The sequence below is a fragment of the Gouania willdenowi genome, chromosome 9 (genome assembly GCF_900634775.1).
Source record: "Gouania willdenowi chromosome 9, fGouWil2.1, whole genome shotgun sequence".
NCBI lineage: Eukaryota > Metazoa > Chordata > Actinopteri > Blenniiformes > Gobiesocidae > Gouania > Gouania willdenowi.
This window is the reverse complement of record NC_041052.1, coordinates 10,075,318-10,147,066: the sequence shown is the minus strand read 5'-3', so window position 1 is coordinate 10,147,066 and position 71,749 is coordinate 10,075,318. Positions and strand designations below refer to the sequence as shown.

The window sequence follows — 71,749 nt, the reverse complement described above, 5'->3', positions numbered from 1 at the left end:
CTGACAGTCCTGATCAGAGGGCAGAGCTCCTTCCAGACTAAGCCCCGTTCCTTAGGACACACACACACACACACACAGACAGCAATCATAACAATATGAATACATTTCCTAATTCCTATCCAACAACAACATATTACAAACTGTACGGAAGCTGATTAGGGCCAATTTTGATGGAGAAAATAATTTTGGGCCAATCAAGAATAAAGTCAAAATGTTGAGAAAAAAGTTGAAATATAATGTCAGTCATAATGTCTGCTATTAAAGTCAAACCTACCATTTAGAATTCACCATATGACAACAAACATCAGATCGTGGCCATCTTTCAATGAATGCTTTAAACTATACTTCAAAGCTGGGTTTAATAACAAAGAGATTGTTTCTTTTTTTTGCTCATAAACACGGTGTTGTAATTTCTTTGAGGACTTTGACGAGATATTGCAAAAAACTCCATCTGTTCAGAAAAAAAAACAGTCAAGTTTGGAAGAGGTGGAGCATTCAGTCCATCTGTGGCTATTGAGGAGATACAGAATCAGATTAGGGCCCTATTCTGGATTATAATCTGGTGGATTGGGCCTAGGCCACTTCTATAGATTTGACTTTAATAGCAAACCTTTGAGTTTTATCACAATATTGTATTTCTCAGTTTATTTTTGACATTTTTAATTTGATCTCAACATCACATTACAAATTTATTCTAAAAATTTCAACTTTAATCTCGACATTTGGACTTTATTTCGATTTGTGTAGACTTTATTACATTGCTAACTATCACCATTGTCATTGTATCTTTGTGAAAACTCATTTTCAAATAATTAATAAACCTCTGATCTTACAAATTTTGTTACATTACTATAAAAAAAAAGTCATGCAGTTAGAAAACAATGCTCTTATCTATCGTGATATACAGTATTTTGTTTTACATATATGTCAATAAATGACAAATTACTGCAACTTCAAGAAAAAATGTTTGGGTTAAAAGAAACAACCAAGGGAAATATTTTTTGGATTCCAACCCAGTTTTTTATATATAAGTCACAAAATGATGCAGAAATGCTTAATAGTGATGGTTGAAGAGATAAAGCATCCACTGGACCAAATATCATATAATTCTATATGATTTGGACGAGAAGTTGTTTTCCAGACATGAACACATCAGAATAGCAGGCGCGACCTCAGCCACGTAACTCATGGCAACGCATTACATTAAAAAAAAATATGTATACCTGTATATGTGGATGAATGAACAATCACACAAAAGATCGCAACTCATGAAGATAACCATAACTTAAAGCAATTATCGTCTAGTAATAAGTTAAAGTTGTAACCCTTACTACAAAGCTAACTCTAGGCTCCACCCTAAACAATAATAAACAATATCATGGAGGAAAGATCACAGAAAAATATTCTGCTGCACATGCCAAAAAAACCCCAAAAAACTGAAAACTACTTTTACACATGGAGTGTACTTTCTATTTAATGCATACATTGAACCTCTATCAAAGGATCAAAGGCAATGTATTGAAGGGGTTCGAAGGGATTTTAAATTATCTCTGTATCAATCATTTTACATTTAATTTCTCACTCCAAAAACAAACAAAATGACAACAAAAGAAAAGGGCAACAAAAATACACGAGAAATACACAGAAACAGACAAAATGAGTACAAAATTCACAAAATCATAACAGAAATATACAAAATGACTCCAAAACCACAGCAAACAACAACAAAAGCACACAAAACAGCAAAAATGTATTTTAGAAATTACAGAAAAATTACCAAAACCTTAACAAAAACACACAAGACCCTTTTGCTCAGACTGGTCATTATTTGCAGAAATAATTGTTGATAATGTGGCCCTCGGATCATGCAGACTGTAGATAATCACATTTTTTGTGGCTGCTGTGTAATAAATACGCATAAATGAGCTGTTATTTACCGTTCTCTGCAGCCCTGTGGAGGTTGTCCAGCATGATGTCGTAGTGGTTCCTACAGAGCACTCTACCCTCTACCAAACCAAACTCCTCTCCAGTTGAAAGCTGCCTCTTGCAGGAGAAACAGGCGAAACAGGCCAAGTGGTACACGCTGCCTCTCGCCCGCCTCACCCAGTCACTGGCGAACACCTGCCGCCCACACTGGGCACACTTGGTGCCAAACCTACTGTTAAAGTGAAGGACAAGACCAGATAAAGCAGTGACGAAGGTCAAGAAGAGAACCTGAACAGTATTATTAGATGTTGTATTAGTGCAGCAGAGCCCATAATATAACTGTATCTATCCAGGCTTTTGATGCATCAGAACATTGTGATTGCCCTCAATTTAATGTCCTTATAATATATTCAGAAAATCAGTAGATTTATATTAAATCACTTTTATCATGTCTGTACAACCCACAGAAACAATTGGAAAACCAGCAACAAGTGACTTTTATACAGACGAGTTTGAAATAGGTCCAAACTCATCTGTTGTGCTTAAATCCTTTTATGTACTGGTCAAACCATAATGTTATATGACATGCAAAGTGACATTAAAAAACTGTTTTGTCATTGGCTGACTGGTGTGAGAAAATACATCATTTATTTATAAAATGAATTATATATGACAAGGTTTGAATGAAGACTAAGATGAATGTAAATAGTTATAGAGCTAAAATTTATCATATGACAAAAATCTTTATTTGTAATCATCAAAAATACTTTGAACATTTTGGTTTAAAAATAATACAATTTAAGATTAATTTCACAATATAGAAATTGTGATAGAAGTGATCGAATTACTATTGTTCATTTTATATTAACATATATGAAACAAATTTGAAAAAAAAAACAAACAAACATTATTGGTGCGCATTTAGATGGCATGCAGCTTGGCTTATAGGCCTATTTGTATAAAGGAAAAAGGGAGGGAAATGTGCCTAAAGTATGATGACTAATAAAAAAAGACAACTTCCCCCATTTTCATGTAATATTTTTCCAGGGAAAAATTCAATCTTTAATTAAATTTGTAAAACGATAACAATTAATAAAACATGAGATTGTTATTTGACAAATATGTATTCTTTCTTTTTTTTTTCAAAAGGCCTGTGAGATTTACCTTCAAAGAAAAACAAACGCTTTCACATTCCTTTTTTTTTTTTTTTTGGTAAATAAAAAAAAAAAAATAAACAAGCCGTTTTACATGATAATTAAAATGGAAGAGTAAAAATAAATAAATAATAATAATGAATTAAAAAAAAAAAAGTCATAGCGTCAATAATTTCAAAAAGATTTTCTTAACTCAAAAAATTAAATCCACCATCGGGGTTCGCTGCGACTGAAGGATTTCACATATGTCCACTTAAAAAACAATAAAAAAAAAATAAAATATATAAAAATAAAAAAAATCTAATGAAATATGTTATGAACGTATATTTCCATCCTCATTGATTGCATCGTTGCTGTTTTCCAGATGCAAAGCGTCTCTACCTGAAATAATCCAGTTTGCAGAATATCTCCTTGTTCTTCACGTAGCAGCTGCTGTGTTGTCGCAGAGACGCTCTGCACACAGAACACTGCAAACAGCCCAGGTGCCAGTTTAGGTTGTTGACCTGTGGGCGGACCATACAGCATCTTTAATTACACACACACACACACACACACACACACACACACACGCACGAACGAACAAACACACTTGGACGTTTTTAGGCTAAAGACGAAAAATAAATAAAAAACCAATCACGTGCAGATCGAGATTAAAATGGAATTTGAACAAAACAATAAAATCAAATCAAATTGTGTGAATGTATGAATGGAAAGGCCCGTTATAGAGACCTTGAGCAGGTACCGGTCCTGGATGTCCATGCCGCAGTTGGCGCACTGGTTCCTGTGCGCAGGAGGAGGAGAGCACAGGCAGGAGGAGGCCTCCGATGGGCTGCACTCCCCCGACTCCTGCTTTACCTCCGACTTAGACTATAAATCAAATACAATTTAAATATATATAATTTTTTTTAAAATACAAAATAACACAATTTATAGAATATATTTAATGTATATAAGTAAAAAAAAAAAAAAAAAAAAAACACACACACACATCAACTTTAGATTTCGGGGTTTCTGATAAACCAATTAAAACAGTTCTAGATAAATGATCAACTGAAGTTGTGAATTTAATGTTTTTACTGCTGATTTTTAATGTCTTTAATGTTCTCATTAATTTTTAAACTATTTTCTCTTGCACTTTTCGATCATGTAAAGCACATTGTGTATAAAATGCGCTGTACAAATACATTTGCCTGCCTTGGAATATTTTATTACAAATGTGAGAACATTTGGTGTCCCGTGTCTGCTCCACGTGTTATAATTCAATGCAGGCCAATGCAACACCTCCACATTAGCTTTATTTTCTTAACGCACCTCACGGATTAAAACCCCTAAACTCAACTGAACCGCTGACTTTCCCCTCATCAAACTTGGCTCTTTAAAAGACAAGGTATCTACTTGGAATCCATTGATTCTGATAGCGATTATTCTAATGAAAAGTCTCAGACAGATGTTTGTGACTCACCATTTTCGGGTCTTGATCGCTGCCTATTTGGAGAGGAGCTGGAGCTGGAGCTGCAGCTTCATGCTCTGCAGCGCATTACGCATCTCTGCCCCAACCCACACTACATCCGGTCCAAAACAAGGGAAAAAACACTTTCTGCTGCATTTAAAGCCTGGCAACAAAAGACATTTTGATGCAATTAGTAGGAGAGAAAAAAAAACCTAAAACTAAATATGTGATCGATCATTCTTCTTGTGCGTAAAGGGAGGCTGAATCCTCAGGCAATCAGAAAGAAAAGATGGCACTATACGTGCAATTAGCGGGTGGATTGAAATGCTTCGCTTGATAAGAGGAGACCCCAAGTGTCAATTTCAGCTGTCAATCAGAAAAGAAGCAACCGAGCCACCAAGTTAAGAGTGTAAAACCCGCGCACGTCCTAATTTCAATAGCAGTATAATCGAAAATCGAAAAAATCTCCTAAGTGAAGAGGCTCAATTGGAGATCGGGTCTATTCATAAGAGACAATGTGCACAAACTGCAGCTGATCTTCACACAGAAAGGAGCTTGATTGTCTCTTTTTTCCATGATGGTCCAATTGAGGTACTCGAGGCTCCGCGAGCTCCGTGATTACAGACGCATTCAGAAAGTGCCAAAAAATGTGCCTCTATGGGTGTCAATCCGGATCCTTGTGTTGTCCTTTATTTCTCGAAATTAAACAGGAATGCATGATTATGTTAATTACCAGCTATGGTATAAACATTGGAGGCAGTGATGATGAGATTGTTAGGAATATGAAGGTTTGCACCTCACGCATGGAAAACCGTCCAAAAGAAGCAAAAACACGATCCAAGAAAAGTTTTTCCAGCACATTTTGGGAAGAATCCAAATAACTCCAATAGACATTAGAGTATTCATTTAAAAATAAAATAAAAAAAAAAAACAGGTTGAAAATAGGCAAATCCAATTTGATACAGCAAGAACCAGAGCAGTGCCACATGCACATGTACGTGACTCCCAGTAAACTGTTGTTCTCCCAGCCTGGGATCCAGATTTCCTCCCAGAGAAAAAGAAGTTTTCAGACAGGATGTGATGCTATAGGACCTGAAACCACAGACTCACAGTATCATTACACTATGTAAAGACACACACACACACACACACACACACACACACACACACACACACACACACACACACACACACACACACACACACACACACACACACACACACACACACACACACACACACACACACTAACATTTTTATACGATAGAATATAATCTGATGAGATGATGTCACTGTGAAGTAGGGCTGGACAATATGGACCAAACCTCATATCTCGATATTATTTCTCAAAATGGCGATATATGATATAAATCTCAATATTTTGTAACAGATGCAGGATGATGGGAACATTTTACCTTTACATCATAAACCTTTAATTTTTTTTCCAAATTTAAATTTTATTTTCATTTAAAATAATTTCTTTGGCTAAAATCACTCCCATCGAGGGCTGGACAATGTGGACCAAAACTTATCTCTCAATGTTTTTGCTTAAAATTGCAATATATGATATCTCGATTTAAAAAGAAAATGTGCTCAAAGTACTAAATATGCTATAAAATCTATATATATATATATATAGTGTTACCGGGTATCGCGGTACCATTATGGCACCGGTTCCGCGTAAACGGTAACCAGACTGAATAAGAACAAACATTTCGGTGCCCCGCCGCCCCCCGGTTGTTGATCATGACGTCAGTGCCTCAGCAGATTCATCACACCTGTTGCTCATAACTGATAGCGAGAGGATAAAAGACCACATGGAGTTTAGCTAAAAGCTGAACAATGCACCGTGCACCCGGAGCCAAGCATGTCAACAACAACAACATCAGCCAGTGTCGACCTCCCGGACCAATTGAAGTGAGTCCCGCTCCCAGCGCTGCCAGTGTGGTGCACATCATCACAGATGATGTCAATCTTTCCTCTTTGCAAACACTGTTGCCATTCAACGTGTGACGCCAGATTTAAAAGGCACAGTTTTGCATTTACACAGGAATGCAGCAGATTGGCTTGCTCAGGGGTTTCTACAACCTGTGGTTCAGGAGCCACATGTGGCTCTTTGACTCTTTTGCAATGGCTCCCGATAGCTTTAAAAAAAATAAATAAAAAGGATATTGTATTTTGACAAAGTGTATGTGGTTTAATTTTTTTTTAAAGTACCGGTTTAAGCACTGTTTAAGCACCGAAACCATTTAAAAAATACAGAGTAGGCACGGATATCGGATAAAACCCAACCGATACTCAACCCTACACGGTATATATACGATCCCCTCCAAAAGAATTTCTAACTGCAAGGTCAATTCCTTTGTTTTTGTTGTATACCGAAGACATTTGGGTTTCAGATCAAAACATGAATATGAGACAAAAGTTCAGAATTCCAGCTTTTATTTTATGGTATTTACATCTAGATGTGTTAAATAACTCAGGACAGAGAACATTTTGTTTGAACCCACCCACTTTTCATATATATTTATGTATATAGGCGATATTGCAATTTTCTATATCGCCAAAATAGAGATTTCGATATATCTTGAGTTTTGATATATTGCCCAGTCCAAGCATGATGGCATGATTAATTTCCTTAAGCAAAAGAAAGAAAAACAAAACAGGCTTACAGATCTATGGGGAAAAATTCCTGGCCCGATACTTTTAAACATATTGTTTTCAGGATCAGTTTTACCCACTGAAATATCAAGAGTGTATTGCTTAATAAAGCAGAAAAATCCTAGCTTTCTAGTTCTGCTATAGTTTTTTAGTAATGCAAGTTTCATTGATGATTTTCAGCACTGTTCCTGTCCACTCCGTTCCCATCAACCGTATCCATGGCAACCCGAGAACAAACTTTTTGATGTCATTTTTTAAAAAGGCAATTAAGGACATTAGGTATTACAACAGAACACATACCTCAGTGCATGGTGGCTGTGATCAACTTTCCATTTGTCCATTCCACAAATAGGTAATGAAGTGGAAAGACCTTCATCGTTCAACCCCATGTTAAACAAATATGAGGAAGAATCCAGCCCTGCTGATATGCTGGTCATACACCACAGCTAACATGGGAAATTAAGTGAGCTACTGCTGCGACCTTTAAATTCCATGATTTTCAACATCCCAAATGTGCCCCTAATGAAAATTCCTCCCCCTTTTCTTTTATAGGTGGTAGTTTGATATAATACGTCAATAAATCAAAGTGAATCACAAAAGCTTATTGACTTATTGCTTCCCTAGTTCTCATCATTATTTAGCTGTGTTCAAAATTGGCTGATTTTATGAAATTTGACTTTTTTGTGTTTGCGTAGTTTCTGCATCTCCTCATTATCTTCCCTCACTATTTAAGCTTGGTTTGATTGAACAAACAGTGCTTGTTCTATCTTATTTGTGCGTGTAGTGTCGTGGTTTTCTTTACCCAGTCTGGTTCTTATTTGCTTTCTGCTCTTATAGCTGTAAATATCCATGGCCAATGATGTAACTCACTAGAGAGAGAGGTACAGACAGAGAAAACAGCCAATTGAAGGTTTCCATAAAATCAATGAAACCATCCACCCAAACATTATTGAGCACCTAAAAAGCATTTCCTTCCATTGTCTCTCTAAGTATTGTCATTGTAATTCACTTCAGTGCTTTACCTGTAATCAGAAGGTCCAGGGTCAACTGCAAATGGACTGGTCAATGTGAGGGACAGTTGAAGGAGTGGAAGATGGTCATTTTAGCACCATTATCATCACATTTTAGACATGGTGTTCTTTTAAAGAGCTAGATCATTGGTTATGGGCAGCTTTGGTCGGTTTTTATAAAATGGCTTTCCTCCGCATTTATACCAACAAAGTCAGAAGAATGACAGAAAATTCATTTCACTTTGGGGATGAAGCAAATAAAAAAAAAACCTAATATAAGTGGGACAGATAAGTTGTACTGTAAGCTTTAGGAAAAATTATGACACTTTCAGTGGAAATGAAGAAATATGAGCGAAAGAGGAAGAGCAGGAGAGCACACAGCGAGGTTGGGAGGAACATTCTGACAAATCAAATGTAAAAGGGCTTTATTTAAACTCACAAAGTTTATTGTAATGCCTAAAACTGATCTAATGTCACCAAATAACACAAAATCTGCTCATAAGTTACCTTGCTTCACAGCATCAATTGTATCATGCATGTCTGATGAATGTATTTTATTACAATATCTACCAGTCAGTCTTAAAATAAAAAAAAATGTAGCGTTTACAAATTTTAAGTTAATAAGAAGACCCTTGAAGCTGACTAAGATAAGATATGACACAACCACAGCATCAATAAATACACATTCAACCACTTACTGTACATGTAATGTCTGCTTGCTCTGTAGGATCCTCAGTGTTTTTCATTTTATGGATTGTGGGAATGATTGTGCATTACCTTCAGGTTCTATTCTTTCTGATTGTATGACAAATATACCTGTGATAAAGGTGCAATTTGTTAGTTCACAGAATTTGAACTTTACACAGCAAATGACTGTCAATATTGATGAATGTTATTGATAAATATTGAAAGAAAGGATAAGAGAGAGCAAGGACCCTTATTGATTATGATTACAGGCCTATGCAGTGGTCAGTAAAGCAGAGCTGACAATATCTGTGAACTGTGGAACGTCAATTATTCCTACTATGCCTTTTCCCCCAAGAAATAGCCACAGTCAATAGTTTATATTATTATTTTATCACCTCAAGTCACATTCTTGTATTGTTCAAAAACTCTACTTGGCAAATAAAACTTTTCTGATTTGGATATTTTTAAGCGAATCAGGCATAAAAAGAGTCGTAATGCTGTCAGGGTCTGTTTGGTGTTTTAAACCCTGGTGTGGCTCGTTCCCAATCAAGCCTCCCTCAATATTTAGTGTTTGGACTCAGAATGGCTGCTGGTTCATTGTCAATGTTACCCTCCTCATATGCTGCGGTGTTTTTGTACCCTGCTCCCACTTTTCCTTGTGCCTTTTTTTTTTTTTTGGAGATTTGTGTTTTTGTTAGTTTAATGATAACCATGAACTTGTTTTATGAACACTACGCATGCCTGCTATCTCCATCTTATTCTGTATTTGGGTCCTCCACCACCACACCCACCCAGCGTGACGCCGTTTCTTTCTCTTTCAGGTGAGTTTTGGTGTCACGATCTGAGTTTATCTCGTACTGAGATTGTATATGCACGCACATGCGCACTACCGAAAAAATTCCTTTTTGCTGAAAAAAAAAAAAAAAAAAATTCCTTTTTGTTTATTTTTGGTTTCAAAGTGAACTGACACATGTTTTGTTTATTAGATTATGTTAGGGTTATAATCTCAGTACGGAGGAAAACTCAGACTGCGACACCGGAAAATGCATTTTTGCTAGTTCCGCTGTGAATTTTGCTACTTTCGCCGTGCTGAGATTGAAAATTCAATTTCAAAGCAATGTTTGTATAAAAAATGTATGTTTTATAACTTATTCTATGTATTTTTTTTATTACATGTATTCTGTTTGGATAGAAATAAAGCACATGTTGGAATATTCTTTTTAAGAATTTATTCTCCCTTTCACTAATTTCCCATGGCAAGCTTAGTATGGCAATCTGAGTCAGCAATTTAAGTATTTCTCATGCAGCAATCTCAATACAAATAAAAATAGTTTATTCTCCACAAAACATGATTATAATAAAACTCAAAACAAAAAGGAATAATTTATTTTCCAAAAAAACATAATTATAATATACATTGCAATAAATAACAGTTAACCTAATGTAACTTTATAATAAGCTGTTATTAATAACAAACTTCTTTTTTTTTTTTCTTTTTTAATCATTGGTTGATTTTTTTTTTTTTTTTTTTTTTTAACCCATGATCTACTGGTGACATTTTAAGCATTTTTTAAAATCAGTAGAGCAATCTAATACAGCACAGTTACATCTACTTTTACATTTACACAGGGAAATTGAGGGAAAAATGTCGTGTCCCTGAACAAAAAAAACCCAATGTTTCGGTTTTGAACTGCCAACCCATTCTATTCCACCTAAAAATAGGCTTTTAGGCCATAAGGTGAACCATGAAAAAGTGGATAGAAAAGGATTTTCATTCCCATGTCAGGGCACAACTTTTTAAAGGCATTTTGTTTAGACTATACCATAATAGACTTTGGATTAAAAGTTATCCACAAAACATCCTGCAGTTTTTTGTCACAAGCCATAAAATCTATATATATATATATATATATATATATATATATATATATATATATAATCCACACTGATAGATTCACTTGTTTTATTTATAAACATTCACTTTATCAACACAAAATCTCTCATAAATTGACATTTATATATGTATGATAACATATGTACATAATGTCTGTATGATCTTTTTGTTTGTTTCTTATTTCAGATTGCATAAACAGCCCTGTTAGAGATGTTGTGAACTACACTGGAAAAATTACCCAAATATCAGGGATAGATTGCAAAAAACGGGTACACACACACACTCTCTGGTTAACACAAATAAATACAAATGAATTAAACTATTTATACTTTTCACAATAATTCCATCATTTGAAAAATCTGATATTAACATCTATGATTTGTTTAGACATGTTTTTACCTTTTTCTTCTTTTTTTTTAATGTTGAATCACGACCGTACAACAACAGCTTCTGACCCTTGTAGCATCTGTTCAACTTTGAGTTTGCAAAGCTAACGTCGGTGTCATGTAAGAATATCTGCGTCTGGTTTATAGGTTGCTTTCACTCTGCGTTTCCTTCTTTTAACTTTAATTTTTTTTTTTTGTAAAAGACTCTATAACCCCATCTGGCTTTGCTTTTATTTGAGCTATGTTTATCCATCTGGTCTTTGTCAAATACAGAAATATACACATTTTTTGATGTCGCATTATGTTTAAACAATGTTGTCTCATTTGTAAAAGTTGGAATTCCCACAGCTCACTCTGTTTTTTTTTTTTTTGGTTTTTTTCTTCTTTCTTTTAAATCTTTTGGGCGAGGTGCAGTCCAAAGTCTGCGCGGTTCCAGAGAACCAGCACAAAGCCACGCCACACATGACTAATGTTCTGTTTGGCATGCTGGCTGAAGGAAAATGTGTGGAAAAGGGTGGAGCTTGCTTTAATGCTGAGGTCTTATCTTGTTTCCCTAGAACCCTTGTCACTCACAGTCCTTGTGAATACTGTTTGACTCCAAAGATAAGAAGAGCTAAAACAAGCCTAAAGGCAGCGCTAAAACTCATTTCTCTTCTGATGTTTGGAACTTTCAAACAGGGAAACCTTGAAGATATTGTGGTTAATGGGAAAACCTTAGTTACACTAGCAATAATCAGGATTTAGGTATGAAATCTTCCCAATTAAGTATTTCAGAGCAAATGGACACAGATCAACATAAGGATGCATACCTTTTCTTTATAGCTAAATTATAAAGAGTGTCAAAGTAGTGTTGTAGAACTCAAGACTTTTGAAGGTCTTGGCCTTGACTCGGACTCGTAAGCATTTTTACTCAGTTTTGGACTGACCATTTCGAGTTCCTTATGTGTCGGACACTTGCAAAAAGTCGGAGTCAGAAATACCTCTGAACACTTACTTTAGGTCTCATTCACCTGACAAACATATTGTGTTCAGTTATTTCAAATAATTCTGGACTTATCAGTGGCTTTTTTTTTTTTTTTTTGCAAGAATTTAGTTGAACAAATTTGTCAAGAGTTGAGATTTTTACATGATGTGCTTTGAAAGAGTTGCAGATACCTTGATTTTTGTCTGTCAAATATCTATTTAAAAGAAAACAAAAAATAAAAAAAGAATGCTCTTTAACTGTTCAACCATGTAATGCTTTTTAAATGTATTTTTATGATCTTGGTCTTGACTCAGACTCAACTACCAAAAGTGTTGGCCTTGTCTTGGGGCATTCTGGTCTCCGGCTAGACTTGGTCTTGGATGGTGTGGTCTTGAGTAGGCTATACGTCAAATATTCTGCTTCTACTTCGAGTGCAAGGCAGGGTACGCACATGTTATTTCTACTTTGAAGTAGAAAGCAACATTATTCATAGAGGAAGAAAAGGAAATGCATCATGAAAACTTGGAAGCGTCACACAGATACGCTCCAGGTTGGCGATGGCCAAAGCGTTATACGACCCCACCCTGCACATGCCTTTAAATAAAAATGAAGAGTTCTTTGCCAAAGTACCTCACTCTGTTTTTCAGAATAATTTCGTTGTGTGGCTTTGTTGGAAGATAATCTTTCCTTGGTCAAAGCAACTTTATTTTGACTCATATTACCTGAACTAAATCATGAGTTTTCTGCTTTTGCAATAGAGCTCTTCTTAATGAAACAAATATACACAATTAAACTGGAAATTAGGATAGAAAATATTTACAGGGACAATTTGAGTTCTTTTTCTAAAGTACATTAAATTTGTATATTGTTGTAGTTGTAAACTAGAACTTTGTCGTCTGAAAATTCATTCCTGAGCTGCACAAAATGTTCATCAGACTGCATCTAGTCTGAGATCAAACCTCCTTTGTTAAAAGCTCTGCTAGGAACTGTAATCTAAGGAAATGGCATCATTGTACTCTTTCTTAAAGCTCTGCAGTTATTTAACATAATGCAAGTTTATTTGAAGTACATAAGAGAAATTACATTTTTTTTTTTTTTTTTTTTTTTCCAGAGCTTGCGCTCCATATGAAAACAATTTTGGAGTATTGTGTACTTTGGCGGGAGTGTGTTGTTGGTGATAGATGACAGGAGAAAAATCACGAGCCGCTGGCTGCAGCACACGCATGCAAATTGCTTTGAGCTGATTGCCATATTCTCCTTGATATTTATCAAGTGAATTACAGTACATCTCGTATTTACTGACAGGAAGCAGCTGATCAATTCCATCACAGGGAGAGGAAGGGAAGATGAGGTTTTTCTCTCCTGAGCTGGAAGTAAAAACACATCACATAGAAATAGAGTTCTGTCTTATGTATTAAAACATGCAGCAATAACTATTTTCAAAGATTTATTTGGTTAAAATTTACTTTAAGCCTCTGTGGGTGAACAAACGCAAAAAGAAAACACAATTTTCACAAAAGTAAAAAAAAATTTTAAACAGATGAAGTGTTAATCTATCTGGTCTCAGAAATACAAATGAATCTTTTTCAATCCAGTTAAACTTTTAAAGTATTGCATCACTTTCACACAATTTTGGCAATTTTTTTTGACTGTGGCTCTGAAGTATAAAGTTTGAATAACCTCTTTAAGTTATTGAGTTTTTAGTGCAGTTTATTTCATAGGTTGTCTACCATAAGTGTACTTTCATGTTGTATTTTCCTATTCCTCTGATACTCTTAGAAGCAGATAATACATTTGGGAGGGGTGGGATCCGCCATCAGGCACGTCTCTAGCTGAATTTCCAACCTTGGAATCACTAGAATATCCTCCCCCTCTCCTCTGCCAGGACATCCGGTCTCTCTTGCTAGTTTCTGAGCAAAGCGGGTTTTGAAACAGACTTTGGCTGCTCGTCAGAAGTTGCAATGACTTTAAATGAAGACCTCCAAAACACATCCGTGTTGTCCAAAGTAATAAATAAAAACCATAGTGAAGACAATGTGGAGCAATGCACACAGCAAAGATGAATGGGAGCTAATGCAAAACACTTCCTCTGACACGCCGCCACAACGTCGCTCATCAGTTATATTTTAGGAATAAAATGGTTTGGAAAAGTACTTTAAAGTATTTCACTTTTTTATTGAAAATGCACTGGTACTTTTTAATTTCATAATGGCTTTCTTTAGCAGAATTAACAATAAGTACAGTGTGTGAAATGCTTCTCCATATTTGATTAGTTACTGGTTTGCTTTGTATATGCTTTACAGAGTTTGCACTAACATTTATGTTCATATTCACTTTCTTTTTATATTTTACATTTCACACATAACAACCCATACAGTTTGTTGTGGTCATTTGTAGAGAAAAGCAAAAATCCATTTTATTTTCATTGAACCATTATTGTAGTATATTGATTTCCTGTGTTGACGACTATAAACTGCCACAAATGCTTAGTTCAAAAAAATTAATAGCTTTGGCCCCAGCACTGACTCCTGAGGTACCTCATAACATAAAAAATAAAATGCATTTTAAACTGTAATGTATAAAATATTATAAAAGAAGTTTCTTCTTCATGCAAAACTTATTTTAAAAGTATTAGTGTTGTCACAACCTACGCCGGGGGCATGTCGTCAACGTGACGCGGAGGTTGGCCCTTTTACTTCTGCGTGGAGGGAACGCCTCCCTATGCGATTGGCAGCCCTGTTGCTAGGGGATTGTGGCTGTGTGTTGTTACAAATGAGCATCAAAAAGCCCTTGTTTATCTTCCGGTCACAGAAAAATATGTTTTGTCTTTAAAACATCTTAAAATGTAATTTATTTCTTGACTATTACTTACCTACTGTACCTAACCATGTGTGTTTTGTTAGACACAAGTCAACAGTCACGCCGGGGGTGAGGGGACCTCGACCCCACCGTAGAGCGAAGAGAGAGCAGCGAGGAAACCTGGTCCACGGCCCTGGGAAGTGGATAGTTGGCGCGGGACAGTACTGTAAAGATTGCTTTAAACATCACGTATGCTCCTGTGGCAGTTTACTGTTAATGAAACACAAACACTGTAGGTGCACAGACGAGGCAGAGTAGTGATAACAGTAAACACACACCTTTTGGTCTGTAACTGACTCTGTTTGGCAGTGCTTCACGTGCTACAGACATGAAAGGAAATAAACTCTGGCACTTTTAGTCCGTCTCGGTTCTTTCTTTGACTCAATCCGCTGTAGAAACAACTCTCGTATCGCTCCACAAAAAGTAGAAACGTGGCGGTGTGACCGGGGCTGAGGTTTGGAGCTGACAAATAACAGCCCTAGCTGACTACCCGTCAAGGCGTCAACTTGATGGGTAGTCAGGATTTTTGGGAGTCGCACGTAAGGTTAAGGGGAAGGGGGTCTACGCCTACGTGCGCCTACAGTGGGGGATCTTACGCAGAACCTTAAATCAGGCTTAAGGTTGTCAAATGCAATTTTTTTCTGCACATCACTTGTTTTCACTTGTGTTGCTTGCTTGCTTGTTTTAAGAGATTAAGCAGCTGATTCTCCAAACTCGAGGTTGATGATTCCATCTTTCAATCACTTGTTGGCCAGAACAAGAAAAATGTTTTCTTTTGTTTTCACAAGGAAACATTCTGCATGTGACAGCATGTGTGTTTCTGGTATTATATGGAAAAAAATATTTTTGTTTCATCAAGATCTGGCTTTAAACTTCAAAAAGTGGAACTAGGGGTGAGGATGTCTGATCTCTTGATGAATCTAACCCACCATCCACTATCTAGAGCACTTAAGAGATTTTAAACTCTAAGCCCAGCAGAATTAGTTACTTTGATCAGCATATCTCTTGTATGTTGTTCTCTTTGTTGGAAATGACAAACATATGTACATTTATCTGTATGCGAGAGGGCGAGTTTGTACTCCATGGTAATTGTTGGTGACATAAGATATTCATACAAGCATAGGGGGATAAAGGAGAGACTGACAGGTGCAACAACTCATTGTGTAGCAGTGAAAGTTTACCAAGCTTTAACAGAGAGTTTAGTTTAGCGAAGAGAACATGCAGAATGCTCTTCTGATGAAGCCCCAGCTCCTCGTTGCTTGATGTGTTTGCACACTGGGGTCAGCGTCAGAGATCAGGTACTTACTCAATCAAGTAAGCAGCTCCAGAAGGAAAATTACTTCCTTCCGACCACTTGCACTCACCTGTGTTGACCCTGAGCAATCAGAGGTGAACAGGTCCCCTAATCATGAACAAGCCCTTGGTTCGCCACATGCACAACCTTGGGTAAAGCCCACCCAGTGCACCCTCCTGTAACACCACCTTCTGCTGGAGGCTGGCCCTTGCGTTCAAGTGTTTAAAACTGTCACATCAAATCGCCTCAGGAAGGAGATTACTTAAGCAGGACGCGTAGCATGTTTAGTTTGATGCCGACTGTAATATCCGGCCTCTGTGTGATCTCAGCAATGCAAGTCAACGGCCGACGAGTCATGTTGTGTCAAGTGGAGGTGAGGGAGCTGGAATCAAGCTGAAGGAAATATAGAAGGCAAGACAGGAAACTTTAAGGGGGTTTCAGTAAAAAAGTGCTAATAAGGATCTATAAGTTGAATCTTTGGTATTGGAACCTCAACATTTGTTTGGAGAAGTGTTCATCATCATCTCACTGATTAAGAATGTGTGATGAGAAAGATATTGGAGATGCCTCACTGGCAATGCAACATTTTACAAAATGCTCTTAAAACAAAACATAAATGTTTGATCTTGGTCAGAGGAGAAAGTACTCGCATTACTGTAAAGTAATTAGTCATTTTTCCTTTGAGTACTATGCAAATATGAAGCTGCTGGAGAGGATATTTTTTTTTTCTTCAATTCTTACTGTGATTTATTGAGTTTTCACCCCAAAAAAACTCTGCTAAAGTGACCTCCCCACACATTCTTGGTGTTTTCACGGACTGAAAGTTTCGACAAAAATTATGGCAGGCTTATGCAGAAAAATCTGAATCTGGTCCAAATTGAATGTCTCGCAAAGGTGATAACATGATTAATATTGGGAACAAACGAGAACAAAAATGTCAAGTTAATCACTGTCCTCTTTGTCTGGCGAAGACACACAATAAATCACAGTAAGAATGAAGTAAAAACACTTCTATGCAGCTGTTTACGGGACTCCACATCCCACAATGCAATACCTGAAACTTTTTCAAAAATGTCTGGGTGTTTGTTTAAGCCATTGAGTATCAGTTCTGGACTCTATTATAGTGGGTCCCAAACTGGGGGCGTGCCCCCTTGTGTGCGTAAAGTCATGACAAGTGGGAAGCGAGGGGGGCACCAGAGTCGCCTTGACCTTAACCACTCAAATAACTGTATGATTACTGTTCTAAAATATGTTTGGTGGTTTTTATGTTGTATGCGTTTTGAAGAAGAATAGTCACAATTCTTAACTTTTTCAATAGAGGTTACTTTTTTTTTTTACCAACATTATTGAAGTTTTGTTGTGATGGGGGCCCCTGAAATTTTTCTATTGTTCACATGGGGGGTTTTAGAACTACTGCTCTAGTACTGCAACTCATTTACCTTGATTTACCTCTGGCCTGAAATGGCAAACACATTGAAGGGGGGGCTACAGTTGTTTTTCCAGGGTGAACTATGCCAGCTTCCTGACAGCCTATGAATGACTCCACATCTTGCTTTTCCAGCAGATTCAAACTCATTAGCATAGTTTGTTTTAAAGCTCCTTAACTTTACCCTCAACACAATTTGGCAGAAATGTGTCTTTCGAAAGTTCCTCTGCTCCAACACTTGCAGACAATAACATAATGTATCTACTGTTGCAGTACACCACTAGAGGGCACTAATATTTTAGACTCCATATTAAAATATACCAAACTACACTTCAAAGAGCTTTATCCAACCACACTCAAAGGATTATCCTCTGTATAGCAGTGCAAGGCTTACTGCCTTCCCAGTCTGATTGGTTGATTTTTACCAGTGGATAGGATGTCTAGTAATCTGTAACCTGAACCAGTGGAAGGAAGAAGTCAGGAACCAGCCTTTAGTGCTTTCACCAGTGGTATATATCTGTCACAGGGACCCAGGCTCATTTAGAGCAGGAGCACTGCTTAACTAAACATCTTCTCCATAAAATAAATGATTCCAGATTATTCCCAGCCAGGTTCCACTCAGAGGAACATCTGATCCCAATTAACAGGAATGCTGTATGTTGTTCCACAGCCTGCACCGGCAACACCATGGCAATCAGCAGTTCTAAGCTCAGTCTGCTATATTTGTTTTACTTCTGAGTGTAATGTTAATTTCAAGATCAGTTTCTGGTGTCTTCCTGTCCTTTTTGTATTGATCATGTTGGGAAAGTCATCGTTAAACCAGGCATGCCATACTGTAGGCCCACCTGCCAAATCTGTCCTGACACAGCATCCAGTTTTATCTGAATTTATTAGCGAAAAAACAGAATTATCTTAATAATCCCAGGGATAAATTACACATTTTTATTACAATGGCTTCCAAAGTGAAGAAATGATGAGGTGAAACAAGAAATGCAAGACAAGATACATATGTGATTAAAACAACAATTATATTAACATTAAAAGTGTATAAATATGCATTTACCAATATGCACATATAATTGTGTATACTAGGAACAAATTAAATAGGTGTTTCATCTTCAAATGTGAAATTATAAATGTTCTGTATGCTCACAAAAAGGAAAAGGCCTCCAAGTGCTCCCATAAATAGTTTTAACTGTGCTTGTTTGACCATGTTGCCTTTGCGTTGTAACTAAAGTATTTCATTTGTAAACTACTTTTACTGCTTTAATATGTTTGTTCAGTGCATTTCATCTCTTGATTTTCTTAATTAATTTATTTTTCATCATTTTAAAAGCCTCCTGCAAGTGTTGTAAATTAGCACATGTGCTAAAACACTCAAACAATGCATCTGTTCAATGTAATTGTGGTGTCTACATCAAAGAACAAATGTATAAATAGAGATTTCTTACAAAGGCCACACTGTAATTGGATGCCTGTGTCATAGCATTGTCAGTCTCTGATTAAGGAAGGAAGGATGGATTGGTCAGTTGAGGATTTGCACTAAATGATTTACATTGGATTAAAATTAACCGTATTACATGTTTGAAAATGTTTGACTTTAAAGTCACCAGCAGGTGGAGTTGGGACTCTTCCAAATGTCAACACAAATGGATTTCCATTACAGCTTTATTTTGGAGACTAAATGTCCACGCTGGATGTTAATGTCTTCACAATCTTCAAAAACATTGGTAAATGTGGAGACATCAGAGGAGGGCTGAGTGAGGGAAGAAGAGGAAGTTGGGTTGCAGCAGCTTCTCGTGAGATATAAAGCCTGGGGGAGTTTATTTTCACACAGTTTATTTTCTGTACATCAAAGTGAAATAATGCAATATATGAAAGGTGAGCCCTGAGTAATTTGACAGCACGCAATAAATCACAGGCTGATTTCATCTAATATATTTTTTTTATTGGTAATTTCTGTTTTTAGGCTTGACCTTCCTTCTCTTTTGGGTGTTGGTTCAATTCTTTCTGCTGGAGAGATGCTCATGTATTGCAGACTCAAGTATTGGTAAGGAGCTTTATTTATGTATTTATTTTCCAATCTCAACATTGTGCATTACCATTTTCACACAGCACTGCTATTTAACACATTTGTAAAATTGAATGACCATTCTGTAGATGTGAAGCTGCTACAGTGTGTCGAGGATCCAAGGACAATTGGTTGTGTTCTAGTCTTTGATATCATTAAATGTGAATTAATAAATATTTAATCAGCTCCATCTCTGTGATCTTGTTTTAAAAAAATGTTAGGATAAAGGAAAAGCATTTATTAGAGCAGTGGTCCCCACTGGGCCACATACCATGGGCATCAAAGAAAGAATACAGATATGAATGTATGTTGGTTATTTTATTCGTATGAAATGGTAATTTTATTTTCTGATATTGTTTTGCTGCAAAGTTCCTCTCTGGGGGATCAATAAAGGTGTATTGTATTCTAATTTTATTTTGGAGTTAAAAGCCCTTTTATTTTCTACTTCCTATGACTGAGATATTTAAAATTTTGTTGTTGATTTTCAAACATCATGTTAAGCACATTGTGTGTGTGTGGAATGCACTATACACATAATTTAGCCTTTTTTTTTTTTGGATGCTTAGTGCAGTAAAATAGATGAGTATTTGGAGTTAATGTATAAGACAAAGCAAACAGTGGGAGACAGGAAACTGTTACAGAATGTGTGAAAGATTATGTGTTAGATTGGACACCAATGTTGCTACATAATCCAGTTCCTCTTAAAGAAGAAGATTCAGATGCAAAAGCTTTAACACAACTTTCCTTTCAGTGTTACTTTGGGGGTCAATCTCAGTTATGTGTAGTTTTGGGGTAGGATCAGGTAAAGTGGAAAAGATGTTATTTGGGTGAATGAACGTCTATTTATATCTATTAAGCAGTGTCATTTTCCTGCCACTACGTCTCAATTCTCATGAGGGACTTCTGATAAGCTTTAACTTCCTGCCCCACGCTTTCACAATGACTTGCCCATTCTTCAAATTTAGCAACTCATTCGACAATGTTAACTCTTAAGGATTTTAGTAATTTTTGAGTAGATTGTATTTCATTAATTTTTATCACAGTTTAAATAATCATGTATTTTTTTTTATAGTCTAATTTTCACCCCAAAATGAGTTGTTTCCAGTTTTCTGGATGTCCTATGCAATATGCTGTTCAATGACCCCAGGTTACTTCATAAAGTGATTTATAAACCATTAAAAACTCTACGGAGTGCTTTGAAAAGATGTTTTTTGATGGGAAAATTATTTTTTTTGTGAGTTCATTATTAAACCACTTAAGGCAGATAAATGATACAAAATGCGAATACAAGAAAAACAAAGGTCTTACTCTATAATGTCAATAATAAAATTGTTATGAGGTATATATATATATATTGCATTTAAATTTGTAAGAACAAGTATCGCACACAGCTTATGATTGTAGTTTTTAATTTTTATATACTACATGTATATTCACACATTTTAAAAATAAACACAGGCACATTTTGTTTTATTCTCCTCAAATGAGGCTTAGAAATCAGCTTTGGGGCCCCCAGTGGCTCATTCATTCTCTGCATATAGCCAGAAACGTATATAAAAAGAATTATTAATCACCAACAGTTTGCTTCAGTACTAATAGTCACGCCTTTCTTGTGATTTGCAGTGAATCCATGTTGTTACTACCCTTGCCAGAACTCTGGAGTTTGTGTCCGATTCGGTACAGACGGCTACCAGTGTGACTGTACCCGCACTGGTTTCTATGGACAAAACTGTACTGTTCGTGAGTGTGTTCATTAAACTGAAGGGATATTAAAGACTAAAGAAAAGGGCAATGATCATTTTTAATCAAACTTTATTTGTATAAACCCATTTACAATTGTGTCCAAATTTGATTTGAAGCAAAATGTCATTAGTTTACATTTTTTATTTGGAAGAATATTGTCTATGATAACGTAATGAAGCTATAATTCTGTTGTTGGACTATATAAAATTCATTAATGTAATACAAAATCTGTCGTATTTTATTCATCATCAAACTATCAGATGAAATCTTTAACCCCTGACACATTGTTTGGTTGTATAAGTATTTTGGCTGTTGATGTTTTAATGCAGCGGAATACTGGACCAGCATTCATCTAATGTTGAAGCCCAGGCCTACAGTGGTTCACTACATCCTCACTCACTTCCACTGGCTCTGGAACCTCATCAACAACTCCTTCCTCAGAGACACCGTCATGAGATTAGTGCTGACAAGTAGGTAGTAGTATGCTTTGTGGTGGTGGGGGAAATATTATCACATCAGAATATAAAAGTACTAACTATCTTAAACGGTTTCGAAGAAAAGCTGTCCCTTTAAAGATACCTCGAACAAAGTAAAGAAAAATTAAACAAGGATAATAACTAATAAAATAATTGCACACTTGTCATTTTCGAACTCCATCAAGGTATTGATACCCTGAAGCCACACAGCAAATTTGGTTAATCTATGTTAAACGATTTCTAAGAAAAGCTTTCCCCTTTGAAGATTCCTCGAGCAGAGTCCAAAAAACAGAGTAAGGGCAATAACTCTGGAAAACATAATTGCGCGCTTCTTATTTTCGAACTCCATCAAGGTATTGATACCCTGAAGCCACACAGCAAATTTGGTTATTCTATGTTAAACGATTTCTAAGAAAAGCTTTCCGCTTTGAAGATTCCTCGAGCAGAGTCCAAAAAACAGAGTAAGGGCAATAACTCTGGAAAACATAATTGCGCGCTTCTTATTTTCGAACTCCATCAAGGTGTTGATACCCTCAAGCCACACACCAAATTTGGTTATTCTATCTTAAACAGTTTCTGAGAAAAGCTGTCCCATTTAACTAATGGATGGAGCTCAAACCTATATCTCCCTTAACACTTTGCGGTGGGGGATAATAAAAGTAGAGTCATTAATCTAAAAGAACACTAGTCTACTAGCTATTGGATAAAAATGAGGAGTACATATTCAAATAAAAAGATCATAAAAATTAAAGAGCTCGTAAAAACTAAAGAGGGTATAGACGGACAGTGGAACATAGTTGCAGGTATAGTGTGTGTGTTCTGTGTAAGTATGTATCATAGTTGTGTGGGTCAGATCTGCGGGGGGTCCAATGTTCGTTCGATACCTTGGAGATGAAGTCTGTTAGAAGGTTGAAGGAGTTCCGAGGGACGTGCCACCGTTGAGTTCTGTTTTATCCAAACAGCAGAGCTCACCTTCGACCGATTCTCGAACGTCTTTAGGTCGATCGCAGCCGGATTCAAACTGGGCGCGTGGGACCGCGGTTTGGTCCACGATCTAGCTTTCTGTTGGGTATGGAAAGTACCTGAAAAGAGTGACATAGCACATACAATATGTGCAATTTCTGCATGAATCATTACAATATTGTTTTCTTTTGTGAATTTTTAAGCACATTTTTTTTTATTCTCATCTTGGATGGAAAGACAAAGAGAACTAGTGTTTTTCCACAGCTGGAAAGAAGAGTCATGAAGACCCTTAGGGAAAGGCTTAGGGAGGGTCGGGTTGACAGCTATCACCATAGGAGGCCAAGGATCAAAGTTTTGTCAGGTAGGTACTGTGCGGACCCCAAATAAATGCACAAAATGACAAAAAAATTCACAAAAACATTTTCCAAAACACACAAAATGAAAGAAAAATAGCCAAAAAAACCAACAAAAATACATAGATGTCTCCAAAATCACACACAAAAAAACAAAAAACACACAAATGACTTCCAAAACAAACAAAATAAAGAATATTACAACAAAAAACCCCAACAAAACCGACAAAACAACAGAAATGTACAAACTCAACTTAGTTTTATTTAATAAAATTATATTTCATGTGTGACGTACTTTGTTCTTCAAGGCAGGAGTGAACTAATTCCAAGTCCACCAACCTTCAATACCAAATATGGATACCTCAGCTGGGAGTCCTACCACAACACTTCCTACTACACCCGACTTCTCCCTCCAGTACCCCAGGATTGCCCTTTGCCTTTGGGAACTAAAGGTGACACTTTGGCAGATGAACACATTGAAATATGCTAACAGTGAATAAATAAATTTTCCTCCCACAGGAAAACAACGTCTTCCTGATGTCAGAGTTTTAGTTGAGAGGTTTTTCAGAAGGAAGACATTTCGTCCAGATCCGCAGGGTACCAGTCTGATGTTTGCCTTCATGGCCCAACACTTCACCCACCAGTTTTTCAAGAGCAGTCGTAAAGCTGAAGTTGGCTTCACATTGGCTTTAGGACATGGGGTGACGAAAGACAATAATATATCATGCTTGGATGATTAATAATTTGTTTTTATCATGTATAATGAATTTAAGCATTCAAAAATTACCTCAAATATTTGTGAATGAGGAGCTGAATGTAAAATTAATCAAATATACACACTTATTTCTTCAATATTAGGTAGATGCCAGCAACATCTATGGAGAAACCCTTGAGAGACAGCATCATCTTCGGCTTCATCTGGATGGAAAGCTGAAATATCAGGTAATTGCAGGAGAAAAGCATGCAACTTCTGCAAAATTATAGTTTGCAACTCATCACAAATGTTGCGATTTGAGGCAAACAAAGTTGTCTACATTTTTCTGCCTTGTGCATTTTATTGAACAAACAAGAGCGCAAACCTCCAATTGCCAAATCATTTGCCCCAACCTTGAAAAAGTGCATTAAGGCTGTAAAGTTTGGTATAATATGTTAATAAATAAATCAAAGTGTATCACAAAAGCAATAGACTAATTTTCATGGAGTTCTGAACTTATTTTGACATGACTTGGTGACAAAGTACTATTAAAAAAAATAAATAAATAAATCTAGAATCAGTATATTGATCCGAATCCCTTCCAAAATTTAATGGATGCTTCCATGGCATAAGATCAATCTTTGGTTAAGATTTTGTCAAAATCCTTCAATATAATGCTGCTAACAGACAAACAAATAAATAAAATGTGATGTATATCCTTGGCAGAGCTAAAAATTGATGTGGATTGGGAAAAGTATCTTTACTTAACTTTTTTTTTGTTGCATTATACTTTGTTTCAACTAGCCAATCCTTTAACAATGAGCTTTCATCTAAACATTAAATCTAAACACCAAATGGTATAAACTAATCAAATTTACATTATTTGCAAAGCACAGAGGAACAAAGTAGAATAGAAGAAAATATTACTTTTAAATGTTTAACTAACCAGTAAGAATAATTCCTATTTTCCCACAGTTGGTAAATGGTGAGATGTACCCTCCAACAACATCTGAAGTCCCAGTGCACATGGTGTATGCTGATACTATCCCTGCTCAGCAGCGACTGGCCATTGGTCAGGATGTGTTTGGCATGCTGCCAGGACTCGCCATGTACGCCACCATATGGCTGAGGGAGCATAACAGAGTGTGTGACATCCTGAAGTCAGAACATCCCACTTGGGATGACGAACAGCTTTTCCAGACAGGAAGACTCATCATTATTGGTGAGTAACAGTTTGGGGGTCCATTCAGAAACAAAGGTATGACTGAGTCAAAAACCTTTATTGAAAATTAATATATAGATGCTGTATGATGGTCGTTAGGGGACATTTTGCAGCCAATTCTGATTTTCATACCCTTTAAAGCATTTGTCCAACTCAAGGCCCGGGGGCCAAATCCGGCCCTTTAGAGTATTCAATTCGGCCTGCAGGGGACAGTGAAATTGACAGCGATAACATGAAACATTGTGTAAATTACCAAATAATCTAGTTGTAGATATCTTAAATTCACCATTTCAATGAAACTTTGCAATATTTTTAGGGGCTTGCAGTTTTTCTATGTTTATATCACATGAATGCAGTCATTTTTATTTGCCAAATGTGGAAATAACTCTCAATCTTTCCACAAATCTTGCAATTTCTTACAAACAATTCCACAAAATCCCTCTAAATTACACACATTGTTTTCCAAATGAATACTTTTTTGAGTGAAGATCTGACAGGGACTAATATTAAAAACTAGAGTACAATTAATGCTAAAATCTGTGGCCCAACTGAGATCAAACTGGTCCATATTTGGCCCCTGAACTACAATGTGTTTGACACTCCTGCTTTAAAGTAAAGATGCTGATTCAGGAAGAGAAAGGAGCGTTACTAAAAAGATGGTGATGGTGTTCCCACAGGTGAGATCATCATCATCATCATTGAAGAGTACGTGCAGCACCTGAGTGGATACCACCTGAAGCTAAAGTTCGACCCCTCTTTGCTCTTCAGCCATCGTTTCCAGTACAGTAACCGCATCGCACTGGAGTTCAACCACCTCTACCACTGGCACCCGCTGATGCCCGACAGCTTTCTGATTGATGGAGATGAAATCCCTTACTCTCAGTTCTTATATAACAACTCCCTCCTCATGCATTATGGGGTGGAGAAGATGGTGGATGCCTTTTCTCGACAGCCTGCAGGACAGGTAGAGCAGCTACAGGCCGTCTCTTTAAACACATTGGATCAAATCTAAAGAGCAAAGAGATAATTGGGCAACAACAGAGTAGCAACCGAATGTGTTTAGACATGGTCGAGATAATCTTCTGAGCTTCAGCAAAGAAAAGAAAGATGATTTGGCTGCATTTTATTCATGTAAGTTATGCTATGCTAATCATTGCAAAGCATTTAAATACTTTGGTCACAGCCTCCTCTGTCAGGCCAACTTGTTTATACATTTTACTTTACTGGTTTACACCAGTGGTTCCCAAACTTGTCACAGTCCTGTACCCCTTCAGACATTTAACCTGAAGCCATGTACCCCCTACTCCTGCACGTAAATAACATAATATCATATCATATACAATGTAGCAGTGCATTTTACTTATCCTGTTATGCAAGTGAGGATGCAGGTGCTGGCCCACGTGGTACTGACTGCATTAGCTTATCATTGGCATTAGCCTAGCAATAGCATCAACATTAATTTTAACCTAGCATTAACATTAACCAAGCATTAACCAGCAATAACGTTAACATTAAGAATCGCAATAGCATTTGCCTAGCATTAACATTGACCGAGCATTAGCTTTAACCTGGCATTAGCCTAGCAATAACCTAGCATTAGCCTAGCAATAACATTCACCTTGCATTAGCACTAACCTAGCATTAGCAATAACCTAGCATCAATATTCACCTAGTATTAGCTTTAACCTAGCAATAGTGTTAGCATAAACCTAGCAATAGCGTTAGCATTAACCTAGCATATAATTTACTGCTACACTAAAATACAAAATGCATGAAAAGGACTGCACTTGTTATCAGGAAACAAAAACACAAGAGTTGTGAACTTGTGAGCATTGAGTCAGACATAAACACACATTTTTTAACGACTGAAATGAAATTGACAACATTTGGACGTTTTAAATTTAAAGGTGAAATTCTGTACATTAAGCATTTTAAACCTAATAAAAGACCAAACCTGCTCTGCCACAAAAATCCAATGTGACTCGGGTGACAATTTTGTACAAAAACAATATTAAATATATTTTCCATAGTTCGGTTCTGTAAGTGACTGCTTTACACCTTAGATAATACTATATATATATATTCAAATTAATGTGATCATATTAATGTTGAATTTGCACTTTTTTTTCCCCTTAAAAATGAACTGAAAAAAAAAACTGGAGCTTTTCAATGTTTGGCACCTGGACTAAAATCAGTTTCACTCCTTTACTGTACAATACTACAATAAATCAGATCCATATATTATATGTTGATTGATAATAATAATTATATAATTGGCTGTTTTTTTTTTTATTTTTTATTTTCCTCAAGCTTTTAATAATAATAATAATGCATTAGATTTTATATAGCACTTTATCATTGACTCTTAAAGCGCTTTACAGAATTAAGGCATTATTCTTTCACTCCAAACTTAGTGGTGGTCAGCTACTATTGTAGCCACAGCTGCCCTGGGGACTTTAGTCATTACATTATCAGTTGATAATGTGTGAGACAAGAGATAACAAAATAAATAGAGCTCTCATAAAACATGACAGCCCAGAGGTCAATTTCCAGTGGATTGGATCTCCTAACATTTGTGGTCTCTGAAATCACCTCAATAGATATAATAGTGAGCATCTAAATGATTATGTTGAAACTGCACTTATAAGGAGACTTGCATGCATAGTTACATTTAAAAAGAGATTATCTACTAGACTACACTCTCAAAGCTGCATTAGATGCATAAGAAGCAGATTAAGCTAAATAGTGCTGATGACTTGTTTTTTGGATTAGCAATATGTTACATCTCACAGTAACTCATAATGTTTGGCTTATCTTTCAGATCGGAGGAGGTCATAATACCCCTGAGGTGGTTCTCAAAGTGGCTGAAATAGTGATTGAAGAATCCAGAGCTGCACGTGTGCAGCCTTTTAATGAATACCGCAAAAAGTTTGGCCTGAAGCCTTACGAGTCTTTCAATGAATTCACCGGTAAGATATGATGAAGTCAAGAGAGATGTTCTCCAATTTAGGGACACATAATCAATCTGATGACGAAGAACAAATACTGTTCAGGTTCAAAAACTCTCGAGGTTTGAAATATGTTTCTGTATCCCATCCTACAATTTGATTTCAAACAACAACAACTAGCTTGAGTCATGACTTGAAGTAGTTAATCATAAGAGCCGCCATATCTAACCGTCTGCTCTGAAGGAGCTTCTTGGATTAGAAGTGAGACGTCTTTAAAGATGACTCCGACAAAGGCCACACATCAAGAAATTCATAACAAGCTTTGGAGTGATTGAGATAGAGCTGAATGTTGTCTGGAGACACACTAAGTTCTTCATAAATGTGAAATCAACTGATGAACATCACTTATATAGCAGTACTTTATTATTTATCAATGCATGAGATTGAGATGAATGGTCGAGAGGTTTTTTTTTTACTTTTTTGTCTCTTTGTTTTCTACCAGACAATAGGGAAATGGCTCAAGGTTTGGAAGAACTCTACGGTCACATAGATGCTCTGGAGTTTTACCCAGGGGTCCTGCTGGAGAAAACCCGCCCTAAGAGCATTTTTGGAGAGAGTATGATAGAAATGGGGGCTCCCTTCTCCCTGAAAGGCCTGATGGGAAATCCCATCTGCTCCCCTGAGTACTGGAAACCCAGCACCTTTGGCGGTGAAACGGGCTTCAATATAGTCAAAACAGCTACTTTGAAAAAGCTGGTGTGTCTCAACACAAAGTGGTGTCCATGTGTGGACTTTCACGTCCCTCAAAGGGAAGATTTAAAAAGGAGGGCGGCGACAATGGAGCTTTGATGAGGAATCTACTGCAGACCTTTGTAAAGGATCAGCCTGTCATTATGTGACGATTAATAAATAGTAAGTAATAAAATATTACTGTTTCATGTCTATTTACTTTTGGCTGTTGTTCAGTTATCTGGATCAGGTTTAGATCTTTCTTCTTCTCACTGATTCGGGGGGTTTGGGTCAAATAGAAATAATAAAATCCACTCGATCTACTACGCACCAAATTTTTATGGCTTGTTTTTATTTTTCATATTTCTATTGAGTTGAAAAGGTCATACCCAGGGTAAATATGTCCAGATTTAAAGTGAGATAAAGGCACAGTTAATTTTCCAACTGCAATTATTTTAGTCTTTTTTTTCCTTTCCAAAAATATCACGCTGTATCATTATCATGAACCATTATCCTATATCATGTCTTATAATGAACATAGTGTATTGGCCCACCACTTATAAGGATTATTCATGTGGATTTAATGTTTTAAGAAATATATATATTGTATAATCAAACATTCCTAAACATTGCATTCCCTAGGTTTGCATTGGTATGTAGGCTATTCATGACTAAATATTTTTTGACTTTTGTTTTAACTCTGTTTAACGTTTTGTAACTTTGTCTTAATTCAACTTCACAGCTCAACTCTCAAGTCCTTCCCCTGATGTTTCATTTGTCATCATCTTATTTACAATCTCTATTTTTGATCATAACGTAGTTTGTATTTCATCCTTGGGGCTTCGTTTTGCATTTTAATGACTCTTTAGGTGACTGCATCATCACTGCATTTAAAATTTCCAATGTATTTTTTTACCCTCCCTCTCAAACCAGAACCTGTGAACTTTAAAGGTCCCATGTCATGCTATTTTTCAACCATCTCCATTTGTTCTAAGAACCCCAAAAACATAGTATTTGAGGTTTATTTTCCCGACCTCGCCTGTTTTCCAGAGTTTTAGCCTCTGAAAAGTCACTCTCTGAGCAACTCTACACAAACAGACAGATTTGCGGATTACTTATAACTATTCATGAGTGGGCGTGTCTATAGACCGGACACTTTGGTCATGTGTATGAAGCCCAAATAGCACTTTTATGATGTTTAAAGCACATAAAAGTTGATTTAGTTTTACATAGGCCCTTTAATGGTCTTTCTGGCATAAAGGTTATCTAAAATAAAAATATCCCCGAAGAGCGTAATGGCACACATCAAATCAAGGAAAAACGGGTGAAAACAGTGTGCGGATTTTTCTTCACATATGGTACTTACCTGTATTATGAAAAGCATAAACATCTTATTAAACACAGTTTAATACTGCAGTTTGTATCTGGATTTAACATTTATTAGATCTTATAACAGTTCAAATGGTAGCTTGGTGGTTGACGTACTATGATTTATAATAAACCAATGTGCTACTAACATTTTAGAAGAGCCTGACTTAATCCAAGATTTAAAAATTGCCTTTGGTTAAAACGTAGCTGTTGTAACCTACCGGTAAAATTATGTCATCTTGTGAACACAAAACCATAATTCTAGCTTTGCATAAGCTTCAAGTTTACTAAGTTTATTATGGTGACACCTGTTAATAACAAAAAGGCTGGACTACATTTTTCAATAAGACACAAATGTTTATTGGTGTACAAATTTGACCTTCCTTTGGTTTAAAAAATGGTGTAACAGTCAAGTAAGTTGATGTATGAGAGTCAAATGAAGCAGGTTGTCTTTGATAAGTACATATTGCACATTATGGTATCCTTGGCTGTATCGCTAGAGAACCTACTAACTAAAGTCTTTTTAAACAAGCTAACCCTGAACAATATATTATAACTTAGGTGAAAAAAAAAATCATTATTTTTACATTTTCTCCTTGTAGTTTCCATAGTAAAAATAGAGAAACAACACAATAAATACAGCATTCAGTACAGAACAAGAAACAAAGTGCTAAGAAGCTAAAATATAGCTAATAATGTACTTGAGGACAACACTATGAAAGTACAAAAAAGGAGCCCATTGTAAAATATTTTACTTTTGATGTGGAAAAATATAAGACATTAATAATCAAAGTTTGATATAAAGAGTGATGACATTCTTTTAAATCTCCCACAGCTTAGATCTAGAAGTTAACAAACAAGTAGCCAAACCCCAAATAGTTTATTTTCCAAAACAGATGTTTTATTTCATAGTCGCTGCAAAAATTCATAAAGAACTCTTACATCACATATTTGTAGAAAAACAGTCTGTGTCTACTTGGGCTGGTACTTGGACGTTGACTGGTCTTCCTCCTGGCTGTTCACTGATGGACCAAACAGAGGAGCAGTCACTGAAGTGGAATTTGAGACTGAATTGATGTGCGTACTGGTTTCCACTGCCATTGAAACAGTGGCAGATGGGTAGAAATGGACATCTACAGCTACCGTTGTAAGGCCCAGAGAGACGTTGTGGGACAGCAGTAATGGGGGGTTGCCACGGGAGATACTGAGGCTGTGATGGATGGGGGCTACGCAGGGTTCAGCACTGTGAAGGGTTAAAGATGAGTGCAGGCTGTCCCTGTGTCTGGAGGGGGAAGAAAGGGACGGAGAACGAGAGGGTAGGGAGAACGGGGGAGGCAGAGCATCGTGGCACGGACTGGGATTGTCGTCCCTGGTGCTGGTCCAGTCTTCTGCACAGTGCAGCTGGATACTGGGCTGGGACAAACTGCCTTCCTTCTCCTCGTCCAAACCAGGGTCGATCTACAACACAAACAATAGTTTTCAATACCCCAAGATTTGTCCAAGCAAGGGTTGTCAAAGTCATTTTCAATCTGGTGTACGGTGTACATTTTAGGACATCCTTAGGTCTCAGAGTGAGGTATCAGGAAAACATCTGTCATTTATCAGACCAAACGTCCCTCATGTCTCAGCAAAACCTCTGTCGAATAAAACGGCGTCACTTGTAAAACCAAATGCCGTCAAATTAAACTCAGGCTTCAAAATAAAAGTAATCATACTCGACGTCCTCAGACCGTAAAACACGACATAGCGTTTCATTTTGAAGTTGAAAAGCTGTTCTTTCCGATATATCAACGCATTGTTTGATTAATAAATACGTAGTCAAATGAAACGTTGATATATCTTAGCCTTTAAGAATAAATAGAAAATAACAGCTGTCAACTTATTGTTGTGTCCAAACTAACACATATTGATGACATATTTATTTCCGGTTTCTTCAAAATACAACGTCATGTTGTGTTTTACGGCATCAGGCAGTTTTATTTGAGGCCATTTAGTCTGATGACATTTATTTTGAAGCCTGAGGCCGTTTCATCTAAAGGCTTTTGGTTTGACAAGTGACAGAGGTTTTCCTGATACCTAATACATCACTCTGAGAACTGAGGATGTCCTAAAGTGTACCCCATGTGCCCTAGTTTGCACTTACAATATGTGAAGTAGGCACATAAAATATCCAAGCAGAAGAAGATCCAAGTCACTTTTTAAATTTACCTTTCTCATCAAAGTGTAATGAAAATGGGAACGCTGATGGTAAACTAAACTGGGGTCGATGGTTTGATATTTTTTTAAATAACATGTTTGAAGTGAAAACAATGACTTAGCAAAAAAAAATTAGATTTTGTGTTCTCAGACCTTTGTTTCCTCAATGGGCTCTGGATACGTTTCTACAGTGACCGAGTGCTCATCCATAGTACGCTGTGTGTTCCCTTGACAGTTCTCAAAAGTGGGTTCCATCTGCACCGTGACCAAACTGGGCCCAGGAGGGCGAGCTCGGGTGTCTGACATGTTAGGACTTTGCTCGATCACTGTCACACAGTCATCATCTTCAAAAGCTCTGTTCAGAAACAAACACTGGTTAAATGTCAACATCTGAGACCATCTCTGACAATAGATCTTGGATTATGAAGTACCTATTTTCATATGTTCGTCCTGCAGCTCGATGATCTGCGTGACGTGTTGGGGCACCTACGTTTCTTTGCACTGCTGATAAAAAGTGATTTAACTTGAAAGGAATAGGCTTTTCATCAGATTATCACTATCAGGTATACAAGAGAGAGTTCTCTGACCTGCTCTGCAGTTCGGTACAGGTTCATTCTTCTGGACTACTGAATAAAAAAGGACTGTGATGAAGATGAAGGCTAAAGAAACTCCAACTCCCACAACAATAGGGATGTCGTGTTTCTCCAGCACAGGTAGCCATGGAGGGGACTTTTGAGTACCTCTGGAGAACACATGAAAAGCCTTGAACACAAAGGTGTTATTTCCTTTCTTTCACTCTGTTATATTTACTACGTACCTCGGGTTATTGCTGGTCACAGGGGAGTGTGAGGTGTTCTTCATCTGCCAACTTGTTGGCTCTGTACCATTGGATGTTTTGGTTGACGGAAAGGGGGAACCTGGCTGGGTCAGGTTTAGTTCATTCGTCAGATTAAATATTGACAAGTTGGAGTTTAGATCTGGCGCAGCAGTGGTTGGTGACAGTTGTGAGTATTGGGTTGGAGATACATGTGATTGACTTTGAGTAACTTTGACACTAGTTGAGAATCGATTGTTTAATGTGATTGGTTGAAGTTTGGTGACTGTAGAAGTCATTGGTTGGGTAAAAGGCAAATAATTTGGGACTGTGGGACTATAACTTGGCGGAAAGTATTCTTGAGGAGGAGCGTAGGATGGTTGGGATAAAGTTGGATAAGTTGACAAATGACTTTCTATCTGGAATGATGGCGTGCCAAGGTATATCTGTGAGGCTTGTGAAGACACTTCCGTTCCTGGATATTTCATCATAGTTTCTGTTCCAGGGCTTATTGTTGCCGTCTTTGTGAAGGAATTAATCTTAAGAAAGCGAGATGTTCTAAGCAAGGGAGACACATTCGTCACCCGACTGACCGGAGAACCTGGATTTTCAACTTCTATATAAGATTTATTACCACTCTCTCGCTGAGATTGATTTAATATCGGAGACTCTCTGTTGGGAAGAAGGTTTGTTGGACCCAAATCTTCCCTGTGATTAACTGATCTCAAACTTGTTACTTTTGCACGAAGGTTTGAATTTGGATGACTGTTTGCTGCTTGTTGTGAAAGAAGACCAACTGCCTGAAAGTTTGGTCGAGGAGGGGGAGGTAGAATTGGAGGCTGCATTAGTAGAGATGGACTGGATGTTGGAGGATTCAGGTGATGATGGAGAAGATGGTTTGGTGAGACTGCAAGCTCAACTTTCCTCAGAAATGTTGGAAACGTAGATGTTCTGTTGGAACCGGATCCTGGAAAACAGACATGTTGTTTTTTTTTTTTTGATGAATGCAATTAAATGTTAAGGTTTGATGTAAAAGTCCAATAGTTTTGGAAGCACAATAAAGAAATCAGCGTTTCCATAGGTTCGTAGAAAGTTTGAACTCTAGTATCTTTCTTACAAACTACACAGACAGCCTCTTGTTACAGTTTGTTTACAAAAGGGAAATTCTGTGCAGTGGTTTGTAACATACATAACACATCCACTATTGACTGAAAGCAAAATGTTGCATTTATATGATTGTCGTTAGTGGTTAGATTTGAACTTTTTTTGAAAAGTAGAAAACGTAGTTGGAATGATTTGACTGAAGCTATCAACAATTAGATTTGCCAACCGTCCTTTATTTAACTGATACAGAAAGTGAAAATTAAAAATAGATTGTGTGTAATTTACAATATCTAAAATAAAGGTTGTACTACCTGGACTGACAGTTTCACTTTCTTTGTACATTATTAGTTGTCTGACACAGCATTCACCTTTGGATTGACTGTTTAAAACTTTGAAGTTAGCCTATGGTAATAGACTACTGTGTAAAAATAATGTGAAAATGTAAATTGAATGTACAAGTACGTGATTCTTCCTTTGGCTGGCCCCACACATTTGAAAATATATATATATATATATATTTTCAAGGTATTGATTATTCACAAGATCACACATTTAGGTAATTGGTAGAGATTTACCTGTGTTAGTGGCCTAAAAGAAACAAAAAGAGATGTAGTGTTATGAGATGACAAAAAATGAAGGCTGAGCACAAAAAGAGCAACAAGTCACATTGTATTAGTAATGTGACTTCTAGTGGTACAATCAATGTAATTATTTCACTGTTTTACAAGAACAGGCGCCACAGAAATAGTGACATGTTACACTCACGGTAGACAACATTTGTTGTGTCTGCACATTTCTATCCTCTGGATGATCTTCATCTTTTGAGAAAGGACAGTTTAAAAAAAAGATTAGGCAAGAATAGCAACATGTCAGCACAAGGAGGCTATTTTTGAAAATGAGATATGTGCAAAAGTTGTAAATCTATTTCAGTAACAAAAATATCTCAATGAGCAAAAGAAAGCCTTACCTCTGATAGAGAGAATGGTGCGTCTCTGCTGCCGTCCAGCTCGGTTCTCTGCTGTACAGTAATACTCACCTGAATCTGAGTGTTGCACAGTGGGAATGTTTAAGGTTCCATCTGGACAGGTTAAAAACAGAAGATTATTAAGTCACAGGGACCCAAATCGTACGCACATCCTTCTTGAACGCTGTGAAAGTTGAAATTTTTCCTCATTCTTTTGACATCAATTTGAAGTAAATAAAGATGACTGTAAATTTAGATTCTTGAGTCTATACCTTCTGAGGTGTTGATGGAGGACTTTATCTGTGCTCCGCCCCTGGACCAAGTGTATGTAATGGGATGAACACCAACTGCTCTGCAGGGTAGAGATACTGAAATACCAATCACGCAGCTCAACTGGTCCATGAAGGTTACTATGACTGGGCTCACTGTAAGACAAATGGGAAGAGAAAATGAAATTAACAGTATAAGAAAAAATTAAAAGTTTTTCTCCAGCAGTGGCTACTTTTTGTTAACTTCTTCTAAAAGCAGAATAAGCTAGCAGCTAGTAACCTATACTTATATGGAACAGTCCCATTTTAAGTGGGAGGTAGTCACTCTTTTTAATTTTAAGATGACATTTTCTTAGTTAAATAGGCATATAGTTTTTTTTATGTTTAGCACACTGGGTAGAAAGTCTCCCCATTCTTTTAAATGTAAATGGTAAATGGACTTGGAAAAAGGAGGAACAATAATTATCAAATAGCTCCTTTAAAGAATAAAAAAAAAAGTTTATGTATCTGATCAAACTACAGCAATAGCAGCTTTGAGAACAAAACCTACTACATAAATGATTCTGACTTGACTCAGACAAAGCTGCGCAGTTTCTAAATCAATCATAAATCAATTTAGTAATGGGCTGATTGGCTAAAATGTACCTGTGACTCTAAGCAGTGCTGTGCTTCTGCTTTGTCCCAGACTGTTGGAGGCCTCGCACACATAAGCCCCCTCATCAAAGCTCCTGGCTGACTGAATGGAGAGAGTGGCATTTCTCAGCCTGGATGAGGAAAAAAATGGTTACCATGCATTTGTTGGAATTAACATGAATAAAAACTCAGTGTAAGAACTTACCCCAGTGCTACTTTGCCCCCCGTCTGCTTGGAGTAGCCTTTTTTAACCCAGCTCATGGAAGGTGGAGGGTGGCCGGATACTTGGCACTCCAACACCACCCGAGCTCCCACAGGCACCGTCAAGGCCTGTGGCCACAGCTTCACTGATGGAGGTACTGATAACGGGAGGGGGCACACTGAGGTATTAAATAGTAAACGATTTAACTAAACTGTATTGTATAATAATAATGAAAATCCTACCAAGCACAGATATAGTCACTCTCCTGGATGTGAGGAACCTTTGAAGGTGGATGTTTGAGGCCCTGCAGAAGTAGCTGCCACTGTCGTTGTCCTGGATACTAAAAAAAAAATACATCAATCTTTTCTGTCATATCGTTGTTATTATGATTATCATGATTGGTACTGATGCTGAGAATTTGAACATAGCTTCTTCCAGGTGTAATACCTGTAATACTTCCAGGTGTAAAGAGTACTGATATATACTACTCAAGTAGAAGCACTGTTACTTGATTGTACAAGTACAAGTTAGTCATACATAAAATATTCAAGTACAAGTAATAAGTAGCTTAATCAAGTCGCACTCAAAGTAAAACATATGTGACTTTCATCCCCCACGTTTATTTTTGGTAATAAATCTTGTCACGGTTCCCTTGCATACAGTAAACATCTCATGTATAAACTTAAAAAGGAAGAGACCAAACCTTGCACAATTGGAACCTAATTTATTTTCCACAAAGGCATCTGTATAAATAAAAGGTTGTCAAAATGTACAATTATTTTTTAAATTAAATGACACCAATGAATTTGATGAAAAAAAATGAAAATCAAATGTATCATGCTCTAAGTATAGTTAACTTTATGACCTCTAAAACAGTGCCATGTGGGTAACAACATACCAAAGAAAGTGGGTAGTGGGCATTGATCAGAAATGACATGACTAAGAACATATGGATTATGTTCAATGTGCCTTCATAACAGAAATAAAAAATCACAAAAAGTAATAATTTACTCAGTAACGGTTGGGTGTAGAAATGTAACTAATTACTTTACTTCTTTTGAAACATACTTAAGTACATGTAAAATTACAGCTTTAGAAATACACTCAAATTAGCACCCATAAAATCAACTTATTTACAGTAACGTGAGTACTTGTAATCCATTACTTTCACCTCTGAATACTTGTGTTACTGATGCAGTGCATACCTGTGAAAGACGAGGTCTCCGATGGGCAGCACAGTCACGTGAGCCATTGGAGGGAGAAGCTGGTTGTCTTTAAACCAGTATACCTGTGCTACTGGTCGGCTATAGGGAGGTCTGCACACCACTGAAACGTTATCTCCTCTCCTCACCCTCAGGTCTGTGGGCTGCTGCACAAAACTCCACGCCATCTCTAAAAACAAAACATCTTCACCTCAGCACTGTTTTACTTCCTGTTTCCCCACCACTGTAAGCCTGCACAATGCTGGGTTTATTACAGAGGCTGAATTCATGTATACATGTACAAATATTAATGTGACAATACAAAGTAAGTGATTAATACCAGCAACAAGCAAGAATCCTTTTGTAGACTTGACCGTCTCATGCTGGTTTGTTGCTTCACAGTGATACGAGCCCTCATCTTCTTTGGTTACATTTCTGGGGACATGGTTAACCGAAGGTGAAACACATCAATCATCAGATAAACTGTAAGTAAGAATATTTAGATTACAAATTAAACATGTAGTTAGATAGAGGCATCTATGAACTTTTAGCTGTCGTCAGTTGTAATTGGTGTCAAAAATTAGAAATGTACTTTTCATTTTAAGAAGGATAATCTTTTAGGATATTGAGAGGGAGAGAGACCTTAATTTTTGTATTTGTTACTGATCACAGAATTCTATAATCATAATAACAAAACTATGTTTAATATTTTACTTTAATTAGTTAGTACAGTTTAATTAATTAATGCTCACAGATTATAGTAATCTAATTATTGTGCTCTAGTCTGTGTCTAAGGATGCACAAACGACAATAATAATAATAATAATAATAATAATAATAATAATAATAATGTAGTGCCCCACCCCACAGCTACATGCACACCTTTGCTCTCCCAAGACGGTAGCAACCGATCACTGAAAAATCCTAATACAACAGTGACACAAAGGGTGCTTTCACAGTATAGTCCCATGTGACCATGTGAACAGTATGAGGAAGAGAGACAAGTAAAATAAATGAATGATGTGGGAGTAATACGGAAGGGAGTGTGGAAATATGTGTGTGATGTGTGTGTGCTGACAAAGCGGCTCTGAAAATGGATGGATGGATAAATAGATGGATATTTGTGTGTGTGCTGCCTGATGGAGCGCTGGGTTGCGAGTGTGCGTGCCTGTTGCACAGGTGATTGCTGCTGAGCTGTCACCGCATGGAATTGTTCCGCATGGAATTGTTCCTCGGACATAGGTCTTCTCTGCCCTTTTTTTTTTTGCTGGCTCCGCCACGATATAAGTTTGAGAAAAGCGAATTTGTAGACAACCATGTGCAGCCACTGGGCCGGTCATAATCTAGCTTTAGTTTGTATTGGGCTGGTGCGGTTTTCTGGCCAGAGACAGCAGGGAGAGATGAAAGACCCCATAAACACTTGTAATACCCTCATAGGGATTATGAGAAGGATATATTATGGTGAAAAAGTTACATGTTCTGCTTTAAAAATCCCTTTTTATTTTTATTTATTTTTTAATTAATAGTCTTTTTCAAATTAAAACATTACACACTTTTAAACAAATGTATATAATATTTTTACTTTCTCAAATATAAAAGCAGTTTAAATAAAATGAAGTATAAAAATATCTTCACTCTGTATTTCTAACACAGTATAACAAACATAATCAAAAGTATTTTGGGGTCGCCAGAAAATGGGTTATGACCCAAAAACGGTTGGGAACCACTATTTTAGTGCATGTTCATCCCCAAATCCACCTTAAACACATCCTACCAATCAATGCACTTTTAGTTGCTTCTACTTGTAAAACTACTTTTACCATTCCTTTAACAAATGACACTAAGATGTATTAACCCTATTAAACCTTTATAAAGGTGCTGTAAATTGTCAAGAAGTTTGACCCAAAAATAGCTGAATAAATGCTAATGGCCTCGTCAGCAGACCTGATTGTGAGCCGTCGCCCATTGTTGTGAAGGCTGAATGAGGTTGAGCAGTTTGACAGGAGGAAGCTGTCTTTGAACCAATGCACCATGGGAACAGGGAAGCCGCTGACAGCGCAGTGCATGGAGACCTCAGTTCCCACAGCAACCGTGATGTTGTCAGGGCCTCCGATGATCTGCAGCTTCCTCGGGACCCCTGTGCAACAGAACAAACCCAAATGATATGAACAATTAGACAAACTGATGAAATTAAACAGGAAAAGATTCAGGATCAAATACACATTTTTTCCGAGATTACGTCATCGTGAGTGATACGGGTCATTCCAGAATTAGAGGACATTTTACATCCCAGACATTAAATTTCTCAAAATCCATCTAGAATTTGGAAAAAGCAATTAGTTTATAAGTAACTTGTACTTGTCCTGACATCAAATCTAAATAAACTTGGAGAAAATGTTGATTGAAAATATTATTTTAAATCCCAAATGTGTCTGAAATACCTCCTAAAATGCCATTTTTCTCTTGTCCCACCCCCCTTGAGGACCAAATTGAACCTCAACAAAAACACTTAAAATACAACTCAAGTTTCCTTTCTTTTGTATTAATTTTTTGATAGATGTCGCTTGTAATTGTGGAAATTTTTCTTTTATTATTTTAGACATTAATTATTATGCAAGGAATTTGTATCCCACAACATTAGTGCAACCCTGTTACCCTAACGTTTTTAGCATGGTAGAAGAAGAAGAAAACAGTGAGTCACATGAAACAATGGAATTGACATCATCAAATAGTTTCCCAACAGCACGAGTAGAGAAAAGGTGAATCCTATATTTTACTCTTTATTTTTTTACAACAATTTCAGCTTTTTTTGAATGTTTCAATCTAGCTCACAAAGCACTGTTATGCAAATGATCAGGGTAAAACAAATGTTTTATTTATTTTTCTTTACTAATTTACTTCAGTAAGTTTGTCCTCTTGGTCAGCAGTAAAATGTATATGAGAAGCTAGTTTGTATTACTGAGAAAAAGCTAACATTATCATGAATCTGCAACCCTCTTACTATGTTTGGAGTAACAGGGTTGCAATACAATACCAAGGTTGCATTTCCTATAGTTTTTTGTTAATAACAAACTATTTATAATTCAATCAAATACTTTGCACAATCTAAACTATTTCTGAATTTTACAGATTGAGTCATGGTCATAAAGGGGTAAATGAATGAAGTTATGTTATGTTTTTCTTTCTTTCTTATAGCATGGAGTACCAATGAAAACGTATAAAAAGCAGTGCAGTGACGCTACCATGCTGGTGATGTTGACCTACAGAGGACACAGTAGGACTTACAAAAGAGAGAAAATATAGAGGCATGGTGTAGAAACAGGGAAGATGCTCCTTCAAAAAGACTGATGTGAGAAAGGACAGCATTTCCAGCAAAAAAAAAAGTGAAAAAAGAGAGGCACACCAGAATGAAATTATTTAAAGGGTTAAACACCCCTCCAATCAGCTCTGTAACGGCAACATGGACTTTGAAGAAGTAGAAGATAGGCTACCAAAATGGATGCAGCAGGAACTAAAATAAAAGTAGAGAAGAACAGAACAGAAAAATACAAGAAACATCAATAAGAAGAACTATATTTTTTAATTAAGCAAATGCTGAGGACAGCAGAAAACTCATTGCAGGATAAATCACAGTAAAGTCCTGTAGAAGAACAGGCTGCTTAAAATGGCAATAGAGGTTCTTGGATTTTTCAAGGCAAAAGTAGAAATAAACGGCACTACAGTGGTTAATGGGTTGGCATCTGGCTCAGAGAAAGTATGTCCTGGGGTTCAAGCCTTGGGTTGGACACCAAGGTCCTTTCTGTGTGGAGTTTGCATGTTCTCCCTCTGTTTGCATGGGTTATATCCAGGAACTCTAGTCTCCTCCCACCATCTAAAAACATGTATGTTAGGTTAATTGGAGCCTCCAGATTACAGGGAGGAGTGAATGGGAGTGGGAGTGGTTTTCTGTGTTTCTCTTGTGATGGACTGGTGTCCTGTCCAGGGCGTAGCCCCTGCCTAACTGGAACTAGGCACCAGCAAACCCCTACGACCCTGAACAGGAGCAAGCGGGTCGGACGATGAATAAATGAATGAAGATGGACAAACCTGGGAAAGTTAGAATGTTACTTTCTGTGCCTAATGGTAAATGATTTATAGTGAAAAAGAATCAATTGATGTACCTTTCCAGGTATCTGAATGTTGGTAACAGGGTTGCACCAAAAACAACAAATAACAAATGAAACATGTAATGAAAATTATGCTGAAAATGGATGCCTGAGAAGAGCAAATCAAGCTTTTCATAGTCTAATACTCATTAATGATGAATATAGAACTGAAAAGAAGAATTCTGGAATGACCCAGACATGAGATCACACACTCACCCTGCACAGTGAGCTTTGCAGGCTTGCTCTTCTTGCTGATGTTCAGTAAAGTATTATGTGTGACACAGATGTAAAGCCCTTCATCCTCTAAAGTTACGTTTAGGAGATGCAGACTGGATGATGTTTTCTTCTGACGACCACCGCCATACTCGCCCTGAACATAAAATATATTTCTATGGTCAAAACTATTTTTCAAAAAGAAAGAGTTCACTTTTTCTGAAAGTCACTGTGAATAATTCATAATTCACGATTAAAAGTAAAAAAAAGTGTTTCTTCAATCAACTTGAATATAAATAATGTAAGACTAACACACTCCTGTAATATTTGGCATATAAACTCTTAAACTCTCTTGAAGTTTTCTAATGGCTTTACAAACCAATTTCATAAAAAAAAAAAATTCTGTAAAAGAAAATGTTTATGTTTTTTTTACATGTGCATGACCACTGACAAAGGTCCTTGAATATGATGAGGTTCATACAATAACAAAAGCTTTTAAACAAGCTTTTTAAAGTTTTAACACAACCTTTTCCTTGTCGTGACCCCATTTTTACATCACAAATTTCCGTCGACCCCAGAGAATTTTATTTTCTCTTCAATTAGTTTGAAGAGAAAATAAAATTTGAACTAGATTTATGATTGAGAAATTGAAAGTATAAAATGCAGTTGTTTGAGATTGAGAATAATAAAGTTCTTTGAGGTTTCTGCCCCTTTCTGCACTGCATGCCTATTTCTGTGATAAAATGTATTGGAGTTTTCTTTTTTATTGTGCAAAATAGAAAAATAAATACAGTTAAGAAAACTTCAGTTGAAATCAGTATTTTTGTTTATTTAATTTTATTGTTACGAGACATTTCAGGCGACCCCAAGCTTAAAACCCTGGTTTAACAGATTATTTGGATGCGTCAATAAATGATTTTTCATTACTTCATGAAACCTTATGGGTAACTAGAGGCCAATTGATAAATAAGTGGCTTAACTGTGGCGCATCATGGATGCCCTTCAGGGATAATGTGTTCTTCATGATCTTTTTGTGTTGGAACATCTGGATAATGTTGTGTGTTCATACGTGCCTGAATCCATCTTCCTCTGTTGATCCTGTTTCCATCCCTGAACCAGGTGATGCTGGCTGGAGGTGAGCTCTCTCCTGAAACACACTGGAAGAACATTCCATCTCCTTCTCTGACCGTCTGGTCCTGTGGATCAAAGAACACATCCTCCAAACCTGAAGGAACATGAACAGAAAGACTGTGAAAAGATTTTATTTTGTTTATTTATTTATTCATTTATTTATTTTGATCACGTAAATGACAACTTAAAAACAGTTAAAAATAAAAAAGATAAATTAACATTAATGAGAAATAACTACAAAATGGTATATTGCATCTTTAAATTCTTATGCATCTCAGTTTACATGAACAGAAAGGAGTAGGAAGAAGTATTCACAGTATGTATCTAATCCTACCCCTTTCATTTTTTCTAGATCTCCGTACTTAAATGTTAACAAAGAAAACTATAATGTGAATAAACAATCAATGCAATATAATATTCACACACTACTGCACTATTATTATTATTATTATTATTATTATTATTATTATTATTATTATTATCTTATCTTGTTATTGTTATCTTGTTATTTCATTTAGTTTTGCACACATTAGTCTAGCTACTGTTTATATTTATGTTTAGATTTTTTATTTTTTTTCTAGTTGATTGTTATTATTTAATGTTTACACTATTAGAGAGAGCACAGTTCACCAAGTCAAATTCCTCGTGCGTATAACATACATTACTTGGTCAATAAAGTTGATTCTGATACCTCATTTACAAATATTTGTATAAAGAAGCTTGAAAGATGTTTTGCAAAGTTAACAAAAAGCTAAATCAAATATGGGAATTGGGGATGAACTGAATGGTACTTTGTAAACTTAATGACAAAAAAAAAATAACTAAAAGGCTGTAAGAAAAGTGATTAAAAAAATGTTGTAGGTGCTATAGTGTCATTTATTTCTTGATTTATTTAAAGTTAGAGCAGTTGTGAGAAATAAAGCTTATGACTGGTACTTTATCTGTCTTTGAGCTGACGCTTTTTCACCTTTTCAGCAACTAAATGACTAAACTAAAACTAATCTTGAAGTGAAACAAGAACTTATTGAGTGGAACTCCTCACCCAGCTGGGAACAGAACGCCAAATGAAAGAGTACAAGCAGGTAGAGGTGTAGAGTCCTCACTGGGAGTAAACATCTGGAGATACTGGTCTGCATCCTACTGCTGATCTCTAACGCAGGCACCAAGAACACAGAGGGCAGCTCCACACATGGTGAGCTCTTAGAAAGCAGAAACAGTGAATTAGCATTCACTAACAATGATGGAGATGGTTTGACAGCAGCACTGCAGGCAAGTCAAGATGTTTAAAGATCAACAGCATTGAAACACATTGGGGTTCTAGGCTTGATTTTAGACCTGTGTTTCTTTAGAATTCTTCCTTGCTTTGGTTTTCTGGGTTAAATTCTTCCATGAGCAAACAAATATATAAGATGGATGGGACGCATATGGGCCTATACATGACTAACCTGTTAAACAAACATTAAATTAATTGAATCCTACTTCCAAAGTCTAAACTAACCAGTCATTACACATTTTTCTCCACGTATTTCTCTTGGAGGCATAGGTGGAGTTTCAGATTATTGCAAGGGGGGGCCAAAGAAAAAATAGTATTAAATATATAGACCTTTTATTGATTCGCACCACCCACGTGTGTAACATATACTGTAATGCAAAAATTATGAATTACATAATTGATCATGTTGACAAAAAAAATGTGCGTCGACACGTCATTTAAAGTTGAAAATTCATGATAAAATCATCAGTGCCGCTTTACCATTTACATTGTGAAGAAGAATGGCGCAACAGAAGAAGAACCAACCTAAAGTCTCAAAAGTTTGGGACCATTTCACTGAAAAATTATACTGGTATTTTCCAAAGAACAACAAAAGAATTAATGTAGATAATGTACAGTCACTATGGCACTTAAAATGTTTGTATACTATGTACATTTTATTAAGAATTGTATTTTTTCAAATTAACGTGGGAAAACTGGAACGAAAACTTTTACTCATGGAGTAAAATTAGACCAGTTTCTCTCCTATATTTGAATGCCTTCTGCTGTGGAAATGTTTTTTTTATATAGTTTATTATAATTTACTGTACAAAAAATATTGAATTTTTCTGCAGTCATCGGTGTCAACTCCTGATAAAACTGAACTTTTGCTGTTGTACACCGACCCACTTTTGTTTATTTTCCTTTAAATGTATTCAGCAGATGAATTTAACATCACTAGCCCCTCCTCGCCCTACCCGTCTCTATCTCTTTGCTTGGTTGCTATTTGGCTGGGAGTTTGTAGTGGCACAGCGAGCTCAGCTTTGTCCTCTTTAGTCCCTTGAATGGGCTCAACCACTTTATGGCGCGTGCACTGTAGCCCTCCACTCAATGAAAGTGACATGAAAAGAGGCTGCAGAGCTTTGTACTGTGAAGATCAGTTATTGGTCCGTGTGGGGATGCTTAGCCGTGTGATCGTATGGGCTTTTATGACTCTCAGCATGGCCTTGTAAGGGTTTAATTTTTCAGCGTTTGAGTGGAAGGCTCGTTCTTGGTAAAGTACCGCTGAAGTAAACGCCAAATGGATCAGGGTTTGATTACAAGAGGGTTATTAGTTGATTAAAGGTTAATGGGCAACACTGTGAGCACTGTGAAAGGGAGGCCATGAAGAAACACAGAGATACTTTGAATAAATTAGATGTGTTTTTAAACTGGCACAAAGATTGGATTTTGTGATGTTTGTGTAGATGTATGTTTTTGGTCTGTATTTTATGGTATTCTTTATAATACCAATTCAGTATTGTTTTTATCATAATTTAATCCCACCATTGGTCAGACAATCAATGGTAGATAATTTTCATTTAAAAAGGAATCCAAATCTGACAGAGTTCTCATTATTTGGCAAATTTTGTTTATTTCTATGTTACTGTAAATTAGGAAATACTAATCTGATGGCTGTGAGTCATTTCAATGTAGAGTCTGCAATGCTGTTCAAAACACTTTTTTGTTATACTGGGTATAATGGTCTAAATGACAGTTTACGAAAATAATGAGCAAAAGTAAAGAATCCACATGGGGGGTTTGAGCTTAAGATCATGCTAGCTCAAATCATGCTAGATTCAAAATTATACAGACTGCAGCTTTAAGCCTCCAGTTTACTGCCTTCAATGGTTTATTTTTAACAATAGTTTTATTTGAGGTTCTATATTTAGTAGTTCCAGCGAGGATCATTTTTTCTTCTTTTTGAATAGTATGTTAAGTTGAGGTTTTTCAGGAAATGCTTTATCTCCTTACATGTTTCAACTGTCAACTGCCAGTCTTAGTCAGAGGAGTTTTGCTGATTGCCTTTGATGGTTTCTTTGAAGTTTCACTTCACTTCCATGTAATAGTTCCAGCGAGATTCCTGAAAAACCTTGTCTGAATGAACAAAACCTCAACTGAGCAGTAGATTTAGTGTCTAGATTAAAGCTGGCCTAAAAATCTAGACCCAACACGGCCCAAGACTGACAGAATAATAGCACAAATTCGTCTGAACCAGAATAAAGCTATTTTTTTGATTATCTTAACCCCTTCCAGCCCGACCCTAGTCAAATCCTTGCACTCACATGTAGAATAATCCAAAGTGGGTTTCTTCAATAACTTAGCTTTATTTATTAGCCACTAAACCATAACTCTTAACATGACATGCAGCTATTGGTAGCCGCTACTCGCTACGTACTGGTTTACTTCTGCTGTAAAGCATGTGATAACACTGCTCTAACACACACAACTCAGTGACCAACTCTCTACATATGACAGCACACAGCTCAACAGAATTTATTCATGTGCCAAAGGTCAGCCTTTGATTCTCCTCCTCAGAATTTATTTGTGCATCTTTTTAGCGCTAATTGTAGGGCCAGGTAGGGTTTTGGCAAGGATCTTCAGCTCTAGTCTACATCAGTGTTACCCACTTTTTTTTGGCTTGCAAAGTTTTTTAAACAGCATTAAATCAGCACCCCTGGTTTAGATACTATAAAATTGCATCACACACCCTCTTGAGGCAGAACATGGTACTACTTAAAGAACAGGATAGTGCTAACTGCCCATTAAAGCTAAAGACACTCAAAAATTCTTCCAGCATTGGTATTTTTCATACGATATCAAAGCTTTTATTACCTAACATGGTTATGTTGTTCATTGAATTATGTCTTTTACGTGTCTTTGACTTACTTCCATGTAAAAGATGTGAAAACAAAACAATATTCTGTCCAATTGATGTGTAAAAAGTATAACAATAATTTTATGCACACAAATGAGGCTGCCATATTGGAATGGTAACCTATGGAGGATTTGTCCTGACTTGCGAATAATTCAGCTAATGAATAGAACAGGCTTTATTATGACATTAATCATCACTGTAGGGCTAAAAGTGAATGGCTTTGTTTATTTAGAGGGGCTGGGGTTTATACTGGCATAATGTTGAGAGCCTGGTTGTGTGTATTGGTTTGAGTCATACCAGACCATTTACCCTCTTTAGCATCTCATTGGCATGTTTTCAGCCCACACACTTGGACACTCATGCAATTTCATTAGCACCATTAGCTTGTTATAAAACACCTAAATAAAAAGTTGGAATTTTAGCCTTTTAAAAAAATTAATTTGATTTTATTTTATTTACATTTTTTATATATTTGTTTTGTGGCTGTGTGTATCTGTCAATGTAATTACGTAATTTGATTTTTTTGAAAGGCTGAAAAACAGTGAAACCCTAACCTTGCTTTGTCTTTGAAGTAAACAGGAAACACCACAAACTGAGATGACATCAAAATAACTTAAATATGTTTCTTAAGTTTATTTATTTATTTGTTTATTTATTTTGAGCACAGATGTCCTGAGCCAAATATTGGGCACCATGCTGCTCAGACAATTTATACTGCATTTATCATACTTCTGTCCCAGGAAAGAAGTGTTTACGTATATTTCCTGTTTTTTAATGCTTTAAATGCTTTAATCTTCTCATTTGTACATTACTGACAGAAATGTATGCAGCATGTTTACATGCATGTTTGATAAACAACACAAAAAACATAATAGAACTTACATCTTACTGTAACTGCCACATTTATCACTTTAAACATAATTGCTTTGATTTATTCAATTACAAAATAATGAAGTTTTGCAATTACACAGGTACATGTGCATGTGCAGTCCTTAAATATAAAAAAAGAATAATACAGAGGGGTAAGTAATAAAAAGCAATTGTTTTATAGTCGAACCCCAGAAAATTGATGGTTTAGCCCTCCAAAAAAGGTTCACATTTATTCATCTATTCCATTTCAATTCAAGAGATCAATAAACGTATCAATACTCACTCAACAGATTAAAGTGTTGCCTATGTGCAGACAAGCATTCAGTCCATTCATTCAGCTCCAGTGTCCGTTTTCTGTGCTTTCACCACCTGATGCATTTGCTGAGTATCCAGCTGATGGAGAGAAAATCCACACTGACACTGGACTCCCTCCACCCCTCCTAACTACACACACACACACACACACACACTCGTGCAACACACATTACAAACAGCGTGCATTTCCATTTAAAGGCAGCAGCTGTAACGAAGCCCATTGGTTTATGTGTGCAGACATAAAAGATGACAGGACCAACTTTTTTTCTCTTTTAAAGTGAATGCATGTATCATGACTGAGTGTTACCAAATATAAAAATGAACTTTACTTAGTATGACTAAAGGTAATTTTGATTTCATCTATTGGTAAAAGAAGAAATATTGATTATGAAGTGATATGGGTAGAACTATGGTCTTTTTATTGTGAAATATTAGAGGAAAACATAAAAACTCATTCAGGTGCACATCCAAACATGGACACAACCAGCATACTAGCAGGGCCAGATGAAGTCCTTGCAAATGTAAATTACAATCCCTTCAGCATAATCAAATGGAAATTAAAGTACAAATGCACCGATTTATAATGTATGCAGGGCAGGTCATTTTAATTAAGCACACATGGAGAGCGTTGCAGGGAAATGTATCAGTGTTGGATCCATGTAGGATACATCAAACACACAAACCCACCAAAGGAAGGCATAGTTTCTTCTTTCATCCCCACATTCTGTGTGAGGGAACAGTTCAATGTGGATCGTGCTGGTAAAAGAAATGTTTAATGGAAGAGAGAGTGCAGGCGTACTAAAAATATGGGTTTATGAGACCATTTTGTAGATTGTTATTTTTCCAATGTCATTCAGTCCTATTCAAACAATGAATAGGTTGCAGTTTCTGATTTTTAAACTGGGTTCACCTGTTGTGAGCATAAGATATCTTTGTGTTTTTTTTTGGGGGGGGGGCGTTTTCACCTTGTCTGCACATGCTGTGGAAAGTCAACAGTGCAATCTTTTTGCGACGCTTATGCATGTATTATTATTGCAATTAAATAAATATATTCCTTTCATTGCATGATTGTGGCCATCACCAGCCCTCCCTAAGGAAGGGTAAGAACAACTATAAAAAGAGAGGGCAGTGTTACATCTAGGTGGGGGGAAGGGAACAAGAAAGAGGGAGTCAAGGTAGGACAATGGAAGGGGTGGGGAAGAGTCGACTATTTTACTTAGAAGGCAATGTGATGTTTCAGTTGTGCATATTGTGTTGTGTTGTGTAATCAGTAAAGCCAGTCTGCATGGTGACAAGTGTGGAGAAATTGAAGTGGGTGACACAGCAACCGGCTTAAGTATAATAGAATGTCATAGGATATCTTTGGATATCTCTCATTTTCACTTTTTGTCCAAAACATATTGTAACCTTGTGGTTTCCACACTTTTTTTGCTGCGCCCCCTTTGAAGAATATAAAATATGTTGAATGGATGGATGTGGATGGATGGATGAAGGAATATGGATGGATGAATGAATGAATGAATGGATTGATGGATTGATGGATGGATGGATGGATGGATGAATGAATGAATGAATGAATGGATTGATGGATTGATGGATGAATGGATGGATGAATGAATGAATGAATGAATGAATGAATGAATGAATGAATGAATGAATGAATGAATGAATGAATGGATTGATGGATTGATGGATTGATGGATTGATGGATGGATGAATGAATGAATGAATGAATGAATGAATGAATGAATGAATGAATGAATGAATGAATGAATGAATGAATGAATGAAGGATATAATGGATGGCTGGATGGATGAATGATTTGATTGTACAAACACAACTTACGCAAATAACTTTGATTAACCATTTTTATTGATGTAGACAAAGCATTATCAAAGTGCTAAAAAACACCCTGATGGTAAAAAAGTTGTAGCTTTTAAATTTAACAATAGGAAATATTCACATTACAGAAACAAAGAGTTTGGAGACACTGTCCACATCTAACAAAAGGAGAGAAGTCAGAGTAGTATGGATACTATTCAAAAAGAAGACAAAAAGAATCTTGATGGAATTACTTCGCGGACAGCAAAGACACTTCAAAGGAAACATCAAAGCGATCAGCAGATGCCTCTAATGAAGACTGGCAGTTCTCAATCGAAACATATCAGGGGATCAAAGTAAATTTCCTAAGGAAAAACTGTCTGAATAAATGAAACCTTAACATTCTATTTAAAAGGACATAAGACGCTGAGCCAACCTCTAATATAATACAGATGAAAAGTTACTGAAAATCGGAATTTTTATCTCATCATCATCATCATCATCATCATCATGTTATCTCTTCATAGTACCAATAGGGAAGACATATTTAGCAGAAAGATTAATCCAGTGAGGTGTTTCACCATAGAGATGGAAGCAGTGCATAAAATGAAACCAACAGGAGGAACCGTGGAGTGATGAAGCGTGGTTGTGCAGCATTGTGGTGTTCAGTCACACAGAACCTGTTTCTCAGAGCCTGGTGAGTTTCAGCACTGATTCCTGGAAACAATATGACATTATTACAGAACCATTGTAACTGTGTTAGTCTGATAAATTGTTCTCTTACTTTTGGAGTGCTCAGATAGAAGTTGTTTCAGATGCTTGGCTACATGAGTTAAATTATCTAGTTGAAGCTGCAGGTGGAGGTTCTCTTCTGTCAGAGTGTGGATGGTGTCCTGGAGCTCATACGCTGAGCTACTGTGTGAAATATGTGAAATCAACAAAAATACTGCCATGAGCTGTGGTACGTAGAACATTGTATCAGCGGCTGGAATCTAATAAGCAAATCTGCTGTCACGGGTCAAAGTGTTTGTTGAGTTCTGTTGATTTGAGTGTCAGTGTAAATCTAAAGTCTGCCCTGTTTCTGTGTCAGAATTGATCCAGTGATTAGTAGCTAAGTGCTAACCCACTTAAACAGATCAATTGGTCTGTTTTAGGCTTTAATTACAGATGCACACTGAGCCATTGTAGAGATAATACATTTTACTGTCAACATTCATACCTACAATACAAGCAGGTTTTACTATAGTCATTTCAATAACTTTGTGCGTTTATTTTAATAATTATGGATCAAACCGAATATTTTAGGGTGCAAACAGTTCAGTCCCAAATATTTATCTCTGCAAATCAGGCTCAGATTGACCTGAGACTTTCAACATGGCTGCTGCTTGGTTCAAGGGTGTGCGACGTTGGATTTGTTTGGACTGCAATGATACCTTTAATTGATTATTTCATAAAATTGTCTTAAATGCAGCAGAACAGCTCAATGTTGACAGGTTATGGTAACTCAGTTGAAAGCTGTCTATAGGAGTGACTGCACAAAGGGCTTTTTAAAACAACTAAAGTGGGTCTAATACCCTGAAAAAACATCCCGTAAATATTGACCAGCAGGTGCGCGCGCGCGCACACACACACACACACACACTAGTAATTATAATTGTCACACATAGACATTAATATATATATATATATATATATTAGACATTAATTAATGATTTATTCAACTGTCATTGAATAATTCCAATCTGTACTAACAAGTTAAAAAAAACAAAGAATTAAAAAGTATGTAATCATGATGTTCCCAGCTGAGATTAATTAAATAAAAGGCCCTCCCTACCATAAGTATACTTCAACATAAATAAATTATCAAAACACAATATGTTAAGGTTTCATTTATTCAGACAACATTTTTTTTTCAGGAAATTTGATCCCCTGACATGTTTCGAGTGCCAACTATCAGTCTTCCTCAGAGGCATCTAGCTCAAAGAAGTCATCGAGATCAGCAAACGGAGCTTTAACATCAACAGGGATGAGGGAACACTTTTACTCTCCCACACCTGGGAGAGTAAAATTCAATTCTATTCTATTCTATTGTATTTAAAATAAAATGACTTTTAAATATAATTACAATAAATGACATTTTTTTTTTTAAATCTTTGCTACGTCATAAAATAATAATATCCGTGTGTTACGATTTGACAAATATTGCATCAATGACCAGAGGGCGCGCGAGGCGGAGGAAAAGCTTGTCTTCTTCCGGGTCAACTTCCGGTCACACACGCTCCAAGATGGCGACTCACATGTCGAGGTGCAGAACCTGGAGTCGTGTTCAAAGGTAACGCGTTATACTGAGACTCTTGTTGAATGGACACTACGACCGTTTCTTTTACACGTAGTGACGGCTTTACCGTAGCACGCGGTGCAGTCAGTGTTACGTCCTAATGTTAGTAGAGGTTAGCTTCTCAGCTAGCTGGATGCTAATGTGGGTGTTACATCATGACCGGCTGTGGACCGCCTGCTACGGAGCTGTCAATGGTATCAGTTTCAGTGTTGAACCTCATGGTGTCGGTTTAAACACTCTGCTTGTTTGGAGGATGGTTAGACTGCTGACTGAAGCAGTATAATTGGAGTTTAATGGGAATTACATTTTATTTACACAATAATTCAACCTTTCTTGTAATATTTTCCACAGATATCTAGATTATTGCATGTGTTTCTTCTTCCAGTAGTTCATCAGCCACACAGATTTTCTTTGTGCTGTGACATCAACCTCAGAACTGCTCCTACAAATTTGGGGTCATGAAATTGTCCAAAATGTCCTCAACCATTCCTAGCAATTATAATCCCCTACTGATCTTCTCCTTTTATCCGTTTATACTGATTAAACCACTTATCTAATAACTAGGGGTGGGATGATGGAAGTGGACAGAACGGGCTCACGATAATGATACTGAACATTATTTTTGGAAAATGGGGGGAAAAAGCTTTTACTAAAACAATATATTTGTTAAAAAAAAATAACTGATATTTCAGGAGATGTATGAAATATGAACATTGATTTATGCTATACATGAACACATGCTCAAAATATGATTCAAGACAAAGAAGCAAAACATTACTAAATTAAAATAAGGAATTTTAATTATGAACACTGTCAAAGTAAGGATGCTAAAGCCACTGATAAATAAGAAAATGAAAACTTTATGGAATACAATGTACCACAAAAAATAATGCAAACCGTAAACATGGATAAATTAAAAAGTCAAAATATAACCGTAAACAATAAACTAGTGCACTTCTCCCAGTGTTTAGCAATGTTTAGGATTCAAAAGTGGCCGCTTATAAGAATGCAGAAAGCACAAACAGTTTACATATTAGAGCCTGACCGATTATTAGGCCAGTGTACTTGAAAGTTGACCTATTTCCATGCCAAACATGCTTAATTCAGTTAATTGAGTTAACTATTGCGATTAATTTCATATTTCTCTGCTGTATTTGTGCCAGATTTTGTGAGAGACTTGGCGTCCGTCCGTTTGCTAGAGTTCCTACACATTAGGCCACTTGTTTTATGGTGGAAAGTTACCTTTAAATGTGTTATATAGTCCTAAAATATTTTAGTGAGGGTTTAGTCTGTTATGTTGCTATTTCCCTTTCAGGAGGTGACGAACCCCATCATGTCGCACTTGTTTACTTTGAAAAATTGTGTGTAGATGCATGATGTTTTCCCTAAACATGCGCGTGAGGGCAATTTCTGCTTGATTTTAGTGTACAAAAATATTAAAAATTCTATTTTCTTAATAGATGGCATCCCTTTGTCTTGTTTCAAAAGGATTTATAAACTAATATTGCTGTTTTTTCCTAGGTTTGGGATAGCAGCGTACAGGAAGTACAGCAGTGGTGGAGGCTACCCTGGTGTCTCCCTCTCTACACCGCTCCCAGGGATCCCCAAACCTGTGTTTGCTTCTGTCGATGGTCACGAAAAATATGAAACTAAGATCACGACTCTAGAGAATGGTCTTAAGGTCGCTTCCCAGAACAAGTTTGGTCAATTCTGCACTGTTGGAAGTAAGTTTTGTCTTAAAAATAATCTATGAGTTTTATTGCGGGACCAACCAAGCTTGATCAATGCCGGATGTTTCCTGACATGTTTGTTTTTCTTTCAGTTTTAGTAAATTCTGGATCTAGACATGAGACAAAGTACCCAAGTGGAATTGCACACTTCTTAGAGAAACTTGCTTTTTCTGTAAGTATCACTGAATAAGATCCATCATGTGCTGAAGTGCCGAGGCTAATATAAAATAATTATCCATCTTTAGTCTACAGCACAGTATGGGAGTAAAGACGAAATCCTTCTCACGTTAGAAAAACACGGAGGCATCTGTGACTGTCAAGCATCACGGTATTCACTCAGTTCCCTACATTAAAAAATAAATAAATGATTATTGCAAAGGAATATCTGGAGGAATGAACATAGCTTTGTTGGTTGTTGCTGTGCAGAGATACCACCATGTATGCTGTGTCTGCTGAGGTGAAGGGTCTGGACACGGTGGTCAGCCTCCTGTCTGATGCTGTTCTGCAGCCGCGTCTGCTGGGTACGTCTGTTTCAAGATACCATATATACTCTATGCAAAGCATGGCCGTAACTATTGTTGAATTTTGGTTTACGCAGATGAAGAAATCGAGATGACCCGAATGGCCGTTCGCTTCGAGTTAGAAGATCTGAACATGAGACCTGACCCTGAGCCGTTACTCACTGAGATGATCCACGCTGTGAGTCTCATTCTGCAACACTAAATTTATATTGTTGTTCCTAAACCTACAGCTAGCCATCCCTGCTATTGAAAAAATATCCTCAATAATTCTAAATGCCTCAAATTTGTTTATATCAAATGAGACTAAATGTAATCTATTGAATAAAGTTGGTCCTGCTCTTTATTTTAAGCTTGGCCCTTTTATTCTTGCACAATCCTACCTTAAAGGGATCCTCCACTGTTTTTAGGTATTTGGCCTAAAATTTTTGAAATGTATTTATTACAAGACCAATGCCTCACAAAACACATTATTAAGCACCATATTCATTTAATTTCCTTTTAAAAATGCAACGACTTCACTGTTTTAGAGCCTGTGCACCGCCATCTTGAAATCACATGATTGATGATGTCACACGGCCCCACTGCCTGTAAACGTCCCATTGTTTTCTATTTGAGTGAAGCTTTCAACCTGCTTTTTAGATCAACTTGTCAACTTGTGCTGGTTTTCGTTGCTCTAAATAATCAGTAAAAGTTAAAGATGCAGATGTAAACGTTTTGTTTACCAAAAGAGAATAAAAACAGTTGTGAACCGTGAAAATCTGAGACGGCTCTGATGACTGAAGCTAAGCGAGTAATCGCACAGACTGTTGAAGACACTCAAACCCTGTGGCTAGAAGTCCTTTTGGGTGGCACACTGTTTAAGGGAGATTAAACATCCCTTAGGAGAGCTCTTCCTCTCTGCTTCTTTGTCTTCTAAGAAACCGCATAGTTTGAACTGTCGCCCTCTGCGATCACAAATGTGACATGGCTGTTGTTGTTTTATTCCCAGGCTGCGTATCGTGGCAACACTGTGGGCCTTCCTCGCTTTTGTCCTGGTGACAATGTGGACAATATCGACCAGAAGGTGCTGCACAGCTACCTGAGGAACTACTACTGCCCAGAGCGCATGGTCCTGGCTGGAGTGGGCATTGAGCACGAGCAGCTGGTGGAGTGTGCCAGGAAGTACCTGCTGGGTGTGGAGCCAGTGTGGGGAACAAGTACAGCCTCCAACCTGGACCTGTCTGTGGCCCAGTATACAGGGGGCATTATTAAGGTGGGGGTCACTGTGGGAACTTTATAACATATATTTGTTGCATCCCAAATCATTAAGTGCTTTTTTTTTTTTTTTAACTCGCTCAGATGGAGAAGGATATGTCAGACGTCAGCCTCGGCCCCACCCCCATCCCAGAGCTCACCCACATCATGATAGGCTTGGAGAGCTGCTCCTTCCTGGTACGTTCACAGGCTTCTTTCTTTTCTTCCTGTCAGTGTCTGACCTGCAGTGATTTCAATAACCCCCCCTCCAGGAGGACGACTTCATCCCATTCGCCGTGCTCAACATGATGATGGGCGGGGGCGGCTCGTTCTCTGCTGGTGGTCCTGGGAAAGGCATGTTTACGCGCCTGTACCTGAATGTGCTCAACAGGCATCACTGGATGTACAACGCCACCTCCTACCATCACAGCTATGAAGACAGTGGGCTGCTGTGCATCCACGCGAGTGCAGACCCCAGACAGGTTAGTACTGAGTGAGGGGCAGAAGGGGGTCTCCCAGCATTATAATCAAGAACCAAGTCTTTGTCATTGTAAAGATGTATACAGTTAAAATACATTCTGGAGAGTGATTTAGACCAAAACTCATATCTGTAAGGTTTATCGATATCAAATCGCAATCGATGTTTTGACTACTACAATAACGTAACCTTCGGTCTCTGGTGTTTGAGTGATTTTCACCAATCAGAATGGTGGAACCTTGAGATCTCAGGTTCACCTGGAACAGATAAAAGATCTGAGTTTCCATTAAGCAGATCCTAAAGTGTTTAGACAGATGCTCTGTGATTCCTCCAGAAGAGGAATGTTCTAAATTTATGCAATTTAAATGTATCATATATATAAAAATCGTGAATCGCAATATTGGTCCCAAAAATCTCAGAGGTGTTTAGTCAAAATCGTGCAGCCCTACTCGGTAATATATCGAACTGTGCTTTTCATGCTGTTCTAAAGAAGAGAAAGCAGCGACTCCTAATACGAGTATTTTAATATGAAATAAACTATAAAATAAAAATATATTAATGTAGGCGATATTGTGATTTTGTCTATCACCAAAAAAGAAAACTCAATATATCTTGAATCTCGATATATTGCTTAGGTCTTATACTATCTACTAAAAACAGTCAATAACAATATAAACGTAGTTTTTTTCACCTGTTAAATCATTTTAACTATGAATAAGGACTGATGCGTTTGAAAATGAGAATAGAATAGATTGTGTTGCAAAATAATCTTTAGCAATTTTTTGTGTAATTCAAACCTGAACTATTCTCTCTTCCTGCTCTGTTACGCAGGAATCCTGACTTTAAAAAGCCCAGAAATGCAATTCCATATTAGATTGTTTTTTAACTGTCATGTGGTAGTTATCAGAGTTGGATAGATGAGGCTTATCATCTATCTCATTTATAATAACAGGAGGACAAATAGCCTTTTAAGTCATTTGTTTACAACCAATGCTGGGGATCATCTCATTTGGTTATTGAATTAAATGTTGAGTGATACCTTAACATAGATATGATTGATTATTGCTGCTCTTTTCACTGTCACATCTTTAAATATATATATATTTTTTTTAATTTTTCTAGGTGCGAGAAATGGTGGAAATCATAACCCGAGAGTTCATTCAAATGGCTGGGAATGCAGGAGAGGTACAGGACGCACAAATCTTCTGGTTTTTGTTGTTCCACGAGTTTTAAAAATGTTACATGTCCACCCACTGTATGTTTAGATGGAACTGGAGAGGGCCAAAACTCAGCTGAAGTCCATGCTGATGATGAACCTGGAGTCCAGGCCGGTTATTTTTGAAGATGTTGGTCGTCAGGTTCTCTCCACAGGGAAACGGAAGCTGCCACACGAGCTGTGCCAACTCATCAGTGAGTACAGAAAGGGAACGTTTCAGTGATTGTGCAGCGCCTAATACAGTGTTTGGTGCACCCCCTGGTGGGGAATAGAGGTATGACAAGATTTTCAATTTCATGTCAAAAGCTTTTCTGAGATCAATGACACGAAACAAAACGCCTGCACACACAGAAAGTAAAAATGAGAAGCCTAAAAATATAGCGTAAGCTCACCTTTGTTCAAAGTGGGGAACACCCAAAAAAGTTTGAGAACCACTGGGTTAAAGGTGTTTGACTATTTACGTCTTCATTTCCAGGCAACGTCACTGCCAGTGATCTAAAGAGAGTAACTACCAAGATGCTGCGCAGTAAACCTGCCGTGGCAGCGCTAGGAGACCTGACGGAGCTTCCTTCATATGAACACATCCAGGCGGCGCTTTCCAGCAAAGACGGACGTCTGCCCCGCATGTACCGCCTGTTCAGATAGACTCCACCCCTCAGCCATCATCAGGCTGATGTTGGTGTAAAATAAACTCTACTGGATGATGATGACCACAGTGTCTGCCTGAACAGAATATAGTTACGCTCTCTGTTGGAAGGAGACTGACACCTGGGCCCCCCAGTCCAACCTATCAGAGAGGAGGTCACACACACACACACACACACGCTTCAGTCTGCCTACACAATCTAGAGTATTTATTGTTTATTTCTGGAAGCCAAACATCAATGTTTTCTAGAATAGTTTGGGTTTAAAACAGTTTTTTCAACCTTGGGGTCATGACCCCATATGGGGTCACCTAAAATGTCTAGTAATTCATAAAAATGTAATTAAAAAAACACAACTGATGAATTTTTATTACCGGTATTCATCTTTTTCAAATTCAAACACCACATCATAAACTGTATATGAAACTTTAATTTTCACAAATATAAATCTAGTTTAAAAAAATTCAAGGTATCTGAGTTGTTGCATCTCGTCACTTAATGTGCAAACCCTGGCTACTTGTAATGTAGTATAACAAACATAATTAAAAAAAAGAAAGTAAAACGTTTTTGAGGCTACCAGGACTTTGTGATATTAAAATGGGGTCACGACTCAAAAAAGGTTGCGAACCACTGGTTTAAAGGGACGGTTCAATTCCAAATAAACTGAATACATCATGCTCCCTTTAATATTTTATAGCAACATGTGCTGATGTCACAAAATGAACTTTATTGGCATGTTACAGCCATCATTTGTATTTTTCCCTCCTTTATTCTGAGCTCCTCCCACTGTTGGTAATAATACCCCACCACAGATAACGGATCTTGATCAGTGACCATTTTTTAACTGTTTACTTTCATTTAAAGTTTCTGTGTGTGGAACTGATGCATCTCTCTTCTAACACATTTGCACTGCAGTTTCTGATTGGTTCATATGAAAAAGTGGGCTGGACTTTCCTGTAAGATGTTTGTAGAGGCTGTAGAAGAGGTTACACTTACAGGTATTTATGGAAAGAATTACCGTAAATTTGCAAAACAACTTGGAAAAAGCAGAGCTGTTTCTCTTTGGATCTACTTACCATTTAGTTTTGTCTTGTTTTTTTTTTACCTGTTGTAAAGTTCTCAAGGAGCTAATCACTCATGTGTATTAATGACTTTAAACTGGTCATTTTTTTTTAAATTTAAATGAAATTGACTGAATTGGTTACAAATATTGCATTCATGTTCCTGTTACTAAATGAGATAAAAACTAATGAACAACAACTATCAGCAGGTCCAGTGGCTACTCCAAGTATTATCATTTTACACTTTTTTTAAAAGCAAACTCCTTTCAAATATTTCTGTTTATCCATCGTATTTATATAGAAGTTTCTAAAGGCCAGAGGAGGCATTTCAGAGGATTCTCACTGCTGCAAATACATGTGGACTTTGGACGTCTCTAAACCAAATAAGAAATGTATTTACAATAAAAAAAAAAGTACATTTCAGAGATTTTGAGTTGTATTTTAATCAATTTAATGGACAAAAACATACATTGGAAAACCACATATTTTAGGATGTTTATTGTAAAAAGAACTTACTTCTCATGAGTTAGAAAGTTGTAGATGAAATGGAATGTTCCCAATGGTACAACAACATGATTCACAGGCACTTTTTAGAAGTATCTCAGCTGTGCCACATACAGTACATACAGTACACAGAGCAGTAAGACAACAAAGTTAAGGCATTAAATCTATAATAGAAGACTTCACTTGGCTTATAGCAAAATATTTTAACAGTTTAAATAAAAAGTTTTAAAACAAACCAAGTTCGATGATGAGTAGTGCAACTTTGTTCGATCTCCCTGAAACTTTACCTGAACGTTTGATCCCATCTTAACCTTTTTTTTCCTAATATCGGTTTCAGTCAAATTATGTTTCGTACATCGGTGACGATATCAAAAGGCATTGGAACACTGACATAATGTTGTAGCCTCAGATGCAGGGTTGGGGTCAATTACAATTGTAATGACGTAATTGAAAAAATATGTTGCAATTGTAATTTACAGTAGTTCAGATACTAAAATTGACTTTGTAAATGTTATTGGCATATACAAACTGTCATTTGTAAAACTGGGGAATCATGTTACATTTCTATGGCTTACACATTTTTTAAATAATTTAATCGAGGGGTATGCTGAGTCAAAAAAAAAAACGCCCACACCAAAAATATTAATGCCAATATTGTCATATGGATAAGGAAGCCTAACAAGGTAACCACGTTTTGAGAAACAAAATGAGATGATAATATTTTTTGTGTATTCTACAGCTGATTTAAGACACAGGTCAAATATGACCTATTATCATAAGAGATGCTAACAGAAAGCTAAAGTTTTATGGGCTTATTTATTAAAGGCTCAGTAATTGTGTTTAATTGTAAGTGAACTGTAGTAATTGAACAGAATTGTGGTTGACTTTCAGGGGAAAATAATAATTGGAATTGGAAAAAAAATGCCGGTCGAGAATTGTAATTGAATGCATAATTGTAATTTTAAAATGTAATTGACCCAAACCCTGCTCGGAAGCTTTTCAAATACGTAGAAAAACAAGAGCGAAGCCGCGTGTGTGTGTGAGCTTGAATAGTGTGCATTTACTCATGAGATGCTGCAGATGCTGCTGCTGCTTTGGTTCTTCATGGCCTCCCTTCTCTTCTGTTCTCTGCTGATCCTCCTCTTAATGCCCTCCTGGAACAAAGTGTGATCAAACTGACCTGCACCTAAAGGAATACTGGCAAACAAAAACATCACACAGTCAGACTATGCATTTAAGAGCAGACTGTGGACATGCTGTAGATTTAGAATAAAATAGTTTATTGACATACTGTATGTACAAGTGAAAAAGAACAGATAAAATGGAATTTTATACAAATAAGCCAAGACAGGATAAGTAGAGGTGTTAAACAAGGAAATAACAGAATTATACCCTACAAAAAGATAAATATAACCCGAGTTGAATGATTTAATTGTGGAGGAGGACCTACTTGTCTCTTCCCGGCCGGAGTTTGACCTGGAATATTCCGATAACAGGCCGGTGGTCTGAGGTCTTGATGTGGGAGCAGACAGTGTATTTAACCACTTTGATATCATTAGTTTGCCTGTTCCTGAACAAGATTCTGTCCTGTGAACAAATGGAGAGTTTTACTCTGATGTGTAGGGAAGGCATTCTGGTAAAGACTGTTTAGACAAGGCAAATGTATTTGTATAGCACATTTTATACACAAGACAATTCAATGTGCATTACTCATAGACTGTAAAAAGGATGGACGGGGCAAGCTCCTCCAAAAGTGAAGCTTTTATTTTTAGAGCTCCCTCTGCTGACTGGCTGCAGTATAGGTCATAAGCCCCGCCTCCTCAAGTAAAGTTAAAGTTAAAATACTCGTCACATATTTTTTTCCCAAACCTAAACTCCGCTGTGATCATTAGTTATAATCACCCTACATTGTGTTCAAATGCTCATTTTTCTGTGTAGTTTGTTTTAAATAGAGATGTCCCGATACAACTTTATCACTTACGATACGATGCCGATATTGCAGCCTTGAGTAATGGCCGATATAGATCTGATACGATATCAGCACGAATCATACTTTTATTACTTATTTTGTCGTGTGGAATGTTAGAAAAGGCTTGATCAAGTGATGTTACTCAAACAGAGAACAATAGTCAGCAATTCAAGTTCCCTTCAGTTATTTTTTACTGTCAGTATATGGTGAGAACAACTGAGGGCGGGAACAAAAAGAACAAAAACTTATCGGAGCGCTTATATTGGAGATTTTAGATGCAGTCCCTTTAAAATCTGATATTTGTTTTATGGCTGATATTGGACCGATATCAATATCGGAGTGAGACACCCCTAGTTTTAAATAAGTTATTTGAGGTTGAAATACGGGATTTGACATATGTTAAGATGATTGACAGCCGATGATTGGGCAGTACGCTAAATGGGCGGGTCGTGTTACCAGGGCTCCTCCCGCGGGACCCTACTGCGCAGACCCTGGCTCCAAATGACGTCAAATTTGCAAGATGGCTGCCACCCCAAGAACTATGGAGGACATCACATCCATTCTTTTTACAGTCTATGGCTTTACATGATTAAAAAGTGCAACAGAAAACATTTAACAGTTTAAAAACGTTAAGTTCAGCAGTAAAAACATTAAATCAATCTTATAATGACAAAAAAAATCTCCCTCTCAACTTTGATTTAAAAATGTTCACATGTGATGCTGACTTCAGCTCTGCTGGCAGTTTGTTCCACTTCTTTGCAGCATAACAACTAAAAGCAGTGTTACCATGTTTGCTGTGAGCTCTGGGCTCCACTATCTGACCTGTGTCCATAGATCTGAGAGACCTGCTGGGTTCATACCTGACTAACATCTCATTGATGTATTCTGGACCAAACCATTCACACATTTATACACCAGCAGCAGAACTTTAAAATCTATTCTGAGGCTTTATTGCAAAAGTTTCTCAAATGATTTCAAGAATAAATAAATCACATGAGAAAGTACAACACAACACAACACAATATGTACAATTATAGCATCAGATTACTCTTGACTCTTACCCACCCTAACTCCCTCTTCCTTGTTCCTTTCCCCCTCTCTTTTTATATCTTCCATTTAAAGAAGCTTTTCTAAACCATTTAGGGAGGGCTGGTTATTTTCACAATTATTGCAATAAAATAAATGTATTTATTTTATTGGAATAATACAACATGCATAGCTGTCTTAAAAAGATTGCACTACATTTTGACAGCATGTGCAGACGAGGTATATATAAAAAGAAGAAACAAATTAAATAAACTAAATCAAAAGTTGAAAAAATAAATTTCTTTATAAAGAAACAAATGAAAATGTACTTTTAAATTTTGATGATTTTCCAAAGGTTTATGCTAAAAACGTGGATAAGTTAAGCATGCATTTCTACATGTGCATATTCAAGCTACATGTTAATTCCCCTTCAAAATAAAAGCACTATCCCTTTTTTATATTTGAAAAACATATAAAACATCTTTATCTAAAATCATGTGCTCAGGCTGCTCATTACATCATCCTTATTAAAGTTTCATTTGACCTCCAAACACGTCTTACCGTGTACGAAGGCGTTCTCTGCTTAGATGTCGTGTCGTAGATATCACAGCCAATGTCAAACTTGTACGTGGGAAAGAAGTTAATCGGCGCCTCTTGGAAGCCTTTGAAAATCGAACCTACAGAGATAATAATGAAATCACAGGGCGTGGGTTGGTTTTTATTCCTTCTCAAATGTCTTTTCTCAACATTCCTTCCATCATTCATTCATTCATTCATTCATACCTCCTTTCATTTCCTTGGAGAGCTGGTCGTGCTCCAACAGAGGACTCACGTCTCCGCCCGCTGCTCGATTCAACATCACCTCCACATCTTTACGTTCTTTACCCAGACGGAAATTAAAATCTCCAAACCAAAAGACCTGATCAAATCTTGTAGTGACGTCAGCTGTAAATTAGATTATTTAAAGTTTAGCTTTAATCAAAAATCACACATTTATTAAAAAAAGAAAGTGTCTATTCGTACGGTTGCCGTACGGACAATCCCCTGTGTTATTACCGAAGTAGACGTACGTAGCATCTTAGGGTTAGGGTTATAACCCAATATCACAACAATTTTTAGAGTTAGGCTTAGAGTAAGGTTTAGGGTAAGTTTTAGTCTTAGTCACGCAACGTAAACTGACCAATGACTGACTTATCATGTGACCTAAACTGGCCAAATAGGGGTGCTGTGTACAGATAGAATGTCGATATATTGATACGGCAACCATACGAATAGCCACTGCCTTAAAAAAAGCCTCACTGTAAATATGAGTCCATTTAACAAGCATAATAAATCTATCTTTTAAATAAAAGGGACCGTGATGGCATCAGAAAAAAAAGATTAAAGTAGGAGTTTTCAACCTTAAGGTCGTGTCCCCATGTGTGATCGCCTGAAATATCTAGTAATAATAAAATAAAAAAGATAATGATTAAAATTATATTTTTAATTGTATTTATTTATTTATCTATTTTGCGCAATTAAAAAAAACCAATACATAATCTCACAGAAATAGACGCACCGTACAGTTAAGGAAGAGGAAGAAAGCTCAAAGAGCTTAGATAATTACTAGTTATTAATTAAATAATTAATTCTCTACTTGCAATTTCTCAAATTAAATGCAGTATAGATTTATCTGAGTTGGCACATATTGTCACTTATTGTGCTCTAATACTGGCTATTAGCATTTAATAAGCATAATAAGAAAAGTCTAGTAACTATAAAATAAAAATGATTAAAATTATATTTTTAATTGTATTTATTTATTTTTATTGTATTTATGTATTTATTTTATTTTTATTTATTTTTCACAATTAAATTCATTATTATTTTTCAAATTAAAACACCACTCTCAAATTATCAACCATATTCTATACTTTCCATTTCTCAAATATAAATCTTGTCCATATGAAATGTAGTATACAAATATCCGAGTGTGCACATATTGTCACTTATTGTGCACTAATACTGGCTATTCTGTGTTTGTTACACAGTATACAAAATATAATCAAAAAACTAACTTTAGAGAAACTAGTCGCCAGAAATGTGTGATATAAAAATGGGGTCACGAGAAGAAAAAGGTTGGGAACCACTGGATTAAAGACTGCTTGTTTCACATCAAATATACTGTTGCTCCGCAAATTATTGAAATAAATCTTAATCTGCATATATTTCAGGAAGATGCTGTAAAAGTCATTTTAATAATACATTCATTTTCATTTGTAAAAAAAAATAAATGCTGTAAAACTACTTTCAGTTCTTACATGACGTGGATCTGTACGGGTTGGTGTCTGGGAGGATTTTTGGAAGAGCCAGAGCTTCGATGATCTTGTTGTAATCCAGAATTCTCTCGTAAACTTTGGCGTCTCCAGCTGGAACAGAAATGCCACACATTGTTTATGCGTCTAACGCAGAAATCTGCATCTCAATTAAATCCCAATCTAAAAAAAAAAACAAAGAGAAGAACGACAGGCACTTGTCATGTTTAAAGTTACGTAAGGTTAAACAACTACTACGCAGCATTTATGTCTGTTGTTATTGATTTTGTTTGTGAGTTGCAGTTTTTGAAATGTCTGTTTTGTTGGTGTAATGTAATTATTATTTTCATTGAATAAATTGTATTGTCATTGTGTCATTTGTGGACCCCAGAAAGAATAGCTAATTATGCTTAAGCTAATGGGGATCCTAATAAATAAACAAACAAACCGAGCAACCTACATGATATTGAACACACTATTTTGGTCATCTGATTTAAAAAATAATAATTTTAATCTTGTTTGAAATCACAAAATTGTGTCAAAAATGTCCTTGTTTGCAATTATTATCCAGCTTTATCCACCAAACTTACTAAAGATGACCTCATACAACACCATGCCCCTCCCCTTTTGCACTTACTTGCCCACTGATTGGATGAAACTAGTTTAGATTTGATCAAGAGTGAATTTGATTTATTTTTTTAGTCATGACAAAAAGCAAACCTGCATTTTATTACATAGAAATGCATCATATATAATGACATCATGTACTTACAGGTAAAATGTGATGTGATAAAGAGGAAGGAAGTGCCGAAAAAGGTGAAGGTGATGCCCACGGCCCCTTTGGTTTTGATCTGAGAGATGATTCTTGTTGTGACTGTGGCGTGCTCCACCTCTGTGGAAAGGTTTTTTTTAACACAAAGCGCTACAATATATTTAGCCAAACATCATAAATCTGGTGTAAAACGTGTGCCTACCTGAACAGAACCACACCAGGTCCCTCCTCACTAACACCGTGAGATATAAAACACCGTGAGAAGCTGCGTACAGAACCACGTAGTAAGGACCCAGAGTCTCCTGAAGACGGATGTCCCACTCTCTCCTGTGCACGCACACACACACACACACACACACACACACTTTATTTAAACAGCCCACATAGAGTCACCACTCAGTTTTGAAATATTTATTTTTAACCACACCTGTCTGGACAGCCCTCCTGAACCCCAACAATATAAAAGTCTTGTGCAAATTCAGAATCAGCAGGAAGAAGAAGATCATCCAGGTTGGAAGGAAGACCCTGAAAATAACAAAAAATAGTGATTACAACACATCAGTCTGTGGAATCTAGAAACTACAGCATGTTGGAGTTGTTCAACCTTTTCTCCCTGCATGTTCCATGTGACGATATAAACTCCCACTCGTCTGTCTGGGAAGTGTCGGTCCAGTTCTTCTGCCCCGAGCAGAGCTCCGCTCCCCAACACGCTGCCCTCTAGGAAACTCCTGGAGGACGAAAAACAGGACACATGTCACAAATGTAAAGCAATAATGAAAGATGGGAATTTTTTCGATTTTTCAAACTGTTCCAAAATCGGTATATTGATCCACATCCCCTCAAAATTTAAGGGAATCTTCCATGGTGTAAGGGCTATATTTTGTTCAAATTTTGTCGATGTATTTTTGACACAATCCTGATAACAGAAAAGCCAAGAAATAAATAAACGTAGGTGAAAATATGACCTCCTTGTCAGAAGTAAGAATAAAGCCAAAAAATCAGATATTAAGTGCTAAGTAAGTATCTTATATTATTTATCACTACTGCAGTGGTTTTCAACCCCATGTGTGGTCACGTGGAATTTAAATGGGGTCGCCCGAAATGTCTAGTAATTGATAATGAGAAAAAAATACTGATTAAAAATATATTCTTTACATTTAAAACAACACACAATCTTAACTGTATTCTATACGTTAACTTTCTCAAATATGAATCAATTTCTACGGAAGCGGATAAGGGCCAATTTATAGATAAAGTTGAAATGTCGAGATAAAAGTTGAAATTTAATGGTCAAAATGTCGAGATTAAAATTGAAATGTCGAGATTAAAGTAAAAAAACAAGATTAAAGTCAAAAGTTAGAAAATGAACTCAAAATACAATATCATGATAAAAGTTGAAGTTTTGCTAATAACATCAAATCTACGGAAGCTGACAAAGGCCACAACATTGTATTTTGAGTTTATTTAATCTTGTCTTTTCAACTTAACCTCGACATCTTGACTTTATTCTTGATTTGCCCAAAACTATTTTCTCCATCAAAATTTACGGAAGCAAATTAGGGCCTAATCTGCTTCCGTAAATTTCAAATAAAATGCACTATAAAAAATATAATTTTGTCACTAATCCTGGCTGTTCTGTATTTAAAACACAATAAAACAAACACGATCAAAGACTAATTTTAGAAGAAAAGTGGCTTTGGGGTCAACAGAAATTTTTAAGGCCAAAATGGGGTCACGATCCACAAAAGGTTGGGAACCACTGCAGAGCTCCCCCTAGTGGACACAACAAGGACTATATATAGTGTCTGATTCTGCATTAACAGCAGAAATATGAGGTGGTTGAAGCTGGTGTCAAAACAATCCTAACTGTGCAATACCTGATACAGCAGCAAGCAGGGGAGGGGCCAGGTGGAAGCCCCTCCCACTTGTGAGTGTGCACACCTGATTCCTTTAATGGCACCTAACCTGTTACTGTGGGTGAACTGGGACAATGGCAGAGTTATTTCCCCCAAATTGGACAGAACTTGGATGTGCAAATACTTTTTCCATGTGTGGATGAACAGCTGGTAAGCACTGAAATATATCAGCCACGGGTTTCATATTAACTTGTGTTGCTTGGACAGTTCATTCAAAATTAATCGTGAAACATGGACTTATGTATTGGTTAGCATGGGCACTTATGTTGAAGGAATTCTTATTGGGTTTGATGAAGGCCTACGTGTTTAATTTAAAGATTCATTAACCTCTTATTTCAAGTGCCATGTTAGCTGTAGTTAAAACTAGATTTGGTTGATATGAAATACAAATAAGTGAAGCTTAAATGGTTAAAAAGTAGTTTAGAATGATCTGCATTGCTTAAAAAGGCTGTGGTTTAAAACCTGGGTTAAAGTAATGACTATAAATATTTGATTTGTTTCTTTGTTCAGACTTGAGAAATAAATACTATACACACATGTCAAATACTGTTAAAATTGTAATTAATGAAATTAATTTATTTGATCAAAAGATTAGAAGTGTAAAACCTTGTTTAAAAGAAATAGTACTGATTTAAAACTGTAAAATAAAATGTAATATGTGGAAAAGGTTAAAAAGCCAATAAGCAAAAGGATCAAATGGTTTTCTGTTTATTTCCTTTAGAGGTTTTTCACCTAAGCTGAGTATCTACCTACAAACAATACTTAGAATAAAATGAAAGAAGTATTTGAAGGACTGTTCTTTGAGTGAAGTCTACTAAACACATCCAGTAGAGCATGTGTCAAACTCAAGGCCCAGGGGCCAAATCTGGCCATTTAGACCATCCAATCTGGCCTGCAGGAGAAAGTAAAAAAACAAAAATCATTGTCTAAATTACAGAATAATTCAGTTGTAGAGATCTCAGCCTGAAATCTATGGCCCAGTTGAGGTCAAACTGGTCTATATGGTTATGGGAAGTTTGGTGTAGTTTCAGGAAAAAAGTAAAAATGGGCTGAAATTGTTCAAAAAATATTGTTAGTTTCTTGAAGGCCGCGACTATGGATACGTTAAACATATAAATAGACTCCCAGTCTATGCATACTCATTGGCCAGTTTAGGTCACGTGATAGGTGCACCACTGACTTAAAGTTCCATCAGTTTTATTTGAGCTCATATTTATTTTTAGCTAACCCTTTTAGTTTAGCCCTAACCCAGGAAATACCCTAAAATGTTTATTTTTTTACGTTTATGTATTTTTAAAGGTGGAATTTGCCATGTTGAATATGTTAAAATGAAAAAATATATATGTCAAAAGTGGGATTCGAACCCATGGCAGCGGAAGTAAAAATTCTTGTGTCAGGCGCCTTAGACCACATGGCCATCCTGACACGGTAAAAACACAGGCACATTACGATTACGTGGAAAAGGTCCGGTAACGTTATCAGTCGTACCCAGAGTCCCGGGGGCTATGGCTACGTTTAACGTATCCCTAGACACTTTCTTTCTTGAAGGCATCTGGCGACCCTCTCCCAGTGACTCGTGACCCCAAATTGGGTCCTGACCCCAAGGTTGAGAACCCTTGCTCAACACACAGTGTCAGACTGTACCTGTTCCTGACATCCTGGGGTTTGATGGGGCTCAGCACGCTGTAGGTGGACCTCATGGAGGTGACGGAGGTTCTGTCTGACACAATGTTCTCCAGCAGCCGGCTGTCGCTCAGGTTCCTGAGGAGCTTCTCTCCTCCTCTCCTCTCTTTGCTCTCAGCGTAATCCAAACTATCTCTGTCAATCCTATTAGCCGTCTTCAGCGTGGCTGATGCAAAGCTCCTCTCCAGAGCGGGTAGAGGCCCTGTGGGCTGCACCGGGGACAGACGCACCTTCGTCCGGCCCTCGAGCTCTGGGAGGCCGTTCCCTCCATCCTGGAGGATGGGGGAAGCTGACGTGGACATGGATGTCACATGTGAGACCTGGTCGGGGTCTTCAGCATCAGCATCAGCAGCAGCACCGAGGACAAACCCACCTGAAGCCAGAACAGTGAGTGAGTCTGTGGAGGAGCCCGTCTCAGCCGTTTCACTCAGACTCTCCTGGCTGTTCCTCAGCCTCCTGCCTCTAACCGTCCGATCCACAGAGCTGCTTTTACTCAGCCTGGGCTGCAGAGGAGGACGAGGCTGGTACGGACTAATCTGGTCCAGAACATTCCTACCACCAACTTTAAAGTCATTTCTCTGCTCCTGGCTGGATTTCTCCTTGGTCCTGCTGTCACGGACAAACGCTTTGGTTCCTTTTACACGTGCGTCGCAGGAGTGATCGAGGTCTTCTTCATCTTCAGTCATCATCTCCTCATGTCTGATAATAGCTTTGATCCAGACAGAGCTCGCTCTCGCTCATTGGACAGTGGAACAATCTACGGACAACATGGAACATGTAAGTTCATCATTAACACAAAGAAAGATAATAAACACTGTACTCATGTTGTTTTAGCTGATAAAAGAAAATATCGTTTCCAGCGTTTTTAAAGGAGTCACAGAGAAGACATTTTAAAGTCTCACACAGAGGACCTATTTATAAATTGTGCTATTGTTTAATAATGATATAAGTAACAATAAATATGTAAAAAAAATCTTAAAGTTCTCTATCATTTATAATAAAACATTTTAATATTTCAGCCCCAAAGCACTGCTAAGTATGCAACCCATCTATCACATACATAATACATAGATATTTGATATATCCATGCATAATTAGTTTGATTTCTAAACATTTCCTTTTATTTGTCAATTTAAAAACAATACAAATTGTTTTTATGGGGGTTTTTTTGGGATGTCCTGATGCAACTTTTTCATTTCCGATATGATACATTGCAGCCTTGCGTATCGATCGATACCAATATTGATCCGATATGAGCATGAATCATACATACTTTTTTTTTCTCTCTCTCTCTCTCTCTCTCTCTCTCTTTTCTTTAATAGAAAAAAATGACTTATTTTGTAGTGTGGAATGTTAGAAAAGGTTTGATCAAGTGATGTAACGCAAACAGAGAACAATAGTCAGCAACAGTCGGTATGAGAAAAAACTGACTCATTTATTATTAACCAATTGGTTACATAATTTCAAATTTTTAACATAATATCTACAGTATTCTACAATTGAATAAAATAAAGAAAAAAATTATAAATAAATCCGGAAATTTGAATCCGATTTTCTTTTTCAGGCTAATATCAAACCGATATTGATATCGGATCGGGACCCCCTAGTTTTTTTCCTTATTTGTATTTTATTTTGAGTTGGCCTGGTCGGATATATATATATATATATATATATATATATAATTAGAGTTTCACTTGTTTTGGAAAAAAGTGTAAGAGGAAACTAACTCAGCTATTTCTGCACGCTACAAAATGTCAAACCTTAGTATGAATGTTGAAAATCTGACATGAACATCTGACAAGATTGTGGCCGACCCCTCCCACCCCGGTCATAAACTGTTTCAATCTCTCCCTTCTGGAAGGAGGTTTCGGTCCATCAGCACCAGAACCTCCAGACACAAAAACAGGTTCTTTCCCTCTGCCACCATCCACATGAACACACCCCAAGTCACCCACTGAAATATCTATATTTATCCTATTAATCCTTTATTCTCTATCTATCCTTTATTTATCCCTCATCCTTTATATTTATCATTATT

At 36.8% G+C, this 71,749-nt stretch overlaps 5 protein-coding genes across 8 annotated transcripts in view; 2 read left to right on the top strand and 3 right to left on the bottom strand.

Annotated features, from left to right (window-relative positions):
- Nucleotides 1-5,602, bottom strand: part of lhx6b (LIM homeobox 6b) — a 9,389-nt gene extending 3,787 nt beyond the window's left edge. The window contains exons 1-5 of one of the 2 annotated variants that reach the window (XM_028457595.1): nt 4,543-5,602; nt 3,810-3,947; nt 3,462-3,583; nt 1,938-2,155; nt 1-50 (exon numbers count right to left, since the gene is read on the bottom strand). The exon at nt 1-50 is cut by the window's left edge and continues 51 nt beyond it. In XM_028457595.1, the coding sequence (XP_028313396.1) occupies nt 1-50; nt 1,938-2,155; nt 3,462-3,583; nt 3,810-3,947; nt 4,543-4,545 (531 nt within the window). In that variant the 5' untranslated portion in view covers nt 4,546-5,602. Of the gene's footprint in view, nt 51-1,937; nt 2,159-3,461; nt 3,584-3,809; nt 3,948-4,542 lie in introns of both variants that reach the window. The other variant, XM_028457594.1, reaches the window with a different exon arrangement.
- A 13,902-nt stretch (nt 5,603-19,504) lies between these two features.
- Nucleotides 19,505-29,108, top strand: ptgs1 (prostaglandin-endoperoxide synthase 1). 2 transcript variants are annotated; one of them, XM_028457140.1, is made up of 11 exons: nt 19,505-19,592; nt 19,681-19,761; nt 21,406-21,522; nt 21,855-21,995; nt 23,626-23,769; nt 23,837-24,018; nt 24,176-24,259; nt 24,987-25,233; nt 25,911-26,197; nt 28,055-28,202; nt 28,684-29,108. In XM_028457140.1, the coding sequence occupies exons 1-11, from the start codon at nt 19,577-19,579 to the stop codon at nt 29,028-29,030; spliced, it is 1,794 nt and encodes a 597-aa protein (XP_028312941.1). In that variant the 5' UTR covers nt 19,505-19,576; the 3' UTR covers nt 29,031-29,108. The 2 variants fall into 2 exon arrangements, with proteins under 2 accessions (XP_028312941.1, XP_028312942.1); XM_028457141.1 differs by lacking the exons at nt 19,505-19,592; nt 19,681-19,761; nt 21,406-21,522 and adding an exon at nt 23,229-23,325 and having other exon boundaries at nt 21,916-21,995.
- A 2,142-nt stretch (nt 29,109-31,250) lies between these two features.
- Nucleotides 31,251-44,656, bottom strand: LOC114469411 (uncharacterized). Its single transcript, XM_028456920.1, has 18 exons — nt 44,650-44,656; nt 43,094-43,245; nt 42,024-42,177; nt 39,607-39,799; nt 38,003-38,097; nt 37,666-37,852; nt 36,703-36,800; nt 36,464-36,617; nt 36,271-36,389; nt 35,629-35,781; nt 35,360-35,470; nt 35,158-35,210; nt 34,968-34,980; nt 33,292-34,255; nt 33,062-33,216; nt 32,906-32,975; nt 32,628-32,829; nt 31,251-31,736 (listed from the first exon to the last, which is right to left on the bottom strand). The coding sequence occupies exons 1-18, from the start codon at nt 44,654-44,656 to the stop codon at nt 31,251-31,253; spliced, it is 3,366 nt and encodes a 1,121-aa protein (XP_028312721.1).
- A 7,925-nt stretch (nt 44,657-52,581) lies between these two features.
- pmpca (peptidase, mitochondrial processing subunit alpha) lies at nt 52,582-59,974 on the top strand. The gene is made up of 12 exons (XM_028457410.1): nt 52,582-52,658; nt 54,186-54,388; nt 54,487-54,566; nt 54,640-54,722; nt 54,821-54,915; nt 54,993-55,093; nt 55,904-56,167; nt 56,254-56,346; nt 56,421-56,630; nt 57,749-57,811; nt 57,892-58,036; nt 58,318-59,974. The coding sequence occupies exons 1-12, from the start codon at nt 52,612-52,614 to the stop codon at nt 58,485-58,487; spliced, it is 1,554 nt and encodes a 517-aa protein (XP_028313211.1). The 5' UTR covers nt 52,582-52,611; the 3' UTR covers nt 58,488-59,974.
- An 835-nt stretch (nt 59,975-60,809) lies between these two features.
- Nucleotides 60,810-71,749, bottom strand: part of inpp5e (inositol polyphosphate-5-phosphatase E) — a 12,431-nt gene continuing 1,491 nt past the window's right edge. The window contains exons 2-11 of one of the 2 annotated variants that reach the window (XM_028457563.1): nt 69,673-70,468; nt 66,717-66,840; nt 66,540-66,637; nt 66,315-66,439; nt 66,113-66,232; nt 65,347-65,454; nt 63,830-63,991; nt 63,608-63,723; nt 61,502-61,638; nt 60,810-61,248 (exon numbers count right to left, since the gene is read on the bottom strand). In XM_028457563.1, coding sequence (XP_028313364.1) covers nt 61,116-61,248; nt 61,502-61,638; nt 63,608-63,723; nt 63,830-63,991; nt 65,347-65,454; nt 66,113-66,232; nt 66,315-66,439; nt 66,540-66,637; nt 66,717-66,840; nt 69,673-70,400 — 1,851 coding nt within the window. In that variant the 5' untranslated portion in view covers nt 70,401-70,468 and the 3' untranslated portion in view covers nt 60,810-61,115. The remainder of the gene's footprint in view (nt 61,249-61,501; nt 61,639-63,607; nt 63,724-63,829; nt 63,992-65,346; nt 65,455-66,112; nt 66,233-66,314; nt 66,440-66,539; nt 66,638-66,716; nt 66,841-69,672; nt 70,469-71,749) is intronic. The other variant, XR_003674801.1, reaches the window with a different exon arrangement.

Bases quoted from the DNA above. Each gene is read 5' to 3' on its own strand.
- ptgs1 (XM_028457140.1), top strand. The intron at 24,019-24,175 runs GTGACGAAAGAC...CTTCAATATTAG, and splicing joins CATTGGCTTTAGGACATGGG to GTAGATGCCAGCAACATCTA. The intron at 28,203-28,683 runs GTAAGATATGAT...GTTTTCTACCAG, and splicing joins GTCTTTCAATGAATTCACCG to ACAATAGGGAAATGGCTCAA.
- pmpca (XM_028457410.1), top strand. From the start codon at position 52,612: ATGGCGACTCACATGTCGAGGTGCAGAACCTGGAGTCGTGTTCAAAG. The intron at 56,347-56,420 runs GTACGTTCACAG...CCCCCCCTCCAG, and splicing joins TGGAGAGCTGCTCCTTCCTG to GAGGACGACTTCATCCCATT. The intron at 56,631-57,748 runs GTTAGTACTGAG...TAATTTTTCTAG, and splicing joins CGAGTGCAGACCCCAGACAG to GTGCGAGAAATGGTGGAAAT.
- LOC114469411 (XM_028456920.1), bottom strand. The intron at 42,178-43,093 runs GCACGTATGAAC...TTTTATGTTCAG, and splicing joins ACAGAGGAAGATGGATTCAG to GGCGAGTATGGCGGTGGTCG. The intron at 32,830-32,905 runs GTACTTCATAAT...GTTTCTGAACAG, and splicing joins GGACGAACATATGAAAATAG to AGCTTTTGAAGATGATGACT.